Below are 70,762 nucleotides of genomic sequence, written 5' to 3' on the forward strand. Positions count from 1 at the left end.
CGCACTGATTTAGGAGTAGCAATGCATAGAGTGTGTTGTGAAAAGCAACAGTTGGAAGCCAGGAAGATCCCCAGATATGCATCACTCAGAGGCCAGGGTCAGAGACTCAAAGGAGGCAGGGGTCAGAGACTCAGAGAAGAACTCTGCAGTCCACAGCAGATGGAGAATGAAGCATAGCTCCACAACCAGCTTGGTTATGAACAGGATTAAATGTCTGGGCAAGTTTATGAGGGGATACAATGGTATAAGGGGAATTCTGGATCTCTGGTGTTAAGGTGTGTGATGCATGGAGTTGTGTTTGCAGCCTCCAGGTTGCAGAACAGAGTGGAGGGTGTTTGGCTCTCCCATGCTTATGGACATTGCTGGTTGCTGCATAGGTTGAGAAGAAATTTTCTGTTGCTTTATTTACATGGGCAGAGGTAGGATTTTGAAAAGCGGGGTGCAGATGGTGAAGGGCATCATCACATGTAACACAACACATTTTTCTCCCGTTAAAAAAAATAGAAGCTTTACTAATATGCCAGGGGTCTGGGGCTGTATTATTCTATTTAAGAGTGAGGCAAAAACAAATATAACTTGATTGGAACAGGAATTAGTGTGCTATGTCATATATTCCATATAACAAACACAACAAACTAGGCAAAAAACAATCAAAAGCTGTTGTTTCATTAGTCAGGTAGTTGCTAGAATTAAATATACATCTCTCCTTCATATTCATAAAACAGAATCAGGCAAGGTTCTTTGGGTAGATGTGATATCTTTTATTAGACCAACTGAGTAGTTGGGAAAAAGTTCTTTACAAGCTTTTGGGTGCAATCACCCTTTTTCAGGCATAGGGAGTCTCTGCTCTTCTGAGACTCCAAGGAATGAGAGAAGCTAGAAGTGTGATAGGATGTCAGTTAGAATGCAAATAGGTGGAAATTAGGAAAACAAAAGGTAGAGAAGGGAAGGGAGGGGGGAAAAAGCCAAAGGTAAGTAAGGGAGACTCTACTATAGCCGTTTTCAAGGTTGAAAAGAGGCTGACTGTGATAATGTGAAAAAGTAAATAGCTGGAAATTAGGAAGACAAAGGGTAGAAAAGAAGGGGAGGGGAGGAAGAGGAGGAAATAAAAATGTAAAAGGTCAGGTACCTGGTGAATCAGCTGTCAGGCAGGTCGTAATGTATCATAAATCCAATGTCTGTATTAAGTCCATGATTTTTTGTATTTAGTAGATTTATGAAGTGAAGTTCATAGGCTCATCTATGAAAGGTGTTTTGAAAGTTCACTCTGAGGATTAGGACTGAGAGATCAGAGGGTGAGTGATTATCTTGTCAGAAGTGTGCCTCCACAGATAACTGGGTATTCTTGTCCGTGAATGCCATGTGCCCCTGGAGGCTGGGGGGAGCACAGCAACCTCTCGCAGGTGGTGGTGGTGGTGTTGGTGGCGGGGCTGTGGTGGCGGTGAGCAGGGAGTTCCTGTAGGCAGCTGCAGTGGTGTCGGTGGTGGGCCGAATGGGGAGCCCCCACAGGTGGCCGTCGGGGGGGTCGTCTGCGGGAGGGGAGAGGGGGTGGCGAGCGCTGACCAGTGGTCAGCTACCACCCACAGACACTGCCAGTAGCATTGGCAGCAGCCAGCAGCAACTGGGGACCACCCGCAGATGCTGCCGGTGGTATCGGCGGCAAGGTGGGGGGTTAGTGAGCAGCGACCAGCTGCAGGCATTGCCAGCAGCATCGGCATTGCTTTTTGTAGGGGGTGCATGTGTACTACGTGTTGCCAATGTTCTTGTGTTCAGTAGATTTTTGGTGTGTGTTCATTCTGGTATGCAGTTATTGTTTGGTTTCTCCTACATATTTTATATCAGGGCATCTGGTGCACTGGATAGGATATATAACATTTCTGGAGGTGCAGATGTAGGATCCAGGAATGATGATGGTTCTTTTGTGGGCATGTGGTTATTGTGGGAGTGGTGGAGATGTGCTGGCAGGTTTTGCATTTCTGGCATGGTCTGGATCCATTCGGTGTGGTTTGCGTCATAGGGAGTCTGCTTCTGGTTAGTGAGGTTCAGTGCTTGTTTAAAAGCTAGGATGGGTGGTTCTGGGAAGATCTTTTTAAGAGTTGGGTCTTCTTCTAGTACGGGTTGCAATTGTTTGAGGATTTTCTGTGTAGGTTCTTGGGAAGGGTGATATGTCATAACTAATGGTGTGCGATTCATGGGGATTTTCTTTTTGTATACTGCAGCAAATCTTCACATGGTATCCGGGTGGCTCTTTCAAAAGTGTGATCTATCTCTCTGGAGGAGTGTCCTTGTTGGGTGAAGGCCCTTTTGAGATTTGTGAGGTGGTGATCATGGGTCTTCTCCTTGGTGCAAATTCAGTGGTATCAGAAAGCGTGGCTGTATATTACAGCTTTCTTGTTGTGTTTTAGGGTGACTGCTGGTTCTGTGTAGATATGTATGTTGGTCCATGGGTTTCTTGTATAAGGTGGTTTGAATTTACCATTTTGGATATTGATCATGGTGTCCAAAAAGGAAATGCTGGTGTTAGAGTATTCAAGCTATAGTCTGATGGAGGGGTGATGATTGTTAAATGTTTGGTGGAAATCAATCAGAGACTGCAGGGTTTTGGTCCAAATGATGAAGATGTCATCTATGTATCTCAGGTACAGTAAAGATTTGATGGTGCAGTTCTTGAGGAATTTTTCTTCCAAGTGGGCCATTAAAAGGTTGGCATATTGTGGGGCCATTTTGGTGCCCATAGCTGTGCTCATGGTCTGGAGGAAAAGTTGGTTCTTGAAACTGTAATTGTTGTGTGTGAGGATGAAATATATGAGTTCAGTGATATCCTGAGGTCTGTACTCTGAGTTGTAATCTTGCTCTTATAGATATGTGAGGCAGGCTTGGATGTCATTGTGGTGTGGGATGTTGCTGTGTAAGCTAATGACATCCACGGTGGCTAGGAGGATATTGCTGGGAAGGTGGTCTATGTTTTTGAGTTTTTGCAGGAAGTCTGTTGTGCCTTGGATAAAACTCGGTTTTTGGGTGATGAATGGTTTTAGGATGGATCTGATGAAACCTGATATTTCTTCTGTTAGGGTTTCATGGTTAGAAATGATAGGTCTGCTGGGGTTCCCTTGTTTGTGGATTTTAGGGAGCATGTAAAAAGTTCCTGGATTGGGTAGTAGAGGGATAAGGGTCTGAAGTTCTTCTTGTAGTTCAGATGGAAATGAAGTAATGGTGGTTTTGAGTTTTAAGGTGAAAAGGGGAGTTAGATATTCCTGTACTTTTTTATAGTATGTAGTATCAGACAGTTGTCTGTTGGCTTCTTGTATGTAGTCTTCACAGTTAAGGATAACTATAGCTCCTCCTTTATCTGCTGGCTTTATTACTATTTGGTTGTTGGATCTTAGAGATTCTATGGTCCTTCTTTCTGAGAGGGAGTGGTTGTTATAGGGATGTTTGTTGTCGAGTATTTCATTGTTCATTCTTTCTCTGAAGCAGTCAATGTAGCAGTCAAGGTTTGAATTTCACCCACTGTAAGGTGCCCAGTCTGAGGCCTTCTTGAGCATGTTGGCAGTACATCCAATGCCTCACTTAAAATTATATCCACACCTGGGTGAAAGTTCACCTGAGTTAATGTTTCCACAACTGAGTTAAAGTTTTTAGTTAGAATTGAAAACAGTTTTCAGGGCTGCAAAATAGGAATTATATTATCAGGAGCAAATAACAGCAGCAGACTGGCAGAAAAAGCCTAGCTTGATTAATAGAACACCATTAAAAAGGAGAGAGGGTGGTTAGCACTTGTGGAATGAAGAGTTCAGAAGGAATATGGTAGATTATAATGAGCTATGAAGTTAACTGAGGAATCAAAGAGCTGAGGGTGCAACTGTACCACTGCATCCATCTTGGATTCCCCCTGTTGTAAAAGGGCTATTTCTGATCTCCCTAAGAAGACTCGGGTGCAGCCAAACTTGGGGATTTTGACTGGAGTGTGCTGATATCTGTGCTGAGACTAAAAAAAGACCCTGGAGATTTCCCACTAGAGGTTCTTGCCCCTGCACTCAGTCAGAGAAGTCATCACTTGTAGACACAGGAAAGAATTTTACCCCATGGTCAAACTGGCACAGTCTATAATGTTTTTGCCTTTCTCCATTGCCATAGACTTCTCCTCTGGATCTCTGAGCACATTTAATAACTACTTTTGTCTTGACAATGGCTTGACATTGACAGTGTCCTTGTTCCCCTGCTTTACTTTTGGTAAACTGATATTTCAGACATTGTGCTTGGTTGTTATATGAGAGAGCAATTCAAGGTTTTCAGATTAAGTTAGACAAACACTCTTCTAGGATGGCTTAGACAGGGATGGTCCTGCCATGAGCGAGGGGCTGGACTAGATGACCTCCTGAGCTCTCTCCCAGCCCTGCTTTCCTAGGATTCTCCTCAAAGGGTCTCTGTTTTCTCATCCTGTGACACTTTCTCTGCTCCTTCCACTCCCTTCTCAGGGGACAGCGCAGCACTGAGCGATGGAGCTGGACAATCAAACTTTCCAGACAGAATTCCTCCTCTTGGGCCTTTCAGAGCTGGGGCCCTGGCAGTCTGTGCTGTTCCCGGTCTGTCTTTGCATCTACCTAGCAGGGCTGGTGGGGAACCTGCTCCTTGTCTTCTTGGTAAAGACTGATTCGCACCTGGACACCCCCATGTACTTTTTCCTTGGTAACTTCTCCTTCCTGGAGATCTGCTTCACATCAGTGACCATGCCCAGGCTCCTAGCTAACACACTGGCAAGCATGAAGGCCATTTCTCTGCCTGGCTGCCTGCTGCAGGTGTACTTCCTTCACTCCATGGGCTGCACAGAGTGCTTCCTCCTGGCTATAATGGCCTTTGACCGCTACCTGGCCATACACAGGCCCCTGCACTACAGCACCGTCATGACCAGGCGCCTCAGTGTGACCCTGGAGGCCACCACATGGATTGCCTGCCTCCTCTACTCCTCCCTCCACAGCGTGATCCTGTCTCAGCTCTCCTTCTGCAGGAGGTCCCAGGAAATCCATCACTACTTCTGCGATATTCCTGCTCTGCTGCAGGCAGCCTGCTCAGATGTTTCCCTTGGCAAGAGCGTGCTGCATGTTGCTGGCACAGTGGTGGTGGTCTGTCCCTTTGCCTGGACCTTGCTCTCCTATGTCCTCATCCTTGCAGCCATCCTGCACATCTGCTCTGCCCAGGGCTGAGCCAAGGCCTTCTCCACTTGCACCTCCCACCTTACCATGGTTCTGCTCTTCTACGGCACAGTCTCCATAGCGTATGTGCAGCCTCAGAGGAGCTGCTGCTCAGAGATGGACCGGCTGGTGTCACTGCTCTACACCATTGTGACTCCCACACTGAACCCCGTTGTGTACAGCCTGAGGAACAAGGAGGTGAAGGGAGCCCTGAAGAGACTGCTGAGCTGGGCAGATTGCTCCTAGAGGACCCGCCCTGCCCTCTGCGTTGCTGCTTCTTGCTCCACCCCCATCTAGCCTCCATGATGGCTGCACCTGGTTTGCCTTCTCCCTGCCCACAACACCTGGAACTGGAGAATGACGCCCATGACTGCCCACCTGGGAACCCAGTTTCTTTCCCTGGGAGAAGTCACAGTTCCCTTCCACGTGTCCCTGGCCCTCTGCATCTCAGCACCTTCTGATTGTTTCTCTCTGTGCAGTGACCAGGAGTGGCCATTGCTTAGCTGTGTCTGGGTCAGTAAATCATATGGTGTCTTCATTGGTCACCAGCATGGGGCTTCCAGCAGAACAGCTTGTGGGTGGGCAGTCACAGTTTTATTTCTTACCCATGTAGCTTTGCTGGCTACCGTCTGGGGAACACTGGGCAGAGAGTCATTGGTGATGTGGCCACCAGAATACTCTGATGTGCAGAACTTGAGGGAGATGTTGACCACCTGGAGACAGTCCAGAGAACTGAGGAAAGGGTGGAGGATATGCCAATGGATGAATGTTGATGCCAGAGTAACTCAGACTCCAACGAGCAAATGTTAGCAGTTGAAGTAATTCACCCTTGGAACAATGTGCCAAGAGCTGCGGTGAATTCTCTGTTTTCAAATCAAGGTTGAATTTTTTTTTTCTTTTTCCTGAAAGATGCACCTGGCTCAAGCAGCAATTAATTCAGGGAAACCTCAATCCTGCCCATTGCCATTTTTAACTTTAGTTTAGTACTTAGAATGCCACCTCCCCTGCCCTTTCCGTTCCCTTGTTTGCTTTCCCCTTTTCCTATATTTTTCTGGCTTTCTCTTAATGCCCCAATCATATTTTCAAATGTCTAATTATTTTAAATGTCTTATTTTTTCAATTTTTTAAAAAATGGGCAAAGTAATGGAATTGCCAAAATTACTTTGATTTAATATCATTTAATTAATTTTACTTAATTTCCCATAGTACAAGGCCTACAAGCAATCCTGTCATGCTGACTTGGGTTGCCACTGGTCTGTTGAGTATTTTGGGACACACAAGCCCACCTTCCCCTACAAACTCCTGACCTGCTCCTCCTGGGCTTCTCTCCTGGCCTCTGCTACTCCCTGTAAGCTGCCCTGCTGGAGACCTTCTGGAGTTGGGATCTGTGCTTCATGTGCTATGTGCATTTCAGGGGGCATAAACTATTCATGCCACAAGGGCAGCCTTTGGGGTCTGTTGCCAGAAGGCTACAGGGACTGAGAGGTGTGGATTTGCATTGTTCCCCAGGTTCCCCATGTATTGTGCATTTGCACCAATACATGGGGAACATGCTGCTGCATTTACCAAGGAGAAAATCTAGCTCCCTCCTCCCTGGTTCTGCAGAGTCCTGCTGTTCCTTTACATGCAATGCTGGTCCATGTCACATTGCTCCAGTCACAAGCCTGACCCTTTTCTGTATTTTTATGAATGATTTAGTGTCTTTGTTTAGTAATGGGGCCATTTCTTTGTTCCTCATATTGTTAATAAACTCTTTATATGAGCCATGGGCTTCCCCTGATGTCTTTGCTTCCCTTCATATGTTAGTAATCCTTTATTTGCCTCAGCACAGTGTGGTAAGGACTGTTATGGGACATTTGTCTTCCACTGTAGCCCTGGGGCCTGATCTCTTCCTATGACCAACCAAGCATCTTTTACCAAGCAATTTCCCTGGGAATGGAGGAGCCTAACAATTGTGGTGCCCTGGTTGCTTCTGCTCCCTGCCTGTACATCCTGTAGTTTGAGGGGCCTTTAGTTTGTGGTACGGTGCCACAGGAAGGACCTTTGTGTATTGCAGTGTGCAGAACAATCCTTCTGCATCCTTTGGGACTTAACCCCTGTGACACTGTTGTGATTGCAGGAGACGGCTCAGTGACACAGGCACGCCCTTCCCATCATAGGTCCATGTTTATACAAAGGGAGAGTGAGGGGAGAACCCACTCTGAGCTCTAGCTTTCGCTTAGTGCCAGCCCACAACTTTGTACTCTTGGTGCTGCATCTGCAATACCACACTTTGTTTGCTGGTTGTCTCAGAAGAACTACTTCTAACCCCCATAGCTGCTAGGTTTGCCATTCTCAAGGTCTTGCTCTCAGTGCCAGGTGTCCATGCTGTACAGTGACTGTTTACTGCATAAAGAGTCCTGGCAGTCGGGACTGGACCCTGGCCTCCTCGCCCAGCTGCATGCCCAAGCCCCTTAGTTCCACAGTCAGGCTCCCTCCCTCTTGCTTCCTGGACTGTTTATGCCTTTTGCATCACCTCTTCCATGAATAAAATGGGCCAACAACATTGGGAGAAGGGGCCTGAAACTGCCCTCTTCCCAGGGCAGCATCCACTGAGTCACACTCCTGCTCTCTTTCTGGCCCCTGACCCTCTCCCCTTTGGCTGCCCAGCTCCAGCAGAAGGATTGGAGAGTGCTTCCTGCCCTGCCTAGTATCAGCTGGTTGGATGGGGACATGTTTAGCTCTAGCTAGCAGGCCTTGGGGTGGTAGAGCACTGACCTGGGAAATAGGCAACCTCTTCAGTTGAATAGGTGGCTGCCTTGGGTGGGATTTGAGCATGCGCAGGTGCCAAAGCTTCTTTTGAAGCAGGCTTGGGAGTGTCTGCACTAAGGGTGTCTGCTACTGAGGAACAGGCCATCAAGAAAACCATAAACTACTTTGCTAGAAAACACAGCAGAGCCCCGTTGATATCAGGCCCCACCACCTGGATACTCCCTGCGACTTCTGGTGCCTGGGTGGGAGTTCATAGATGAGCCAGTGCAAAGAGGCTGTCAGAAAAGAGGATGCCCAGAAAGAAAGGAGGAGGAAGGCAGGATGAGAAGAGACTGAGAGTCTGGAGGGAGAACAGCCACAGCTGCTTCCCTGATTAGGACTTGGCCTGGTTGTTGGCTTGGCATTGAGACCCAGGCACTCCACCTGCTGTACTGTGAAGCCCGTTGGGGTCTCGGGGCAGCCATGATGCCCCTGGTGGCTTTGTGACTGTGCCCCACCCTGGGCATAGGGTACTTTCCCTTCTTGTCTGCCACGCCTGATGGAATAAAACAATGTTAATAGGGAGGCTGCCCATGGGCCTTCATGTGGCCCCAATACAACTGGACCCCCACTGGGGCTCCCTAGCGCCCTACTGCCCTCTACTGCTCCCAGGGCCCTCACTGGGCCTCTCTGGTTAATCCTGCACTGCAGGGCACCTAAAGCCATAGGGACTAATTGTGTGGCTCCAATCCTCCCTGACACCACACCCCAAGCCTCGCAGGTGTTATAGTAATTCATAGATTTATAGATTGTAAGACTGGAAGGGACCTCAGAAGATCATCAGGTCCAGCCCCCTTCCATCAGGCATGAAAGACAACTGGGGTCAAGTGACCCCAGCAAGGTGCCTGTCCAGTCTCCTCTTGAAGATTTCCAGGGTAGGTGGTTGCACCCCTCTGGAGGGAGCTTATTCCACAGTCTGGACACCCTAACTGTGAAGACGGTTTTCCTAATGTTGAGCCTCAAACAGTCATACAGGAGTTTGTGACCATTACTCCTGGTTTTCCCCAGGGGTGCCGTGGTGAATAGTTGTTCACTGAACCCTTGATGTACTCCGCTGATGTGGTGGTAAGCTGCTACCAAGTCCCCTCTGTCTTCTCTTTTTCAGACTGAAGAGTCCCAGGTCCCTCATCCTTGCTTCGTATGGCTTGCTGTGCAAGTCTCTGATCATACAGGTGTCCCTTCTCAGGACTCTCTCAAGCTTTGCCACGTACTTGTTGAAGTGTGGTGCCCAGAACTGGATGCAGTACTCCAGCTGCAGTCTTACCAATGCCGAGTAGAGCAGAAGAATCACTTCCTTGGTTTTGCTGGAGATGTATGAATTGATACATGCCAGAGCATTATTTGCCCTGCTGGTCACAGCATTGCACTGCCAGCTCATGTTCATACTGTGGTCTATTATTAACCTCGGGTCCCTTTAATTCATGGTGCTGGTCAGTTTGGTGCCGCCAAGCCTGTAGGTGTGCAGGGGACTGTTTGTCCCCAGGTGGAGCACTTTACATTTCTTGATGCTGAACTTCATCTGGTTCCAATCCACCCAACTTGCCAGCCTGTCTAGGTCTGCCTGTATCTGTAGCCTATCTTCAAGCATGACCATGCTTCCCCATAACTTGGTGTTGTCTACAAACTTGGCCAATAAGCTCTTCACCTCCACATCCAAATCACTAATAAAGATGTTGAAAAGAACTGGACCAAGCACTGACCCCTGAGGGACATCGCTGGCTGTTTCTCACCAGGATGACACAGATCCGTTCATTAGAACTCTCTGGGTCCTACCTCACAGCCAGCTTCCTACCCACCTAACTGTTGCACAGTTAAGCCCACAATTCTCCAATTTACCTATGAGAACATCATAGGATATCAGATCAAAGGCTTTTTGGAAGTCAAAGTATACAATATCAACCTCCTCTCTCTTATCCAGGTGGTGAGCTACCTGTTCAAAATAGGAGATGAGGTTGGTGAGACAGGATCTGTCCATGATGAAGCCATGCTGGCTGTTGTTCAGGATCCTTCCTTCTGCAAGACTATTGCACATAAGTGTCTTAATGAAGTTTTCCAGGATTTTCCCTGGGATAGAAGTTAGGATAATTGGCCTCCTCCCATTCTTGAAGATGGGCACAACATTGGCCCTCTTCCAGTCCTCAGGGACCTCTCTGGAGCACCATGAGTTTTGGAAGAGCTTCGCAGGGGTTCCATGATGACTCCTTCTGCACTCTTGGAGGAAGTTCATCTGGTCCTGCTGATTTATATATGTCTAATTTTTTTAATTGATCACACACCACTTATACAGCAATAGTAGGAAGGCGATCATTCCTACCCTGCTTATTGTGTACCCTACCTTGGCCCAGTGAAATACCAAGGCAAAGAAGTCATTCAAGAGTTTAGTTTTCTCCTGAGTGCCAGTAACCAGCTGTCCTGATATATCACCTGCATGTTTCCTCCTCCAATTTGGACTCTCTCTCTCTCTTCTCAGACTTCAGCCCCTGCACCAAGCCTCTTTAACCCCTGCTGCTATTGTCTGTATATGTGTGCAAAGGAACCAATAAGTTGTCACCATCTCCCCTGTTCAGTAAAACTACTATCATTTATAACCCTGAGTTGGGTTGTGTTTTACTGAGCCCCGGTCCCTTCCCTCTTAAATTCCAGTCTCTGTCTCCCTCTCTCTCGGTTCCAGCCCCACCATTTTCCTGATCTCTCAATTCTGTTTCCCCTTTCCTGACACCTCTCAGCTCCTCTCTGTTCCCCTTCTGCAGCCTCTTGGCCCCGTTGCTTTCTGCAGGCTCTCAGCCCCGCTCCCACTGCTTTTTGCCTCCTGCCACCTCTCCCCAATCTCTCTCTCTCTGCCTTCTCTTTCACTCTGTCTCTGTGTTCTCCAGCCTCCCCCCCACAGCCCCACTCCCAGTTTTCCTCTCCCCATGTTCCTTTCAGCTCCCCTGTAGCCTCCTTGCTCCAGCTCCAGCCTCCAGGCTTCTCCCGGCATTGCTCCTTTGATCTGCTGGCTTTCTGCTTTCAGTTAACACCATTTAACCTTAAATTACCCCAACTACCCTCCAGTCTGCCAGTTCTAATCCCAGCACTAACAGCTTTCATCTCAGTTTCCACCAGCAGTAACCTAAAGTAACCCCAAGCCTCAGCTCCTCAGCCCAGCTGTCTCTAGTCCACTGGTTCTAATCCCAGGCCCAGCAACTTTCAACTCCTACACTTTCCCTCTGTCTCTTACCTTAACCTTCCCCCAGGTATCCCAAGCACATACATACACACCACAACACCCAAGTTAGGAACTCACTTGTGTGTATGTGTAGGTGAGTGGTATGTATGTGAACTGATATACATGTATGTTACTGTGTGCATGATATATGAATTAGTGATCCGTGTATGTGTATTGGGTGTGCAGGTATTGGTAATTGTTTGTGGTCTAATTTCTTTTGGTCTGTATAGTGTGTGTAGGTGCTTGAATTGGTGATAGGTGTGCATTTGCCTAGGCTGGTAGTTTTGGATGTGTATATGCCTGAATTGGTAGTGTGTGTGTGCACACCTGGTGGGGGTGCATGCATCTAGAGTGTGTGTATGCACCTAGTGTGTGTGTATGCACCTAACTGATTTTTGAGTGTGCGCATGTGCAATTGTACACCATGCCCTCCTGTCTAACCACTCAATATTGAGATCCTGAGAGTTGGCCTGACCCCTCAGGGCAACAGCGCCTGAGCCCTCCAGTTGAGAGCCTTGAATCCCTGTCACGCTGAAGGAGAACTATTCCCTCAGCCCCTGCAAGAGTGGCTTTCCTGGTGTCCCTATGTATAGAATGTTCTTGTATGTCAGTCCCCGGGCATGCTCCGATCAGTGTTTCCCCATCCCCCAGCAATCTTATTTTAAAGCCCTATCTAGGAGATTGGCCATCCCGGCTGAGAACAGGGACTTACCTTCTAATGTGAGGTGGATGCCATCCCTTCCCAGGAGTCCTCTCTCCCTGAAGTGCATGCTGTTGCTGAGCAAACCAAAGGCCTCTCGGTGGCACCATCATCAGAATTGTCAGTTCACTTCCTCAATGTGCATCCTTTCCTCTTAGGACCATGGCCTGCAACTGGGAGCACAGAGGAAAAGACTACCTGGACCCTCAACCCCTTGAGCCCAGCTCCTCAAGCCGTGTAGTCACTCATGACCTGATTTGGATTGCTCCTGCCATGTCATTTGTTCCCACATGGATGAGGAGCCTGGGGATCCTTTCCACAACATCTCAGTTGTGGGTCCCAGGGTGGCAGTAGACCTCATGGGCTAGGGGGTCTGGACAGCTGATGGGTCCCATGGTGCCCTGCAGGAGGGAGTCCTCTCCCCCCCCCCCCTTGCACCCCACACTGCTTACCTTCCTCCTTCTCTGGTGTCACCATTGGAGCATCCTCATTAGGGCTGTGCGAAATTTCACCAGGTGTTTCATTTCAAAATTGTTTCAACACATTTTGAGCTTGAAACAGTGAAATCAAAATGAAACAAAAGGCTTCAAAACAGCTTCAAAATGAAACGAGGGCATTCGAAACATTTTTAAAGTTTTGAAATGTTTTGAGTTTCAAAGCCAGGCTTGCTTGTAGCTAAACAGAAACTTAGGAGAGGGAGGGGAAAGAAAGAGGAAGGACTACTTTGATATTGATGTGTACTTAGCCAGTGACTGTGATCCTTCCCTGAAGTCCCTTCCAACCTCAGTGCTCTGGGGGTGGGATGGAAGAAAAGCATAAAAAGCATTGTTTGAACTGAGCTTTCTCTGTGCCTTCACACTTACAAGTGACACAAGTTTTGCTCTGAACAGTTTGAGGTGCAGTTTCCCAGAAACTGCATCTATCTCCTTGAAACTTGACAGACTCTGTGGCTTCAGCAGGGGCTACCCTCCCTGCTGTTTTCACCTGAATCAGGGAAGAAATGACAAAGTTTGATTCCCCGCGATAGCCTATGGGCAAAAGAAATGATTCCCCATTATAGCCAATGGGTGAGATGTCAAAATGCATTGAAACAGTGAAACCCTTTCGATGAAATGAAACAAAACAGTGTTTTGAAAGGAAATGAAACATTGAAAAATAGCATTGTCCCTTTGAAGTGGTGAAATGGAAGTCAAAGTGAAACAGTGCTGTTTCACACAGCCCTACTCCGCATGTGTGGGGAGGGGAGCGTACCTGTTGTGCAGTGCCAGGGAAGGAGCAGCCATGGCCCTGCATTTCCTGGAGCGTGAGGTGACTGTCTTCAGTGTGGGCCCTGATGTGTACTTCCTCATCCAGCTCCTGCACCCAGTCCTCCAGAGACTCTGTAGCAAGAAACCTTTTTGCTTGCCCCGCCTTCAAATGTGAAGCTCCTCCATATGGCAAAAGCCCCTTTTGCAGTATTTGTCCCCTTTTGGGGATGCTTTCTCTTTTCTATCCAGGATTCCCATATAGTAGGTGAGAGCTCTACCATTGAGCTATCAATGCTGGTGCTTCTGCTGGTAACTCCAGGGCTGTAGTCCTTCTAGGATCCCCTCTTTGTACTGTCTGCATGCTAAGTCAGATGCCTGGCTTCATGCCAGGGGTAGGAAAAACTCCAATCTCAAGCTGCTGCCCCAGCTTGGGGCTCAGTGCCTCCCGGCTCCCTCCTGGGCTCTCTCCTGTGCTTGGGAGCCCCTGCCTTCTGCCCTGGGGGATGTTGGGGCCCCAGGCCACCTGGTATGGGCCCAGGACCCTCCGTGTACTGACCTGTGTACTGGAGCCAGCCCTGTGCCATGGAGGGGAAGATGTGGTCGAGTCCCTGTCACCACCTGGAAATCCTTGCAGCTGGCCCCACCAGGGAATTTCCTGCATGTCACCTTCATCCCTGGGGGTGGGGGGAACTTCCTGCTACAGCTCCAGCTGGAGAGATTCCCCACATGCTGCCTACATGCTATGGGGAAGCTGCCCTCTGTAGCCTCAGCTAGAGGGATTCTCCACATGCTGCCTATGTGCCAGCTTCTGGGCTCTTCAGGGGCAACTGCTTCACCCTGCTGGTCAGCTCTCACCAGCTCTTTTAGGCCCCTTTTCTTCACCATCCCTTGCTGAACTCTCCCTCCTGAGCCAGATGCACCACCACTTTTATCCCCCTCCAGGTGGCCGGCAGGCCAATCAGGGGACGTGAGAGGTGAGTGTTCACTCAGGTCTGGTTTCTCTACCTGGCCCCTGAGTGGGTGAGTGGGGTGGGGGGGAAAGCTTTCCCCTTTTCAGGGGCCTGATTGGTGGGGAAAAGGAAACCCCACCCCCCAATCATTTTTGAACTTTACAAAACCCCTGGGCCCAAGCTGCCACCCACAACTCTGCCACAATATAACATAAACATTAGCCCCTGGGCTATACCAAAAGGGGAAGAAGACCTCTGCCCCTCTAAGAGGGAAAGCTTTCCCTTACCATTCAGCTAGGATAGCCTCCTAGCCCTGGGCTAGATCCTACTGGGCTCCATGAACCTCCCTGGGCATCCATAGGCAGCACTGTAGCTCCTTCAGGAGCCATGCTGCCAGGAGCTCTTCACCTTGTGACTTGAGCCTCAGCCTTATATCCTCCCAGCATAGGTGGTACAAGGGGTGGGGGATAATGGGGCTCATCCCCCCAAAACTCAGGGCAGCAAGTAGGGCCCCAGGGCATCCCAGTCACAGGCTGCTGCAGCAGGGTGGAAGGGGTGCACACATTCACATACCCTGTGCATCCAGGATCACAGCCGGCTCGGCAGGAAGGTAATATTCTTTCAGTCTCCTTTCTGCCTGGGCTTGTGGGGAGGGGGTAGATCAAGACCCCCACGGTGCAGGAGTGGGGTAGGGGCAGGAATAAATTGCCCCTGCTCTGCTCCCTGCTGCACTGTGGGGATTGCCACATGACCCAGCCTTGCCCAAACCCCATTCATGGGGAATGGGGCCCCGGCCAGGCAGAGCAGCAGGTGGGGACCCAGGGCAGCCCGGCCACAGGCTGCTGCAGCAGGGGGTGAGTAATTTACTCTAGAGTAACCCCACTCCACAGCATTTGCATGTGTAGATGCACCCACTGATACCCAGCAGGGAAGGATGCACTGAGAAGGCTTTGGATTCCTTGACCATGGCATGCACTTCAGGGAGAGAGGACCCCTGGGAAGGGACAGCATCTATCTCATGAGGAAAGGTAAGTCCCTGTTCATGACCAGGATGGCTGATCTTCTGGACAGGGCTTTAAACTAAGATTTCTGGGGGGCTGGGGGTACACAAATTCAAACATGTCCTGGGACCAACATACAATTAATCCCTGTAGATAGAGACACTGGGAGAGCCACTGTTGTGGGAACTGAGGGAATAGTTCTCCATCAGTGGGACAGGAAGACAAGGGCCTCAGTGGAGGACTCAGGAGCCTATATACTAACACCAGGAGCATGGGAAACAAGCAGGAGGACTAGTCCTAATCTCCAGTGGACATTATGATCTAGTAGGGATTATGAAGACCTGGTGGGACTCCTCACATGATTGGAGGATAGCTATAGAGGACTACACCCTGCCTAGAAGGGACCGGATGGGGAAGAAAGGTGGTGGTGTTGCTCTCTATGTGAAACAGCAGTACACATCGTGGAAGGCCGACATCAGCTCCAAAAATGAACAGCTCAAAACCCTCTGGGTTAAGTTGCAGAGGGTGGGGAGAGGGGGGCATGGTGAGAGAGACCTAACTGTAGGTGTATACTACAGACCACCAAACCAGGGGGAGGAACTCAATCTGGAGTTCACCCAAGAATTGACTGAGGCTGCACGTGCATGTGACATGGTCATCATGGGCAATTTTAATTATCCAGACATCTCCTGGGAGGAACACTAGGCCAAGTTGGATTGGTCGCGATCCTTCCTGACCTGTGTTGAGGAGCTCTTCCTGACTGAGGAGGTGCATGGGCCAACCAGAGTGACGCTCTATTAGACTTGGTTCTGGCCAAAAGAGATGACCTGGTGACTGAGTTAAATATAGTGGGAAGTCTGGGTGACAGCGACCATAAAACCATCATGTTCACTGTCCAATGTAAGGCAGACAAATCTGATAGCAGGATTGAAGTCTTGGACTTCAAAAATGCAAATTTCAACAAGCTAGTTGGGGAAGTGCTGCAGGACCAGGGACCGAAGGCAAAAGATGTTCATGAAGAGTGGTTGTTCCTTAAGGACATATCTTTGAAGCACAAAGGAAGTCTATTCCCACGTGGAGGAAAGGTAGCAGAAGGGCTGGTAAGCCCTCTTGGCTAAACAGGGAAATCATGGTCCTCTTAAGAAAGAGGAAAGAGGCTTATAAACAATGGAAGCTCAGGGCAAGCCCCAAGGAGGACTAGTCCATGATGGCCCACAGAAAGGCTAAAGCAGTGACCAAACTTAGATTAGCAATGGGAATCATAGACAACAAGAAGTCCTTCTTTAGTACATAGGGAACAAGAGGAAAACAAATGGGAGTTTGGGCCATTGCTCAACAACTCTGGAGAGCTGGTTACTGGCACCCAGGAGAATGCTGAACTCCTGAATGACTAGTTCGCCTCAGTCTTTCACTGGACCAAGGGGAAAAGAACTCTGGGTAGAGTACAGGATGAGCATGGTAGGAATAATCACCTTCCTACTATTGCTGTAGAATTGGTGTATGACCAATTAAAAAAATTAGACATATACAAGGCAGCAGGACCAGATGATCTTCATCTGAGAGTGCTGAAGGAGGTGACCAAAGTAATTGTGGAAGCCCTGGTGAAACTCTTCCACAACTCATGACACTCTGGAGATGTCCCTGAGGATTGGAGAGGGCCAATGTTGTGGCCATCCACAAGAAGGGCAGGAGGGAGGACCCAGATAACTATAGGCCAATTAGCCTAATTTCCATCCTAGGGAAAATCCTAGAAAAGTTAATCAAGGAGTCTATGTGCAATAAGCTTGCAGATGGTAAGATTATGAATGACAGGCAACATGGCTTTGTTGGAGGCAGGGCCGGCCCATCTTATCCTGTGAAACCTGTGGCTGCAGGGGGCCCTGCAGCTAAGGATCTCCCTGTGTCCAGCCACTTGCCACTCCCCTCGCCCTGTGCCGCTGCCACTGGCTTCACATCAGATTCCTTGTCACCCCTCCACCCCACTCCGTCGCTGCCACCACCAGCTTCACATCCGGCCACTTGCCACCCTCCCCACTCCTGCCAATGCCTCTGACACCAGCTTCAGTGTGGGGTGAGGAGGAAGGAGCAAAGTTCACCTGTCTGCAGCACATCCTCCTGCCACAGGAGGTTGGATTCCCCTCGGGCAAGGGTGACCTGGAACCCAGGTCCATGCTTAGATTGTCTGAACAACTGTTGTGTCACACAGGGCCCAGCGCAGGTTGGCAGTGCAGACTTGGGGTCATTTTTTGTTATGAAAAAATATCAACAGCAAGTTATTTTATTCTAGTGCTGAGGTGGCCAACCTGCAGCATGCACAGGTGCCACAAGTGGCCCTGGCAGCCAGTGTGCTTGGCACAAGGCAGTCAAGTTGAGGAGCGGGGAGGGTGGTGCTATCTCAAGGGTCTGGCCTTCAGTTTGGAACTGAATTCAATGCTGCCACATCTTGGATTTGGTAGCACTAGGTGAGGGGGTGGCTCTTTATTAAAATGGTATGGTCACACACTTTGGATTTAGCTTGTGGCATGTGTCAAAAAGGTCAGCCACCACTGTTCGGGTGTTTAGAAGGAATGTGCAGATGTCAGGGGTTCAAGATCCTTGCACAGGTCCCCAAGCCATGCTGACCTCGCCTAGTGTTCCCTGCTCTCTTTGGGATCCCTGGTTTGTTTCTGAGCTCACTTAGTACTCAGGGTTCCTTTGGGGGAAGCAGCATGTCACAACTAATCTGGGTTGACATTTGTTCCACAAAATGGCCGGAGCCTGGGAGTGAGCTGCCAACAGTGTTCCTTAGCTTTATGAATGCAGGTGGAACTAAGGGCTTCACAATCTACCACAGCCCTGCAGTCCCCAGGCTGAACCCACCAAAAAAAGAAATTATTGAGAAATCATTGAGAAGTCAGGCTGGAAGAAATCTCTAGAGGTCATCAAGTGCAATCCCCAGTCTGAGGCAGGACCAGCCCCATCCAAGCCATCCTATACAAATCCATCATCTAACTTCTTAGAAAAGCTACCATCAACACTAATACAACATAAACATAACACCAAAACCTGGCACAGGTAAAGCAAGGGGACCACAGTGGCCAACATCCTACTGCTGTAAAATATTGTTAATATACACTCAAGAGATCCCAGATAGAGGGCCAAGGGAGCTACAAAGGAAAGCAAACCCTCCCCCCCTCAATCTGTACTGATCTGGCCATGTGGTAAAATTCCTACTTGACCCCAAAGATGGTGATTGGTCTGACCCTGAGTGGAGGGACAAGACCGCCTAGCTAGGAACCTTCAACTCTAGTCTCAGCAGGAGCATTGGCACAGTCCAACCAAAGTCCCCAGCCCTGGTTGTAGCCAATACCCAATGCCTATAGGAAGGCTTAAACACACGCTGACATATGTAGCAGAAAGTGGGGAGTGGGATGGGATTCCCTCCCAGCCTCATGCAGCAACCAGCAAAGCTCAGAAACACTGAAAATACCCACAGTGGAACATAGGCGTAGCTATGTCTAGATCAACCCCAACCAGTGGCTGTCCAAGCTCTTCATGAACACCTCCAGGGATGGGGAGTCCACAGCTTCCCTAAGGGAAGTTACAGGGAAAGAGGGAAAAAAATGTGCCTTGCTGAGAACTGAACAATACAGAATCAAGGCTGTTTTTCCTTCCTTACCAGACCAGACACCTGTCCCTGCTCCTTCTGTAGAGTCACTGGCCATTGTGACTCCCTAGTCTGTAACTTCCCCTAGCCCAGGCCAGAAGTCTCCCTTGACTAGCTGCCTGTTTGCATGAGGGCCATACAGAGGGGTTGACTGGCCCTTTGCTCCCAGTCCCACGTCAATGGTAGCACTGAGCAGCAGGGCCTCAGGATGACTCCAGGGATGGATCTGAGACTCAAAGACTTCCCTCAGTGCAGATCCCCAGGCCTCTGGGGCAGGTTTGCAGGAGAAGGGGCAGGGCCTCCACTGTCTCCTCCCTCTCTGTGCCAAGCTGCTTGGGTGGCAGGTGTCAAAGGAGCAGTCCCTGTTCTCCCACTGGCTGAGATGTGGGTCTGGGAGAGAGTGGGATTGCTCCAATCCAGCTGCAGCTAGCTCTATGACAGCCAAGTCAGAATTAGCCTCGAGAAAGTCCAAGAAATCCCAGCTCAGTGCTTTTCTGCATAAAATAGAAATTCCACATCTTGGGGCTCTGCAGAAGTGAAGTCCCTGATGTGACTTCAGAAAGGTTCATCATCGTTAATGTTCTGGAGCTAGAGATAAAAGGCAAGTGGGACCAGAGCACTGGCTGGCAGGGGAACTGATCTGGGCTTTCTGGTCAGACCAAGACCTCACCATCATTTGGATAGACCTCTTCCTCATGGATGGCTGGATGCTAGTGACTATTACAGGTTTGCCATCTGGGCATGAAAACCTTTCCCACATCAGAGAAGTAGAGAGTAGCATGCACTTGTAGTGGGAAACACTGCTCCAGGGGCAGACTGTGAAGGTAACGTAAAGTGACTTCTGCTCTTTGTTACTTAATGAAACCTGTATTGTTCTGAGCTGTGTTCATTGGCTGCTGCTAATATGTCAACTGTTAAAAGCATTTAAAAATTATTCTTAACTTATTCCAAGGGAACACAGCTAGCCTCGCTCAAGAAGTAACTTCAGGTGAGCTGCTTAGGGATCCAACAATTCAATATAATGCCATCAGGGCAGGGTTCATATCAAAACCAGGACACTGACTTATGGCAAGGGTGATATTACTCTCTAAGAAAAGAAACTTAGTGGAAAACAGCCTGCCACTAAAAAGATAGACTGAGATACTAGGGCTGTGTAAGTCACCTAAACAGGCACCTGGAGAGCCTGTCCTCAAGCACCAGAGGCAAGAGGGTGAAAGCAAAGCAGGTGTCAGGCTTGGAAGCTGTCTGGCTAAGAGGGGAGTGGGACAATATTTGTGAGTTGGGGCAGTCCCCTGGCTTCCACTGCCTTCTACAAAGGATGTTTAACTCTTTGATTTTAAATATTCCCTGCAGTAAGGACCGAAGCCTACTGGAGACCCCCCACCCCCCAACTCTGTCCACACCGCATACCCTGCAGTCCAGTAACTGGAGGGAGAGAGGCAATAGAGCCACTCATCCCCTCCAGCATGGGGGAGGACTGGCTGTGAGGGGATTATAGCCAGGGCTGCTGTCTGAAAGGGGAGGGCAGCATCTTCTATCCTAGTGGCATCTTGTGGTAAAGAGCTAGCTCCAATGCTCAGCCCCAGGACGAGATTCACAGCTAGGAGACCCAAGTACAGAGAGCTGCCTTCCTGCTCACAATCATCATTTGTGCTTGTTGCTTAATCTCAAACCAGGGATGCAGAGAAATCCAAACCTGTGTAAAGGAAGCCTACAGAGATCTTTGCTTCACTGAAATCCTCAGACGGGAGTTAACGGAGACTGCCGAGGCCTTATGATCAGGGTAAAAACTGCCATATAACTATTTTGTGCATTTACCCCTGTTCCATGACTTATTTACAAGAAAAAAATTCATTACAGCCCATAAACATTTCCCAAGAGAATTTGTAGTGTTACAGCAATGTTGTTAGCTGTGATGATTTAGGAATTATGTGAGGCAAGATTTTTTGGGGTGATATCTTTTATTGGACCAGCTGCCTGGTTGGACCAGCTTCTTCAGGTTGCCTGATGAAGGATACCCACTTTATATTCAGAAGCTTATCTAACTTTATTCCAACCATGAAGTTGATCCTTGTCTTGGATATGACTGTAAACTGCACCTGAATTGGAGGGCTTGGTGGCAATGTGATGAGGCTACTTGTGGTGGGGTGTCACCTGTAAAATACCACAGTCTTGCATTCTTCAGAGTAAGGTGAATTTAGGGCACCTCAAAACCCTAGGTCCCACTGCCTTGTGGGTACTCCTTGATTGGAGAAAGGCTAAGGGACTTCATCCTGACAGAAATGCGCCCTTGCTGGGGCATTAGGCAGTCAGCAGCAGCTCTATCTGTTGCTCTCTGGCAGAAGCTACAACCATCGAGGTACTGAACATCTGGACTTGGTCTGGCCTTTGAATTCTGTCTCAATGGTCTAAAGGGGAGATGGTAAATCTACAGCAGCCTCCACTCTTCCAAACACTTTTCTAGGCATATGCACTGAAGGTCTTGGTGTGATAGTCACATAGACCTGTTGCACATACACCTTGATCCAGAGGATCGACAGTTGCCAATAAAAAGCAGTTGATTCAATAAAAGATATTACCCACAAAAATCCTCACCTCTCCAGTAGAATCCAGAGCCCAATAGGTCTGAAGCTCAGTTGGAGGCTTGATTATTTCTGACTTGATCCTAGAGACTCTCTCCAAGTCAGGAGTGCACTCTGTGGATACTACTGGTGCACATTACATGATTCCTGCCCTCCCTCCACCCCGTGTGTATGATGTTTGCCTGCAGTACCTCTCCTATTTGTGACAGGGAAATGATTCTAGTAGTATGTAGTGTGAAGCAGCCTGCCTGTTATTCCCAGTTAGGCCGATGATACAGGGAATATCATCTAATATATACTTTCTCTGTCCTGATTGGATCTTTATATGAGCTGAGTTTTTATTACATTCCTTTCAGGTAACACAGAAATGCAATGGGAAAATCAAACCACTGTGACAGAGTTCATTCTGATTGGCTTCTCCAACTTCCCCGAGCTGCAGGTGAGGCTGTTTGTAGTGCTCCTCCTTGTGTATTTAGTGACACTGGCTGGAAACACCATGATCATGATGGTAATCCAGGTGGACTGGAGCCTGCATACCCCCATGTATTTTTTCCTGGGTGCTTTGTCTTCCTCCGAAATCTGTTACACTTTCACCATCATCCCCAAGATGCTGTTCGACTTGGTGGGAGGGAACAGAACCATCTCGTTCCTTGGATGTGCTGTCCAGATGTACTTTTCCTTCCTGTTTGGATTCACACACTCCTTTCTGCTGACGGTAATGGGCTACGATCGCTACGTGGCGATATGTAACCCCTTGCGTTACAACGTCTTCATGAACACCCGCATCTGTGTCCAGATGGTGGCTGCCTCCTGGGCTGGTGGGTGTCTCATAGGGCTGGTTGTGACGGTAACTGTATTCCACTTGCCCTTCTGTGGGCCAAACAAAATTAGTCACTTCTTCTGCCACATGCCCCCACTGGTCGAGTTGACTTGCTCTGACAGTAACACCCTGGGGACTTTGGTGGGCACCTTCTGCATGGCTGCCTTGTTGGGCTGCTTCCTTTTCATACTCCTCAGCTATGGCTTCATCCTGGGCACCATCCTGTGCATCCCGTCAGCTGCGGGGCAGCACAAGGCTTTCTCCACCTGCGCCTCTCACCTCACTGTGGTGATTGTGCACTATGGCTGTGCCTCTATCATCTACCTGAAGCACAAGTCACCACGCTCGTCAGACGCTGGCACACTGATTGACTTGACTTACACAGTCATTACCCCTTTTCTCAGCCCCATCATTTTCAGTCTGCGGAACAAGAAGCTGAAAAACGCCTTTAGAAAATCAATTGGGAGAAGCATGTTCTCCCAAGGAGTGTGCGTGCTCCAGATGGAGCAGGGTGGATGAAACAAGTAACACAATGGTCGCAAACCAATTCCTTTGTGAAGCCCAATCAAAGCATCAGTAACAGCTTTCACTATAGATTTCCTGTGAAGGTAAAACAGAAGGGATTTCATACAAGTCAGGTGTATGGAACATCCACATGTGCCTGACACTGCTGTGCCTCCTACTCAAAGCACTTTGTTACACACATTTTCCACGCGACTGAATCTCTTTGCCAGTGTATATCTCGTTGTGTGAGAGTGGGTGTCCTGAAGATCTTCACCAGCCTGTGGCTGGAGTAGCCCAGGTTTATCCCCCTCCAAGGCACCTACTGCAAATCCATCTTTCTCTGGGATTCTGTGGGGGAAATAGCTTAGGGCTGGTTCCTGGAGCTGACGTCCTGTTCCTTTCAGTCTTTGCTTCTCAGAGGTCTACACGGTTGCTTCTATCCCCTGGCAAAATTTGACTCCCTGATTGTTCACTAGTGTGATTGGTGTTTGTCAATAGCACACAGTGCCCTTTTTTTCCAATTGGTAATTTGAATAAATGAAATGCTAAATGCCTGAATAAACTCTTGTTGCCAGGTTAACAAAACTGTGGCCAATTCCCCCCAGATCCTTGGGGAAGAATTAGGTCAATTCCAGCCTGCAGCTGCAGGGGTTCCCAGGGTCTTGGCTGTATTGCAGGACTGCTGAAGAGGCATGGAGAGGGATGCTTTGGTGGCTAGCAGAATACCCAGCAGGCTGCCGGGGAGATGGAAGCCATGGGGCTGCTGTCTCCTGTTTCTGCCGTGGGGCTTGGGGCCTGGGTGGAAGAACCCCAGTGGGGAGCAGGATGGGGCCATGGGTGGCTCATTTGGGGGGAAGGGGGGGGGCCTAGCTCCTCATTGCTGCTCGCATGCCTGGGAGGGTAGCAGGGACCCACACCCCACAGATATGTGTGCAGGGCAGAGGTAGGCGCGAGCTGTGCACTGCAGGCTTGGGCTTTCACCCTGTTGCCCTCCCTGGGCCCTCCACAGCCCAGCATGTGTAACTTGGCGTTGCAGGTCACAGCACAGCCACACAGAAAGCTGCTTGCCATGTCCCCTGCGCCATGGCCCCCCCTGCCCCTGCTCATGTCACAAGGGCGGCATGGAGCCAAGCAGCTTTCCTGTGTGGCCACACTCTGCCCTGCAGTGCTGGGTCACACACAATGGGCTGTGGACCCAGGAGAGAGCAGCAAGGTGGGAGCCTGAGCCTGCAGCCCCTTCCTGCCCCCACCCCACGCACAGATCTGGGGGGCATGGGTCCTCCTGCCCCTCCCCAGGAGTGCATACAGCAGTGGGGAGCTGGCTGCCCCCTGCCTGAGCCCACAGTGGCAGGCAGCAGGATGGGAACCAGGCTCTGCTCTGTTGCAGCAGCCACCACCTCCTGCCAGGGGCAGGGCTCCTGTGGACCCAGGTGCCTGGCCCCATAGCCTTAGCAGCCAGGAGCCTCCTCTGGCAGGGCTTGGGGAGCTGGAGGCTGTTGGTATGGGTGAGAGGCACCAGCAGGGCTGGGGTCCAGTCAGGGGGAGTCAGGGGCACCAGCAGGGCTATGGGGGATGTGGGGGATCTTTAATTTTAATAATGGATTTTGGAGTTTTTATTAGAGAATTTGCAACTTTTTATCAAGGCAAACCAGGATCCCTAGTCACGAGGGACATGCTATACATGAGGGATATGAAAAGCATGCTATGGTCAAGGCACCCAAGGGGGAGAAGGAGGTGCAGATTCACCTATAAAAAACCAGGAAGAAATGAAACCAGTGGGATCTCCACTTCAATGCCTAAGATGACCTGCAGATTCCTTCAGAAGAACTTTCTGAATACTTGGCTGTAGGAAGACACTCTGCCCATGGGATTACATAAGACTTAGGCAAGGCTTTCTGTTGTCTTTTTGGTTTATTGTACTGCATTTTAACTTAGACTTACAGGGGGTGTCTACATGAGACGTTATGTCGCTGCTACTGCACAGTAGGTTTGGAAATGACCTGTGCACTGCAGGGACTGTGCATTACCAACTGCGCTGTGGGATGCATGTATAGACATGCTCACTGTGTGTGTTGTCACTATGTCTTAGTTTAGGCAAAGTATTTCTGTTGTTCTTTGTCATGTATTTGAAATAGCAAATTGCTGTGTTCAGTAAATGGTGTCTTAAGAGAATGGACTATTCTTGTTCAAGCATTTATGAATTCAGTGCTACTACCTAAAATCTATTAAGTCTGGTAACAGTGGGGAAAGTGAGGCAGATGCTCCCAAGGCTTGAGAGATTCGATCCTGTCTGTGAAGTCCCAGGATGTGCAGGACCAGACCCCTCAAGCCCATGAAGCCCCTGCCCAGGGCAGCAGAGAGCATGAACAGCGATAGGGTGCCCCCACTCTCCTGCCATAAGCAAACAGACACTGGCTGCAATAAAGTGGCACAGTTTATTGCTACCATCTGTCGGGGCCACAAATTTGGGCATTTGTAGCGTGACAAAGAATATAGACATCTGTTCACTTTTACTTTGTGCCTCCATAAAAATTCTGATGGAGTCACAAACGTGACATCTGTTTCCACCCGAAGTGGAAGTGACAGGAAGTTTCTGCCCATTGGGTTCCAGCCAATGTCTGGCTTTACAGTGAAGCCCCAACCCCTGCCTTCCCAAGCTACAGGTTTGCTCGTTAGCTCACTGGGAAGGCTTCATTTCCTTCACTGGGCTCTGAAGCAGTCTCAGCCAAGGTTCGAGCTTGGTGAGGTGAGAGAGACCTAACTGTGGACATTTACTACAGGCCACTGAACCAAGGGGAGGAGCTGGATCTGGAGTTCTCTCAAGAACTGATAGAGGCCATGCATGCAAGGGACTTGGTTGTCATGGGCGACTTCTATTACCCAGACATAAATTGGGAGGAATGCTTGGCTAGGTCGGATTGGTCATTTAGCTTCTTAACTGTAATCAAGGAGCTCTTTCTGACCCAGGAAGTGCAAGTGCAACCAGAGGTACTGCTCTCCTAGACTTGGTCTTGGCCAAAGGAGATGATCTGCTGTGTGGCTTGGCCATTGAGGGTAGCCTGGGTGACAGCGACCATAAGCTCATCAAGTTCACTGTTCATCACAAGGCTGACAAATCAACTAGCAGGACTGAAGTCCTGCACCTCAAAAATACTGAATTCCACAGGCTCAGGGCATTAGTAGGGAAGGCGATGCGGGACTAGGGACGGAAGGTGAATGGGGTGCATGAAGAGTAGTTGTTCCTTAAGGACATGATCCTCAAAGCATGAAAGAAAACTGTTCCCATGAAGAGGAAAGGTAACAGAAGGGTTGGCAAGCCCTCCTGGCTCAATAGGGACATTGCAGTTCTCTTGAAAAAGAAAAAAGAGGCATAGACACAGTGGAAGCTAGGGACAGACACTGTATATATTGCATTATATACACATTATATACCTAGACTTCCAAAAGGCTTTTGATCTAGTATCCCATGATATCTTTGTGGAAAAATTGGAAGATTGTGGGATTAACTGCTCAACAGTTCAGTGGGTGGAAAACTGGCTGCATGGTAGGACTCAGAGAGTTCTCATGAACAGATCTGTGTCATCCTGGTGAGAAGTGGCCAGTGGTGTCCCTCAGAGGTCCGTGCTTGGACCAGTGCTTTTGAACATCTTTATCAATGATTTGGATGTGGGGGTGAAAAGCTCGCTGGCCAAGTTCGCAAATGACACCAAGTTATGGGGGAGTGTGGTCATGCCAGATGATAGGTTGTAGATACAGGCAGACATGGACAGGCTGGAGAGTTGGGCGGACCAGAGCCAGATGAAGTTTAACACTCAGAAGTGTAAGGTGCTCCATCTGGTGGCAAACAATACCCAGCATACCTACAGGCTCAGTGGCAACAATTTGACATGCACCATGGCTGAAAGGGACCTAGGGGTAGTGATCAACCATTGCATGAACGTGAGCTGTCAATGTGATGCTGTGGCCAGCAGGGCAAACAACATGCTGGCATGCATTAACTGTTGCATCTCATGCAAAACTAAAGAAGTGATACTCCCACTGTACTCCACATTGATGAGACCACAGCTGGAGTACTGCATCTATTTCTGGACGCTGCACTTAAACAAGGACGTGGAAAAACTTGAGAGGGCCCAGAGAAGAGCCCCCCATATGATCTGGGACTTGCAAGACAAGCCATATGAGGAGAGGATGAGGGACTTGGGCCTCTTCAGCCTACAGAAGAGAAAGCTGAGAGGGGACTTGGCAGCAGCTTGCTCTTATATCAAGGGAGTACATCAAAAACTCAGTGAACATCTGGGGAAGTCCAGGAGCAATAGATACAAACTCCTGGAAGGCTGCTTCAGGCTCAATTCCAGGAAAAACTCCTTCACAGTCTGGGTGTCCAGACTGTGGAATAAACTCCCTCCACCGTTCATGCAGGTTCCTGTCCTGTGTACAGGACCTTCACCTGACACAGGAGGTACATGGTTCCACTAGGGGGAATGCCTTACTGGACCTGGTATTGGCAACAGGGGATGACATGGTAGGGGACCTACAGATCAGTGGTCACCTGGGGGACAGTGACCACCAAATAATAGAATTCATCATAAGGCGCAGAGTGGATAAGGTAACTAGTAGGGTGGAAGTACTAGACTTTAGGAAGGATGACTTCAGCGAACTCAGGCATTTAGTCAATGACGCACTGCAGAGTAAGAGATTTGGCGAGATGGGAGCCCAGGAAGGGTGGCTGTGCCTTAAGGAAATGATCCTTCGGGTACAGAGGGAGACGATCCTGATGTGGGGGAAAAGAGGGAAAGGGGCCAAGAGGCTTCCTTGGCTGACCAGAGAAATCCAGAGCAGCCTAAGGGCAAAAAAGGGGGCATATAAGCAGTGGCAACAGGGAGAGATTACTAAAGAGGAGTATACCTCCTCAGCTCGCAGTTGTAGGGAGGCAGTTAGAAAGGCCAAAGCTACCATGGAGCTGAGGATGGCATCCCAAGTTAAGGATAACAAAAAATTGTTTTTCAAATATATAGGAAATAAAAGGAAGGCCCAGGGTGGAATAAGACTGCTACTGAATGGGCAAAAGCAATTGGTGACAGACAGAGGGGACAAGGCTGAACTCCTCAATGAGTTCTTTGCCTCAGTGTTCTTAAACGAGAGGCAAGACAAGTCTCACAATGGAATCACAGAGAGACAACATCAGGGCACCAGATTACCAAGCATTGACCCTGAGATGATGCAGAGTCACTTGGAAGGACTGGATGCGGTTAAGTCAGCAGGCCCAGATGAGCTCCATCTGAGGGTACTGAAGGCACTGGCTGACATCACTGCACAGCCATTGGCAAGAATATTTGAGCACTCGTGGTGCACGGGCCAGGTCCTGGAGGTCTGGAAAAGGACCAATGTGGTCCCTATTTTCAAGAAGGGGAGGAAGGAGGATCCAGGCAGCTATAGGCCAGTCAGTCTCACCTCGATCCTTGGCAAAGTCTTTGAAAAGATTGTTAAGGCTCATATATGTGAAAGCCCAGCAGGAAAAATTATGCTGAGGGGAAACCAGCATGGGTTCGTAGCAGGTAGATCATGCCTGACTAATCTAGTCTCTTTTTATGACCAGATTACAAAACACCTGGATGCAAGACTAGGGGTTGACATTGTTTACTTAGACTTTAGGAAGGTCTTCGATACGGTATCCCACCCCATACTGGTGAACAAGTTAAGAGGCTGTGACTTGGATGACTACACAGTCGAGTGGGTGGCGAATTGGCTAGAGGGTTGTACCCAGAGAGTAGTAGTGGATGGGTTGGTATCGACCTGGAAGGACGTGGGCAGTGGGGTCCCGCAGGGCTCGGTCCTTGGACTGATACTCTTCAATGTCTTCATCGGTGACTTGGACAAGGGAGTGAAGTGTACTCTGTCCAAGTTTGTGGATGACACAAAACTGTGGGGAGAAGTGGACACACCGGAGGGCAGGAAACAACTACAAGCAGACCTGGACAGGTTGGACATATGGGCACAAAACAACAGAATGCAATTCAACAAGGAGAAATGCAAAGTGCTGCACCTAGGGAGGAAAAATGTCCAGCGCACCTTCTGCCTAGGAAATGACCTGGTCAGCAGCACAGAAGCAGAAAGGGATCTTGGAGTCCTAGTGGACTCCAAGATGAACATAAGTCATCAGTGTGACGAAGTCATCAGAAAAGCTAACTGCACTTTATCGTGCATCAGCAGATGCATGACAAACAGAACCAAGAAGGTGATACTTCCCCTCTATCAGGCGCTGGTCAGACTGCAGTTGGAGTACCGCATGCAGTTTTGGGCACCACACTTCAAGAGGGATGTGAATAACCTGGAGAGGGTCCAGAGAAGGGCCACTCGTATGGTTAAGGGCTTGCAGGCCAAGCCCTACGAGGAAAGACTAGGGCACTTGGACCTCTTCAGCCTCTGCAAGAGAAGGTTGAGAGGCGACCTTGTGGCTGCCTATAAACTCATCATGGGGGTGCAGAAGGGAATTGGTGAGGCTATACTCACCAAGGCGCCCCCGCGGGTCACAAGAAATAATGGCCATAAGCTAACAGAGAGCAGATTTAGACTGGACATTAGGAAGAACTTCTTCACAGTTCGAGTGGCCAAGGTCTGGAACGGGCTCCCAAGGGAGGTGGTGCTCTCCCCTACCCTGGGGGTCTTCAAGAGGAGGTTGGATGGGCATCTAGCTGGGGTCATCTGAACCCAGCACTCTTTCCTGCCTATGCAGGGGGTCGGACTTGATGATTTATTGAGGTCCCTTCTGATCCTAACATCTGTGAATCTATGGTGGTGCAGTCACCTACCCTGGAAATCTTCAAAAGGAGACTGGACAGTCACCTCACTGGGGTCACTTGACCCCAGTTGTCTTTTCCTGCTTAGTGCAGGGGTACTGGATCTGATGATCTACAAGGTCCCTTCCAGCACCTACAATCTATGAATCTATGAATCTATGAGGTCTCCTTATGCCAGTCATGGTCACTGTCAGAGCCTCACAAGGAATGCACCTGCATTTCAGCCTGTTAGCCCAGGCAGCACTTGCTCAGGTAACATGAGTGTGCTACTAAGTGCTCACCATGATTAATCCTGGGCCTGTAGTCTCCACTGCAGAGATCAACATGAAGTGTGGCATGAGGTAGATGGAAACTGCTGGAGCCAGGCTGAATTCTCATCTGCACTACAAAGCCACTGCTGCTCACCAATGCATGTAGCTTCTACATCTACTTTCTAGTGTCATCCCATGGAGGCCACAACACATGAATGGTGCGTGCCCCCGGCGGCTGGGGGGAAACGGCTGTGCTGGTGGTGGGAGCGCAGTGGCGGGAGCCTGGCAGAGGTAAGTGGGAGCTTCCATAAATGCCTAGCAATGCTGCTGACCACAAGGCAGAATGATAGCTAAGCCTTTGCTTGTGTCAAGTAATCATTTTAACTGTGTTAAGCATTTTCTGAGTAAAATGCAGCAAGTAGATCTGTGTCTGTGTGCTGTAAAATCAGCTACAGCAAGGAACAAGATAAGACAAAGAAGCCATTGCTCTAAGTACAGTGATCGTGTCCTTAAAAAGTATCTACTACTGTGCAAGTTTTTGCTAACCTATCATAATGTTACTGTTACTTAACTTTTAGCTTTTAGAAAGTGCTAGTTCAGCTTAATAGAAATATGCTGTTCTGAAGATCTGTGAAGCACCGCCCAAGTATTGCTTTTTGTTAACCCTGTAGTCTTGCCTTGTTGTAAAAAGTATAAAATATCACCCCACCCTTTAGGGGGGGCCATTTTGCCTCTTTGCTGGCTTAATGGTCATTGCTCGAGCAAATATACTGCAGTAAAACTTTACCCGTATTGTCTGGTTCCTATGCAGCTAGACAATGAACCCCAGGGAGTTTTCTCCCACCACAGGGTGACACTGTGTGTGTTCAGGCGCAGCGGGGTGACAGCTGCAGGGATGGTGGCCCCTGCTGTGACGCCTGCCAGCTGTGGAGGAGATCGGTGCGGGGGGGGTTGTGGGGCCCTGCACCCTTAGCTGCTGACAGACAAAACTCCTGCCAAGATTGCGTCTCTCTTGGGGCAGTTGATTGTCTATGTTGATTCCTTCCTCTCCTTAGCCTGGTTTTGCAGGTGCTAATTGATGCTCGTTAAGTCGTTATGTAGTAGCTAGGTCCTGTGTATTGAGCTGGGCCCTGAGTGAATCGTGATTGATTGATTGGTAACTGGGAACACAGCAGCTTAGCAGCCAGGCCTGCAGCAGTGTCTCCCCTCCCCGCCCAAGACAGACACAGTCAGTCCCACAGCACCCATGGCACCAGTTTGGCTTGTCTGCAGCTTGAGGGCCAGTTCCCCCCAAACCCCTGCACCGATCTTCTTGAAACTTGGCAGGCTTTGTGGCCTCAGTAAGAGCTACCAGCCCTGCAGTTTTCACCCTGCTATGTTGTAATGCCTAGATGTGACATGAGTTTTGCTTTCAAGAATTTGGGGTGCTGTTCCTCCCAAACCCCTGCACCGATCTTCTTAAAACTTGTCAGGCTTCATCCTCTCTGCAGAGTCTACCACCTCTGAAAATTTAATCATAATCGGACAAAAAACAAAGTTATAGATATTTTATTGTTTCCCCATTGTACCCTATGGCCGGATCTCTGAGGCCCTGAGCAGAGAGAAGAGTGACAGAGCAGAAGCCTAGAGGGAATCGCACTGTGTTCTGGGGCTGCAGCCTCACACCAGAGATGTCTCCTCTGTTCTGCAGGGTGAAGAGTTTGTGCCCAAACTGTGTGAGAGTATGTGCTAGCTGTACATGCAAACTCTCTGTGGGTGGGTAGGTACAGGCATCTGGAATATCTGGGGGCAGTTTAAAACGACTGCACTTCCAGAGCATGCAGGAGCCAGGTGTTTGGCTGTCTTGCATAATCCAGTGAGAGCCTCTATTGCAGGCGTAATGGACTGTAACATCATGACAGAAACTACAGATCCTAGCAGGTTGCTGGGGAAAGAGAAAGGAAGCACAGGGGGAGCTGAGATTGTGGGCAAAGAAATGGCATGGTGGGGAGAGAGAGAGAGAGAGAGAGAGAGAGAGAGAGAGAGAGAGAGAGAGAGACAGCAGCCAGTGAAGTTGGGGGCTTGTTCCAGAGCCCAGGGGTTCAGAGCCCTGAGTGGGTCACTGTAACCCGATTGTACTGTAGGAGGGAACTTTCCTAATGGGTCCATCTTGGGAAAGCCACTGAGACCTTCCTGAGCAACCTAATTGGGGATATAGTAGTGGCTGGCAGCCAGTCAGGGAGATAAATCTTTATCCTAGCAAGCAAGCCAGAGTGTGTGTGGAGTTGGGGTCCAGATGGGCATGTTTGAAGACAGCTCTGTGAGCAGGGGCAAGGTCTGGGGGACTGTAATGGATAGTCTTGTTGAAAACACAGACTGACCAGAGCTGGGAGGGCTCTGGCTGCTGCTGACACGGGCAAAACAGATCTGTCCCATGCCCCAGGAACTGAAGGAGGTTGAGGGGAATTTGGATGACTTTCCTCTAAGCTACAGAGGCGAGCATCCTGCTCTGAGCTCCTGCTGAGAAAAAGAAATGACACAGGCATCTTGGATTCATCCAGGGGCTCCAGAGAAGGTGAATTCAATCTGCTGCTCACCAAACTCAGAATATAAGGAGTATCAAGATTAAAGTTGGTTAGCAGCTTATTTGACACCAAGGAACAAATCGAAGATGAACCTAATTATAAGACAACTCCCCTCCCCCCCAATAATTAGATTCTTAGTATGGAAAATTTCTAAATTTGTTGTCATTTTTAGGTATGGAATCTAATTATTGGAGGTTTACCTTGAATTTGTCCCCTTCCCACTGCTGCATTAGGGAAAATAAATCAGAAAAGGCAGATAGCCCCTTGGCTCTCTGCTTCCCCCCCAGCTTTTGCCCCTGACAGCTTCTTCTCACTCTCCTTACTGTCAGACTCTGCTCTCCCTGAGCACGTGGAAGTGAGAAGCAAATTTGAAAATGATAACCTTGAAATTAAACTTGGCTGTCACAATTTGCATATGGTAACCGCAAACTTTTGAGCAGCATTTGGGCATCTGTTGATATATACAACAATTTTTTTTTTCTTTTTCTAATCTTATTCAAGGAGAATCTGTCCTAAATTCTAATGGACAAAGCCCAAGAATCAATTCCAAAATTTAACTGAGCAGAGCTCAGTTGTCAGGTCCATACAGCTCTGCTACTATGCAAATGATTTCCCACCTAAGACTTCAGATGATTCCCAAATCCAAGAAGGCAGCTTATGTGCAAACCCAAGACCCAAAAGCCTTGGGGTTCAAATGTGCCCGGTCTTGCTTGATCTTAGCCACAAAAAAAAAAAAAAAAAAAAAAAAAAAAAAAAAAAAAAAGAAGAAAGCAAACAAAACTAATTCCAAAGGCAAAAGTCTCATGATTTACCATACACTTCATTGGGCTGGACCCCAGCAGAGTCAATAACCACTAAAGCCATGGTGACCTCCACAGCTCAGCACTGCTCAGTACATGTGTGCACTCCAGATACCTCGCACAAAGGATCCATGTGCTAATTAGTCCCCATTCATGACTGGAGCCAGGTGTTCTTGTCACAAGTCCTGGGATGCTCCAAAAATTTGTATGCAGATGAGGTGCAGGGCAACCTGATCTAGCTTTACCACATGGAGACATGCTCCAGCTGGAACGAGACAGTGGACAGAAGATGGCAGGGCTAAACCTGGACCTGGAAAAAGCCTATGACAGAGTGTCACACTGGTTCCTCTTCGAGACCCTGCAGTGAATGGGCAACACTCTGACTTTCACCAGCTGAATAAGGATGCTGTACATGGACATAAGCAGCAAGGTGCTGGTGAATGGTTTCCTGAGCAAGAGGATCACAATAGAGTTGGGGGTACATCAGGACTGCCCACTCTCCCCAATCCTCTTCATCTGTGCCATTGAACCCCTGGCTCAGTGCATCAGGCAGGACCCTGGGATCCACAGAGTCCAGATACCCAGGGGAAGTAAGGAACAAGCCAAAGTCCTGGCCTACATGGACGATTTGAACATCCTGTGCAAGAATAAGTGCTCAGTAGAAAGAGTCCTGTGGCGCACGGATTTACGAAGTGGCGGCCGGGGCCAAGCTCAATGCAAGCAAAAGCACCCCAGGCAGTGAGCATAGATTAGCTGACTTAGTCCAATTTTCCAGACCTTGCTGCCATAACAGCAGCTCAGCACAGGAATCCTGATTCTGCTCCCTTCACTATCTCTGCCTTTCTGGGAGTCACTCTGGGTTTCCCCTGCTTTGGGATCTGCAATGGTCCATTCAGAGGTGCTAGGACCATTTAATCACATTTCTCTTTGCTGCTGATCTGTGCGCAGGCCAAAGCTGTCACTGCACTGGCCCACATGGTGCCTGCACTGGGATTAAGTACCAGGCTTTAAAGGCATGGAGAGCAAAGCATTTAATGGACTCAAAGCTGATGTAAATGCTGAGCCTCTTCCAGGATGGGTTATTCCAGTTACACTCGTGGTGGGTCAGATTTTGGGCTGGAATTTGTCTTCTCTTTGTTCCCGGGGCATTTCTGTGGAGCAGGACATCTGCAGGGGTTCAATCCTCTCATACCCTGTAAAAATATTAATATTGTACTCACAACCTCATGGAAATGGGGGAGGGAGAGGCTTTCTAGCCCCATTTTACACACAAATGTGGGTTGGAAAGAGAAACATCCTGATTTTCAAACACCTCTGCCCCGCCAACCCATTCATTCTCAGGAAATACTCTGTCTTCTCAGGGGGAACAATGTCCTTGTCCATCCTGTCTCCTGTTGGACTGAATTTTGGGAACCCAGCCCTTATATCTTTGTTCTGAGAGAACACAACCCTCAGTGACCACAACACTTGCCAGTTGATAACAGGCAAATTTATTGATACAGAGTGATAACAAAAAAGCAACAATACAAAAAAATCAAACAATTCTATATCTGCCAATCCTAGGGCTGTCATCAGCGTCAAAGTAGCCTGGTCAGGATGCAAGATTCACCCTGCGGCTCTTTCTCTTAGCCAACAGCCCCAGGAGCTGCCTTAGGTCACCAAGGGAGGCTGTGGTGGTGGCAAGCTGAAAACCCAGGCCCATACAGTTTTAGGATTGGGCCATATGCCAGGGCCCTTCTCTCTGGAAAACAGCTTCCAGAGACTCTGCCAGGACATTCACATCTTCTGAGAGAATATTCTTTTGCCAAATGCTTTCCTCAGGGCACTTTTAATTTCTTTGTTCCTCAGGGTAAAGATCATGGGACTCAGAAATGGTGTAAGAATGGTGTAGGGCACAGACATCAGAATATCCTCTTCCAGTGTGCCACGTGGGCTGGGCTTGAGGTATATAATAGAGGCAAAGCCAAAGTGCATGACCACCACGGTGAGGTGGGCAGCGCAGGTGGAGAAGGCTTTTTCTCTTTCTCCACTGGCTGATGGCAGCCGCAGGATGGTGCCCAGGATGAGCAAGTATGTCAGTACTATGAACAGGAAGCTGCCTGACAAGCCGAGCATGGACATCATGGATATTGCAACCTCAGTTGTGTTGCTGTCTGTGCAGGCCAACCTGAGCACAGGCCTCATGTGGCAGAAGAAATGGTTAATGATGTTAGAGCCGCAGAAGGGAGACCAAAATATCAGCGTGGTTTCAAACAGGGACAATAGGAACCCGCTGATCCATGACCCAGCCATCAGCTTAACAAAAATGTGTGAGCTCATGAGGCTCCCATAGCGCAGGGGGTGACATATTGCTAGATATCGGTCATAGCCCATCACTGTTAAAATGATGCAGTTTGTTCCGCCAAGTCCAAGAAAAAAGAACATCTGTGCGACACATCCCGGGAATGAGATGGTTGTGCTCTCTGCTGTCAGGTCTACCAGGGTCTTAGGGATGATGACAAAGGTGTAGCAGGTCTCAGAGAAAGACAAAACCCCTAGGAAGAGGTACATGGGGGTGTGCAGGTGTCTGTCAATCTGGATCACAGCCATTATGGCCAGATTTCCAGCCAAGGTCATGAGGTACATGAGGAGGAACACCACAAACAACACTCCCTGAAGGTCTGGAAAAGCAGAAAACCCGACCAACACGAATTCGGTCACCTGGGTCTGGTTTTCCCTCTTCATGGGTGTGAGGTATCAGGCCTGAAAAGACAAAGGCACTTGGTCTCCCATCTGCACTGAGTGCCCTGCCATCCGTTGGGTCCACAGTGGAAATGATGTGCCTGTGTGTCCTCTCCATGCCTACAAAGAGCCCAGGCCCCAGCGCCCAGGTTTCCCTCCTTCAGACATTGCTGGGATCTGCACTCAGTCATCCCAACACCTTCAATTCAGACTTCTGCCCTGGATCTCTCCTGTCCATCAGCCTGCCCCTACCCCTACCCCAGTGAGTCAGGCCTTTACCCACCTCAAAGCCAACCTTTGTTCTCTCCCCAGATTCACATCCCCACCACACACCACCTTGCCAGGATGTCCCAAGGAGGAGTCTATGGTGAGCTCCTTTCCCACATGACCAAGTACCACAAGATGGAACATGCATCCCTGAGAAAGCGTGGGTTACTTCTGTAGGCTATTGGTCACTAAGCTCCGCAGCTTGGCACTCCTCAACCATGCAGCAAAAGGTCCTGCCCAGGACCCAGAGTGCTTGAGGGACCAGAGCAGCCCCTGAAATATCAGCACACAAGTCACTGGGAGGAGTGAGCCAAACATGGCCCCACTCTGGACTACCCAGGCCCTTGCCCATAGTAATCCCACCCACACAGACCTCCCTGCAGGGACCTGGCCAAAGCCACAGCTGTGTAAGGCCAACCTCAGACTCAGTGACAACAGACAATAGGAGGATGGGATGGGGGATCTCTAGCCCCATGAGCAGCCAGGGAAGGGGGATCACATAGTCAGCAGGATGGGGCATAGAGACAAATTTGCTTTCTCTGCAGTGTCCTGTTGCCCTGAGCCCTGGGAGACAACAAGAGGCATCACCACTGCAAAGCCCCTGCCTCCAGGTCAGGGAGGAACAGAAGGATGAGATCCAGGCACTGGCTGTGACCTGTTCTGGGGGGTGCTTACTTCCCCATGTCCTTGTTACCATGAGTGACTGGTGCCTCCTGAATCTGGGGGGGCACCTGCAGAAGCGGTGCGATGACGGCCCTGTCAGGGGGGCACCAGCCCTACCGACAGTATCAGTGTTGGCCATTGGGGGGCACCAGCCTTGTCAGGGGGGGCACATGCACCCGTGTGCACCCCCTACCAGTCACCTATGCTTGTTACCCTTTGGTACCAGATGTTGGCTTGCCATGGCATGAAAGTCTTATAGAGTTGGACTGTGCTGGATTAAGGATATAAGGGTTTGGCCAGAGTTGACCATTTGCGGTGTTGGGCTGAGAGCCCCGGGGAGGCTCAACCTCGAGAGGGATGTGGACAACCTCAAGATGGTTCAGAGGGGGTCACTTGGATAGTTAGGGGCCTGCAGGCAAAGTCCTACGAGGAGAGATTGAGGGCCCTGGAACTCTTCAGCCTCTGCAAGAGAAAGCTGCCTGCAAATTCATGGCCAGGGGGGAGGGAGGGAGAGGGGCAGCAAGGAATAGGAGATGCTCTGTTTACTAGGGCACCCCTTGGAGTAACTAGGAACAATGGCCACGAACTGACAGAGAACAGATTTAGGTTAGACATCAGAAAGAACTTTGTTATGGTAAGGGCCGCCAGGCTCTGGAATGGGCTTTCAAGGGAGGTGGTGCTCTCCCCTACCTTGGGGGTCTTTAAGAGGAGGCTAGACATGCACTTGGCTGGGGTCATCTAAGCCCAGCACTCTTTCCTGCCCAGGGCAGGGAGTCAGACTCTATGATCTGCTGAGGTCCCTTCTGACCCATCTATGAGGCAGCCTGCACCTCAAGGCCTGAAAGGTTGGAGAGGCCCAAGTTGTTTTGGTTGCTTGGGTTGGGATAGGGAAGGCAGTTTGAGAGTGGATAGTTTCTCTGGTATGAGGTGACCAAGGAGTAATGCATTTGGACCTACCCTACTTACAGGTGCCAGATGCATTTCTGTATCAGTGAGCAACACCAAGCTGCACAAAAAACCACCTCACAGAAGCCAGTAACACTGTCCAGTAGCACCGTGTGAAGCTTCGGTCCCTGATTTGATTCAGTGGAGATTTGGCCTGATTTGGTGGCCAAATCCCTGAATCTGGGAATCCAAATCAGAGGACCCTTTAATCTCTCCAAATCAAATTGGAACCCTCCATAGTTTCATAGTACTTAGGGTCGGAAGGGACCTAAACGGATCATTAGGTCCGACCCCCCGCCCCGGGCAGGAACAGGTGCCAGGATCATATCACCTCAGCCAAATATCTGTCCAGCCTCCTCTTGAAGACCCCCAAGGCAGGGGAGAGCACCACCTCCCTTGGGAGCCCATTCCGGAGCCTGGCAGCCTTAGCTGTAAAGTAATGTCTCCTGATGTCCAGCCTGAACCTTCTCTCTAACAATTTGTGGCCGTTATTCCTAGTAACCCCGGGTGATGCCCAGGGGAACAGAGCCTCCCCCAATTCCCGCTGGTCCCCCCTGGTGAGTTTGTAAATGGCCACCAAATCCCCTCTCAGCCTTCTTTTGTGGAGGCTGAATAGGTTTGGCCCCTTTAGCCTCTCCTTGTAGGGCCTGCCCCCCTACCCCTTGAGCATGTGAGTGGCCCTCCTTTGGACCCTCTCAATGCTCGCCACATCCCTCTTGAAGTACAGTGCCCAGAACTGGACGCAGTACTTAGAGGCCATCGCGTAGAGGCAGTACTTAGAGACCATACTTAGAGGCAGTCACGTAGAGGGGAAGGATCACCTCCTTGGACTTGCTTGTGATGCATCTGTAGATGCATGACAAGGTGCAGTTAGCCTTACTGACCGCTTCCTCGCATTGGCGGCTCATTTTCATCCTGGAGTCAACAATGACTCCAAGATCCCTTTCTGCCACCGGGTTGACAAGAAGAGTGTTTCCCAGCCGATAGGTGTGTTGCTGGTTTCTTCTCCCTAGATGCAGCACCCTGCACTTGTCTGCGTTGAATTCCATCTTATTCTCATCCACCCAGCCCTGTAACCTGTCTAGATCTAGCTGGATTCTGTCCCTCCCCTCCAGCGTGCCCACCTCGCCCCACATCTTGGTGTTGTCAGCGAATCTGGACAGTGTGCTTTCCACACCCACATCCAGATCACTGATAAAGATGTTGAACAGTACAGGCCCCAGGACCGAGAATCGATTCAGAGAGATTCAGAAAGGTTTGGTGATTCGGACATAGACACAGCTTTAAATGTTTTTTCTATGTACCTCAAGGTAGCAGGTGGCTCATGAGTGCTGTGATTCTGGGGTGCTTGGAAAGTCCCACAGGAACACGGGGGGCTCCCCAGCGCGCTCGGCAGCAGACCCAGAAGTGTACCAGAAACACTTCTGGTCCATTTCCGGGTCTGCTGGAGACCACCCTGGGGGGCACCCCCTGTGTTCCCCCGGCTCGGTGACTGGTGCCTCCTGGGTCTGGCGGGGCACCTGGGGTTCCCCCAAGGCTGAATACTGGTCCACTTGTAGGTTCACCGCCGAGCAAATGGAGGGCACCCCTGCACTCCTGTGGGACACTCCATGTGCCCCAGCATCACAGCACTCATGAGCCATGCTGTACCTCAAGGTATGTAGAAAAATTTTGAAGCTGTGTCTATGTCTGAATTGCTGATTTTCAAAATCAGCATCGAATCTTCAGATTCGGATTTGGCCAAATCAAACCAGGGACAGTGATCTGAATCAACAAATAGAATCACTGTCCCTGATTTGGGCCAAATCCAAACTGAATAGGGCCCACTTTGCACAACCCTACTGTTCATTATCAGACAATACTGGGGCCAGAAAGGAAGGCTGCTCAGAGATAAAGGGCAAGAGACAGGGACTGGGGAGAGCCTGCCAAAACGCTGTTCTGCCACAGACTCCATATGACCTTCGGAGAATCATTTAGGGCTGAATCCTATAGTATTTTGTGCACTGTATGGCAGGTCTCCAGCTGTGTGTGAGGCCCACCTTGGCACTTTTGCAGTTTGTGAGCCTGTTGTCATCTATGACTGGTGGGGTGTGGACATGTGTGTACATGCATGTTCAGAGCATGTGCAATGCCTGGCAGGTCCACAGCTGCATACTCAAGGCCAGGGTCTGAAGAGAAATCACAAAACTGTAGTGGGATAACTCTGCTCTCACCCAGGGTACAGGTTACTCAGGTTCTAGGTCCCCCTCACACATAGTGGGTTTGTTCTTATGCTTCTCTGATTTCCAGCACAGGTCCCTCACCACCATGTCACAGCTTAGGCAGTAGCCTGGTCCTTCTCTGGCACTCCCCATGATGGAGCTGAACCACCTACATAGCTGGGTAAGCACCACTCAAGCACAGAGAGGGCAATAGAGTACCCCTCCTTCACCAAATGAGTGTCCTTGGGCCACATCCCGTTTCACTTGTAGGGCGGTGAGAGGACTCAGGTCCCTGAATGGAGTCCGATTTCACCACGGTCAAATCCATGAAACACTGCTAATACTAACTGTGAGTGAGTTGTACTCCTTGCTGCCTTGTGGGACTCAGTCTTATGGCTTAGGGAATGGTCTGCTAAAAACGTAAACCCAGTATTCAGGGATTTCAATCAGATGGAATTGCCCGGAAGTGCCTAAGTCCACATAGGTGTGCAACAGCCAGAATAGAGCCTGACCCTTTGTGCCTGAGAAATGGTACCAATAGCCTCACACAGGGGCTTCAGAGGCAGGACATGGAGGAAGGTGAAGTGTCCAGGTGTTGCAGTAAGGGCCACTGGGGCATGTGTGGAGAGCAGGCAGATCATGCCACCCCACATTTCCACACACAGGGCACTGACTCAGTCCTCAAGCACGGCCTCAGCTGCATCAGCTCTAGAGACCCAACCCCAAGGAACTGGAAAGGAAAAGGAGCAGAGAGCAATGTATTTCACTTAGAACCAGAGCAAGGAATGTGCTCATGGACATGGGAAATCAGCCCCAAAGAGACATCTCCCTGACTGTTAGGAGTGAATGTGAGAAGAGTCCTGGAAAACAGGTAGAAATAATAATAATAATAATAATAATAATAATAATAATAATAATAAAGAATTGTTCAGCACATGGATGACATGAATTTCTAGAGAGAAATCAACATGGCTGTGTCACAGGGAAGTCATGCCTCACCAATTGTGTGACCAGACTCTGGCATAGACTCCTGGAGGGGGGGGGGTAGGGGGCAATCTTCAAAATCTTCAAAAGGAGACTGGACACACACTTTGCTGGGGTTTTTTAACCCCAGCAGTCTTTACTTCCCAGAGGAGGGGGCTGGACCCAATGATCTCACGAGGCCCCTTCCTGCCCTAAACTTCTGTGAATCTGTGAATACTAGAGTTCTTTGAGGGAATCAGTAAGCAGGTAGATTGGAGTAATCCAGCTGACACAGTATATCTGGGCTTCCAAAAAGCCTTTGACAAGGTTAGCTAAATTAGGTAGTCAAGAGATTACAGGAAACATTCCCTCGTGGATTAGAAACTGGCTCAAATTTGGAGAGCAAAGAGTAAGAATAAATTGTCAGTTTTCAGGATGGAAAGAAGTAAAGAGTGAGGCCCTTCCAGTGATCTATGTTGGGACCAGTGCTCTTTAACATTCATAGGTGATCTGGAAAAGGGGGTGATTAAGCAAGGTGGCCAAATTTGCTGATGACAAAATTATTCAAAGTGGTAAAGACCAAGGCAGACTGCAATGAATCACAGAAGAATCTGGCATGATTGTGAGACTGGACAACTAAACGGCAGATGAAATTCAATGTAGATAAGTATAAAGTGATGAGCCTGGGCAAAAATAACCCAAACTATACCTATCCCGTGATGGGCTCTACATTAGCTGTTACCACTGAGGAAAGAGATCTGGAAGTCATTGTGGACAGTTTGCTAAAAGTATCAGCTCAGGGCTCAGCAGCACTGACTCAAAAAGGCCAACAAAATGTTAGGGCTTATTAAGGGCATTGTTGTAAACAAAATGGAAAACATCATGATGCCCCTTTATAAATCCATGGCACACCCACACCTTGAATACCGTGCCCAGTTCCGGCCACTGCACTTCAAAAAGGGATACAGAAGAACTAGATAAGGTCCAACAAGGGCAAACCAGGATGATTAGTGGTATGGAGGGGCTTCCCTGTGAGGAGAGACTAAAGAGGGCAGGCTTATTCAGTTTAGAAAAGAGATGCAGAAGTGGGACATGAGAAGGGTTTATAAAATACTAAAGGATGAAGAAAAAGTCAATAGGGATATTTTTTAGATTCATAGATTCATAGATTCTAGGGTCAGAAGAGACCTCAGTGGGCCATCTAGTCCGACCCCCTGCCCCAGGTAGGCAAGAAAAGGGTCACCAAACATGGGATCATGTGATCCCAGCCAGGTACCTGTCCAGTCTCTTCTTGAAGACTCCCAAGGATGAGGCGAGCACCACCTCCCTTGGAAGCCCATTCCAGATCCTGGCAACCCTGACTGTGAAGAACTTTTTTCTAATGTCTGGTTTAAACCTACTCTCCAGTAGCTTATGGCCATTGTTCCTTGTTGTTCCAGGGGGTGCCCTGGTAAACAGATCGTCGCCTACTTTGTGTTGCTCTCCCCTTATGAATTTGTACACCGCCACAAGGTCCCCTCAGCCTCCTCTTGGAGTGGCTGAGAAGGTTAAGGTCCCTTAGCCTTTCCTCATAGGACCTTCGCTGCAGGCCTCCAATCAGACAAGTGGCTCTTCTTTGGATCCTCTCCAGGTTGTCCATATCCCACTTGAACTGCAGCGTCCAGAACTGGACACAGTACTCCAGCTGCAGCCTGACCAGTGCTGCGTGGAGAGGGAGAATCACCTCCCTGGACCTGTTTGTGAAGCACCTACAGATGCATGACAAGGTGCGATTGGCTCTGCCGACTACTTCATCACATTGATGACTCATGTTCATCCTGGAGTTCACAGTGACTCCAAGATCCCTTTCTGCCTCAGTGGTGCTGAGAAGGTCGCCCCCCAGCCTATAGGTATGATGGCAGTTTTTTCTCCCTAGATGCAGCACCTTGCACTTGTCCTTATTGAGTTGTACCCTGTCACTCTCTGCCCACTTCCCCAACCTGTTGAGGTCAGCCTGAATCTGGTTCCTCCTCTCCAGGGTGTTAGCTTCACCCTATATTTTTGTGTCATCCGTGAATTTGGACAGGGTGCTTCTCACCCCCTCCTCCAGATCACTGATGATAATGTTGAACAGCATCGGCCCCAGAATTGAGCCCTGAGGGACTCCACTGCACACATCTTTCCAGGTTGACACTGACCCATCCACCACCACTTTCTGTGTGTGACCCTTCAGCCAGTTTGCTACCCAGTCTACTGTATAATCATCCAAGGCAAATCTCCTCAGTTTATTAATAAGGATGGTATGGGATACCGTGTCAAAGGCCTTTCTGAAGTACAGATTTTAATTTACTCTCTCTCACCATACAGGAATGATGGGTCACAAAATGAAACTAGTAGGTAGTAAGTTTAAAACTAACACAAGGGAGTTCTTTTTCCCCCAGTGTGTCATTAAAGTATGGAACTCACTGTCACCAGATGTTGTGGAAGATGGCAGTTTAGGTAGATTCAAAAAGGGATTGGACAAATTCTTGGAGGAAAGGACCAACAGTAGCTATTGACTATGGGGATAAAGCATACAGCCTGTAAATTGGAACTTTCTAGACCTTAAATGCTGGAAGCTGCAAGTGAGAGAGGAACAGTGGGGGAAAAAATACAGGGCAGACCCAATTCACTCTCACTTTCAGTATCTGCTCTCTGCCACTCTGTGGCACAGGATGCTTGGGCAGATGAACCTGTGGTCTGACCTAATACATGGCAGTTTTTATGATTTATGTTCAAAAACAGTATAAAAATATTTTTCATAATGAAAAAAATAAATCAGACACTTGCAAATTTTGAGGAAAATATTTCATATCTTTTAAAAAACTGAAGAATTTGGAACTTTTCAAAAATAAATGTGATTATTTAAAATCCCTCATGGAACCATTTTCTCTCCATTTTTCAAACACCTCTGATCAGAAACAAGACTCTCAAATAGTTTGAAGAATTATTTTCTGTACAGAAAGTGCTATATATTGGGTGCACAATTTGGAATAAATAAAAGGCTGATTCTCCAAACTCAGCACAAAATCTCTTGTGTTTGGAGACAAAAACATACCTTGAAGGATGAGCACAAAAGGCTTGTTCTGTCACAACAGCTCTTCTTGTCACCAAAGTCCCTTGATTGCTTGAATCAGGCAGGATTTTGGTTGAAGGAGTAAGAAGAAGCACTAAGGGACCAACAGGGAAGAGTAAGGGGATTGTATGCACTGAAAAGCACATAAATCCAGTAAATGGATAACATCAGGAGTCTTATTCTAAACTCCTTTTGAGGAGTTTCTGCCTATTGCCAAGAAACCCCTTTAGCTTCCTAATTGCAGCAGGCTCCACGTAAGGATGAAGGTTACGAGAGTCTGAATCACAGCCAGATTCTTTTGGGACCTGCTGTCAGATCAAGAAGCCACCTGAGCAGTCCATGGGGACACATCTTCCCATTTGGCCATGAGGAGCTTGTGAATTGTTGTTGAGGAGCCTGAAGCAGATCACATGTTTCCTCTGCCAGAACCAGCTGGCTTAGAGTTTGACATCAGGTGTCAGACATGCCCATAGAGTTTCTCACTGTCCGCTCCAGCACATTCTGAGCTGAGGTCCCGCACTGTGCATTTCATATTTAATCAATGGAGGGAAGATTCTGCTCTCTCAGAGCAGGGGTCCAGGTTAGGATGCAGGACCTGCTCCTTTCCAAAGGGGCAGTCATCTCCCTGGGCCAGAAATGCTCAAGTCTAGGGCTTTTCCTCCTGTCCCCACAGCTCCCCCTCTTTGAAAGCCCAGGGGTCAGCTTTAAAGGCAGGGCTGGAGAAACACGTTCTAGCAAGTCAGAGGAACACAAGTCCAAATATTCTCTGGTGCAGTGGAGCCTAGAGCCTGGGTCTGCCACTTCCTGGGTGAGTGCCCCAACCACTTAGCTCGTCCAGCTAACCCTTGGGAGGGCTGCCCTCCTTCTTCTAGGTGTCTGCTCATCACAGGTTGCTGCTAGGCAGAATTTCCTGACTTGTGCTCATTCAACACGTGTACGGAGCTCCATGGAGTGTGTAGTGTGTGCTTAATAGCCATGCAGGGAGTTGTGTGTCCCCAGCACAGAGGGCAGGATTTCAAACTGCGCATGAGAACTACAATAGCAGTTGTATAGTTGGAAACCTGCCACTTGAGTGGTCACAGAAAATAGGATTCTGACCCTGATTGCCAGTTCACAGGCACATGACACCTGAGTCCAAAAGTGAGAGTCTTGATGTTTGTGGTCAGCAGCAGCCCAACACTGCCAGCGTCTGCTGTCTCTGGACCCCAGGGTTTTCACCAGTAAAGTTCATAGATTTCATAGATTTCATAGACATTAGGGCTGGAAGGGACCTCGGAAGATCATCGAGTCCAGCCCCCCGCCCAAAGGGCAGGACGTCAGCTGGAGTCATAGGATCCCAGCAAGATAAGCATCCAGTTTCATCTTGAAGGTGTTCAATGAAGGCGCTTGAACAACCTCCGGCGGCAGGCTGTTCCAGACCTTGGGGGCTCGGACAGTAAAGAAATTCTTCCTTATGTCCAGCCTGAAACGATCTTGTAGTATTTTGTGACCATTCGTCCTCGTCATCCCTTGGGGCGCTCTGGTGAACAAACGTTCCCCCAGATACTGGTGATCACCCCTGATAAACTTGTAGGTGGCCATCAGATCACCCCTGAGCCTGCGCTTTTCCAGGCTAAAGAGCCCCAGGGCTCTCAGCCTGTCATCGTAGGGTCTGCTTCCCTGACCCCTGATCATGCGCGTGGCTCTTCTCTGGACTCTCTCAAGCTTCTCCACATCCTTTTTGAATTGTGGAGCCCAAAACTGGATGCAGTACTCCAGCTGCGGCCTCACTAAGGCCGAGTACAGGGGGAGAATGACGTCCCGGGATTTGCTTGAGAAGCATCTATGGATGCAAGCCAGCGTTTTGGTCGCTTTACTAGCCACAGCATCGCATTGCAGGCTCATGTTCATCTTGTGGTCAATGATGACCCCCAAGTCTCTTTCTTCCATAGTGCTAACCAACATAGCACTGCCGAGCCCATAAGGATGCTGCGGGTTTTTCTTCCCAAGGTGGAGAACCTTGCATTTATCGGCATTGAACACCATCAGATTTTCATCCGCCCACTTGCTGAGCCTGTCCAGGTCAGCCTGGATCACCCGCCTGTCTTCTGGCGTGGATGCTTTGCCCCAAAGTTTGGTGTCATCGGCGAACTTGGCCAGTCCGCTTCTGACTCCAGTGTCCACATCGTTAATGAAGATGTTGAACAGTATGGGTCCAAGGACAGAGCCCTGGGGGACCCCACTGGTCACAGGACACCACGATGAGTGACTTCCATCAATTACTACCCTCTGGGTCCGACCCCGGAGCCAATTTTCCAGCCAGTGGATCGTGGAGGACCCAAGGCGACAATTGGCCAGTTTCTCCAAGAGACGATCATGGGACACCAGATCGAAGGCTTTTTTGAAGTCAAGATATATGACATCAATCTCATCTCCCTTGTCCAGGTGATAGGTCACCTGGTCGTAGAAGGAAATGAGATTGGTCAAGCAAGACCTACCCGCAACAAACCCGTGCTGGCTATCCCTTAAGATGTTGGCGTCGGCCAGTCCATTAAGGATGGCCTCCTTAATAAACTTTTCTAAGATCTTCCCCGGGATAGAAGTCAGGCTAATGGGCCTATAGTTAGGCGGATCCACTTTCCTCCCTTTCTTGAAGATAGGCACCACGTTGGCCTTCTTCCAGTCTTCGGGCAGTACGCCAGAGCGCCAAGAGTTTTCAAAGATCCGCGCTAGAGGCTGGGCTATGATGCTCGCCAGCTCCTTGAGTACCCTGGGGTGAAGATTGTCAGGGCCGGCTGACTTGAAGGTATCCAGCTTCTCAAGATGTTCCTTCACAAAGTCAGCATTAATGGAGGGCAGGGGATCACCCTCACCCGGACTTCCCGGCCCTGTAGCAGGCACGGGCGTCCCATGGGGCTGATGAAAGACCGACGCAAAGTACCTATTTAATAGGTTGGCTTTTTCCTGGGCGTCAGTTGTCAGTTGCCCCATCTGGTTCAGCAGGGGTCCAACGTTGCCCCTGCTTTTCCTCCGGCTCCCCACGTATCTGAAAAAGGACTTATTGTCCTTGATGCTCAAAGCTAGCTGGAGTTCAGTTGCAGCCTTGGCTTTCCTGGTCTGCTCCCTACAGGACCGGACCAGTGCAGAATAATCCTCCTTGGAGGTGACTCCCATCCTCCATCCTTTGTAGGCCTTTCTTTTTAGCCTCAGGAGGTCTGCTAGGTCCCTGGAGAGCCAGGGGGGCTGCTGTGCCCTCTTGCTGACTTTCCTCCGAGATGGAATAGACTTAGTTTGTGCATTGAGGATCGCTCCCTTGAGGAGCAACCACTCTTCTTGAACTCCCCTCTCCCTGCGGTCACAGTCCCTTAGGGCCTCACTGACAAGCCTCCTGAGCTTGTCAAAGTCGGCTTTCCTGAAGTCAAGGACTTGCGTGTTGCTGACCGACTTGCCAGCTTTTCGGCAGATGGTGAAGGTGATCAGCTCATGGTCGCTGTCACCCAGCTTCCCATCGATCACTAGGTCGCCGACTAGGTCCTCCCCAGTAGCCAGCACCAGGTCGAGCAGCGCTTTGCCTCTCGTTGGCCCATAGACTTCTTGAGTCAGGTAGAGGTCATCCACGCACGAGAGGAAGCTCTGCGACCGCTCAGATTTTGCTGAGCGATCCTCCCACGAGATGTCTGGGTAATTGAAGTCACCCATGACAACCATGGTCCTGGAGCAAGCTGCCTCAGCCAGTTCCTGGGCAAACTCCTGGTCTAGCTCAGGACTTTGGGTGGGAGGTCTGTAATAGACTCCCACCATTGTGTCCCCTGTGCCGTGTTCCCCACAGATTTTAACCCAGAGGGTCTCCAGCCGTCCACCCTGGTCGCCAATATTGGCTTGCAGGGACGCGTAGCTTTCCTTAACATAGAGAGCTACACCCCCGCCCCTTTTCTCTACACGATCCCTCCTGTACAGGGTATAGCCATCTATCCCCGTGGTCCAGTCATGGGTGGAGTCCCACCAGGTCTCCGTGATCCCTATGACATCGTAATTGTTTGCACTGAGCAGGAGGATGAGCTCCTCCTGCTTATTCCCCAAGCTCCTGGCATTTGTGTACAGGCAGGCAAGCGCCCCCTGGGGGGCTCCTTCCTTGCCCACAGATTTTACCAGGGCTGGGGCGGGCTCCCTTGAGTGCCATGATCCGCTGGCTTTGCAAGATTTGCTCAGCGGGCCAGCAGTGGCGGTCGTGCCCCCGTCCCCCAGCGGGCTTAGTTTAAAGCCCGGTGGAGCAGGTCAGCCAGTCTGGCTGAGAAGAGCCTCCTCCCTAGGGGAGAGAGGTGGAGACCATCTCTTCCCAGCAGCTCGCTGCCTCTCTCGCCAAAGAGCGGGCTGTGGTCATGAAAGCCAAAGCCTTCCTGACGACACCAGCGCCGCAGTCTTTGGTTGACCACATAGATCCTCCTGTCCCTTCTCAGCCCATAGCCTGAGACTGGGAGGATCGACGAGAACACCACCTGTGCCCCCAGACCCTTAAGCCCCGCTCCCAAATCCCTGTAGCGCCTCATGACCTGGCTGGGAGTGCTCCGAGCCGTGTCATTGGTGCCCACATGAATAAGGAGCATGGGATAGCGGTCTGTGGGTTTGAGGAGCTTGGGGATCCTCTCCGCAATGTCCTGGATGCGGGCCCCTGGGAAGCAGCAGACTTGCCGGGCTAAGGGGTCAGGGTGGCAGATTGGCCCCTCCGTCCCCCTCAGGAGGGAGTCTCCCACAACAAACACCTTACATTTTGTCTTGGGGAGAACAGGGGCGGGAGTTGCAGTTGGGCCCATGTTGCCTGTGGGGGCCGGCAACTCTGCAGGCTCTGCTGGGGCAGCAAGAGGTGCGTACCTGTTGCTCAGTTGTGGTGGGGGTGGGGCCTTGGTTCACCAGGTGCCCACTCTTCAGCATCTGGGCATGGCTAGAAATCCCTCTGCCTGGTGTCCTCTGCTTGTCTGCCTACAGATCTCTGCCCAGAACATTCTCTGAGTGCAGGGACTGGACCAGGCCTTGTGCCCAATGTGCCCAAGGGAGGTACCGGTGTGCTCCTCGTGTTCAACAGCCCAGGGCTGGGAGCTCTGACCATCAGTGTGGGAGACCTCCCTCTGTCTGAATGGGGTGGAACCAACATCTCCTACAAATTCTGGTTTTCTCTCAGTTCGTTGTGCTGAAGATGTTCATGTTGCATGGACCAAGAAGGCATGACCGTACTGTGTACTGGGTAGGACCTCTCCTGGAGGAGGGGGACCTGGCTCTAGCCTCTGCTCCAGCTTCTTCATGTTTACGCTGACGATTCACTGGAGCAGGTGCTGGAGCCCAGGTGTCTACTCCCATGCCCCCACGTGTACTTTTAGAGTCAGGTCCTTCTCTCAGCCTCTCTGTCCCAGGGACTGTTTAATTCTCCCATGGAAGCAGAACACCATACACAGCAGGGGCTGGGAAACTGCATTCCTGAGTGCCTGGGATTGGTCAGAGCACTTTCCCTAGGCAGGAAGACAAACTCAGTCTCCCACATCCTGGGCATGGACTGTGACCATGGGGCCACTGAGGGAAGGCAGCAGCAGCTCCTGGGCTGTGCATTATGTGACCTGACCCCAGTTCAGCATCCATGCCTATGAATCCCCAGTCCCGGGAGGAACCACTCTCTGCCTGCAGTGCGGTGCTAGCTCTCCTGGGGAGGCAGGGCTCACACTGCTCCCCTTCCTCAAAATTTCCTAATGGCAATCCCCAGAGGCTCCCCCCTCAGCCTGCTGGCTTTTGTGGAGTACATGCGTTGGTACTTGCCTCTTGTGTAGTGTGCTCAGCATGTGCTTGCGTGTATCAGTACCTCTGAGAATCAAATCTAGGTCTGCCCAAACTTCACAGATCCAGTATTGCAGATGCATCCTCAGGCCTCACTCTTCTGAATAGTCCCATTGACATCAGCTGGAATCTTCACATGAAACAGGGCTGCAGGACTGAACCCCTGGGCCTCTAGAGTCAGTAGCAGTCTTGCTCTTGTACTGAATATGATCATGATGGGGGCAGCCCTGCAATCAGTGTGTGGGGCCTATGTGCTGTGGCCTGACTGTCCTTCACATGGTTAATCCAAAAGTTTGATCCCCATGGCTCTTGTTAGGGAACCTAAGTTGCTGCTTCTGGGCACACCCAGGACCCATGAGTCTGTCCAGTGCTGAGAGCTGAGCATGCAAGGCCCCTTTGGGGCCCACATCTGCTCTGTCTCCCTTTAGCATGTGTCCAGGGCCTGGTTTATTTTGTGAACACACCTCCTCTATTAGGTCCCCTAATTTTCTATGCTTCTAAATACCATGCATCAGTACAGGCCGGAGGCTGACTAGCTAAGTGGCAGCTTTGCAGAGGGTTACAGTGGACAATAAGCTGAATATGAGCCAACAGTGTGCCCTTGTTGCCAAGAAGACTAATGACATACGGGGCTGTGTAACTCGGGTATCCCCCAAGGGTGTGTCTTATTCTCTATCAGATGGGACAGGTAGGCAGGAGGGGGTGCTGTGAGAGGGCTGCCAGAATTTTGAGTGGATCCCTCTTTCCTCTATCGAGTTAGCCCAAAGTTCTTAACTATATACAATTTATTGAGTTACCAACATATATATATATATATATATATATATATATATAACTCTTTAAGAGAGATATAATTATATATATAAATACAAATATACATAGAAACATCTGTTAGTTGGAGGAAGCTGGCTCTAGGGAGGGCATTCAGGTAAGTACCCATGCCTCAGGCCCAGAAGAGGGGTGGATCCCAGGACAGTCAATCCAGCAAATTTATACCACAAGTGGGTTAACTAATAAAGACATCCTTACAGAGCCCATAAAACAGAATTAGTACACCCAACTACTTATAACACTAACAATAACAATAGATACCGAATAGGAAACATAACTATACCAGATATTAGACGCACCTTATCCGGGTTCCAACCACTTGGTCCCTCAAATGGGATAGGATCTTCTCCCCCTAGGCCCACTCCCCCCAGGGTCCCTTGCCAGGGGGCACCTCCCCTGTGGGACCTGGGTTCCCAGTAACTCACAGTCCTTCCTCTGGGGGCTGTCAATCTGGCCTCTGGCTGCCCCCACACTGGCTGTCCCCACACTCTCTCAGGCCTCCTGGAGCCATTGGCCTTGAGTTGAGGGTTCTTCCCTCTGGGCCCTAGGCCCCACGTTGGGTGCCCAGGAAGCACCTATGGGAGCCAAGCCCTTACTAGCTCTGGTTCCCAAGCCTCACGCCAGGGGTTTTTACCTTTCCCAGGCCCTGCTCTGGGCACTGGGGCTCTCTTAGTTTAATACTGAGCCACACTGCAGTGACCTGGTTATTCAACCTAGAGCCGGGACTAACTTGAACAGCCTTGAGTTGCTCCCAGGGCCAACTCTCCGTGTGCTGACCTGCGCACAGCCTGAGCAGCCTCAAGCTGCTCCTAGGGCGGGCTCTCCACGCGCTGACCCGCACACTGTCGAGGCTCAGGCCAAGGCTCTGGACTCAATTCTGGCTCTGCGCACCTTGGAAAACACAGGCCTGATCGTCCACTTGGTACTAGACCCAATACAAGCACTTGGGGCACTTCCCCCAAGTCAGGGGCTTATTAGGAAAGTCTCCCTTAGTCCAAAGACCTAAGAGGCCTCCTCGGCATAATTTAGACCCACCCCTCAATAAGTCTCCCACACCGGTCACAAGGAGAACTTTATTTATTACAGGGGGTAGGGCGAAAACAGAGTAAAAGGTAGAGCAATATCATAGAAATATCACAGGAATATCAGAGGAATCCCATAGAGCAAACCAGTATGGCTGAGGTAGTCCTTTTGATCTTGCATCTGAGTTACTGTAAGCTAAATATCTAGTCGGATCTCGAGCAGCTTACTCACACGCATCATGCAGAGGTGGTTGGAGTTCTCCTCTGGAGGCAGGGCACTCTTTGAGCATGTGGTTATGAGGAGAGAGCCAGTTTCAGATTCACCTGGGTGACCGCATGGCTAAAGGCTTCCTTCTTCCTGGCCCGGGCCTTTAAATAACCTTTCTGACCTCAGCAGCCTGGTCCAATCACAGCTGCCAGTGCCGGCCACTAACCAACCAATTAAAAAAAGCATTACTGACTACCTGGGCGGTGAGCGGGGCTTTTCGCTACCCCTCCCCAGCTGCCCAGAGCATCCGCCTCCCAGGCACCAGGCTTTTGCCATGTAGGCAGGGAGGCAGATCCCCCGCCCTGAGGAATTCAACACCTGCCTCTCACGCTGGCAGAGACAGGTTTCTGGAGAGGGACACAGACGGTGGCATTTCTGCCACACTTCCCCCCCTCCTTTATAAGCTCGGACACAGGGCCTCTCAGGGCCGTGGGTCCGGGCGTGTCAGGTCAGGGAGTTCCCACAGGATGCCGGAAAAAGAGGAGAAAAAAAAAAAAGAAAACCTGAAACCTGTAACGAGTTATAACAATAACATACAGAAAACATAAAACCTGGTGGGCAGTCTTACACTAGTGATCTCTTCACTAGTCCTGAGTCCAGAGAACCCACTACCCCGAGTCCTTTCGTGACAAGGCATCCGCTATCACATTCTGGCTTCCCTTGATGTGCTCGACAGTGAAGTTGAACCCTTGAAGCTGCCAGGCCCATCGCTGCAGCTTGGCATTAGTGTTTTGCATGGTCTGCAACCACTGCAGTGGGGCATGGTCCGACAGGACGGTGAACTGTTGTCCCCATAAATAGGGCTTCAGCTTGTTCAGTGCCCAGACGATTGCCAAGCACTCCTTCTCGATGGATGACAGGTTCCGCTCCCGAGGTATTAACTTCCGACTGAGGTACACCACGGGGTGCTGTGTCTCTTGGTGCTCCTGTAAGAGTACAGCTCCTAGTCCTATGTCACAGGCATCCGTTGCCACGTAGAAGGGTTTATCGTGGAGCGGTGCCTTCAGGATCGGTTGTTTGACCAGGGCGGCCTTGAGGGTGTCAAATGCTTCCTGGCACCCCTGCTTCCAGACCACCGGGTCCGGGTTGCCCTTCTTGGTCAGCTTGTGCAGCGGTGCTGCGGTTGCTCCAAACCCAGGGACAAACCATCTGTAATATCCAGCCAGGCCAAGGAAGGCTCTGACTAGCTTCTTCGTTTGTGGAGGCGGCCAGTCTTTGATGGCCTCGATCTTGTCCCACAAGGGAGCAATATGACCTCCACCCACACGATGACCCAAGTATACCACCTCAGATAGTGTCCACTGGCACTTTCTGGCTTTCACAGTAAGACCAACTTGCTTGATCTTACCTAACACGGTGGTCAGGTGTATCAGGTGCGACTTGAAATCCTGACTGAAGATGGCGATGTCATCGATGTAAGCCATGGCAAACTGCTCACATCCTTGCAGCAGATTATTAATCAGTCTTTGGAAAGAGGCAGGGGAGTTGCGCATACCGAAAGGTAAAACTGTGAACTCATATAGCCCTATCGGTGTGGTAAAGGCAGACTTGGCTATGGCATCCTGGTCCAGTGCCATCTGCCAAAATCCTTTAGACAGATCAAGAGTAGAGATAACCTTGGCTGGGCCCAGGCGATCTAGCAAAGTGTCCATCCTGGGCATAGGTACGCATCAGGGGTGGTAATAGCATTAAGCTTCCTGTAGTCCACACAGAACCAGATGGTCCCATCCTGCTTCTGGATGAGTACCACCAGACTGGCCCAGGGACTCATTGAAGGCTGGATTACCCCCAACTCTTCCATCTCTGCAATCTCCCATTTTATTTCTTGCCTCACCTTCTCATTAACTGGGTAATGTCGGGAGTATATAGGGTGATGGCTGCCCGTATCTATAGAGTGCACTGCCAGGTCTGTTTTACTTGGTTTATTAGGGAACACTGTCTCAAAGTCCTTGAGCAGCTGGTCCTCGTCCTGGGAGGGCAGATGGGCCGGCAGGCGGAGTTCCTCGATCCCTGCCTCGCCATCCCAGTCACCATACATGCCCGGCTCCTCTGGGTCCTCCCATGTTCCCTCAACAGATGGAACCCAGAATACCATCTCCTTCCTGTCATAGTAGGGTTTAAGCATGTTCACATGAACTGTCTTAGGCTTTCTATCCCTAATAGCCACTACATAGGTCACATCATCCAGTCTGTCCAGGATAGCATGAGGACCTTCCCAAGCGGCTTGCAGCTTGTCTGTTTTTAGTGGCAGGAAAGCCATAACATTATCACCCTGCTCAAAGGTACGTAAGCGGGCCTTTTCATCATACCAGGACCTTTGCTTCTCCTGGGCCTATTCCAGGGAGTCTCGTGCCACTTTCATCGTGTCAGTCAGTTTCTGATGAAAGTTAAGCACATACTCCACCACTGAGGTCTTTGTGGAAGGGATCTTCCCTTCCCACTCCTCTCTCACCAAATCGAGAGGACCTCGAACTCGCCTCCCGAACATCAACTCGACAGGCGAGAACCCAGTGGACTCCTGGGGCACTTCCCAGTAGGCAAAGAGCAGATGCGGCAGTTTCTCATCCCAGTCATTGGGGTTGGAGTCCACATAGGCCTTTAGCATCCCTTTCAAGGTCCCATTGAACCTTTCCCCCAACCCCTATTTGTCTGAGTGTGGTAGGCTGTGGTCTTAAGGTGTTCCACCCCACAGCAGTCCCACAGGCACTTCATCACCTCTGCCATGAAGCTCCCACCCCGGTCAGTCAGGATCTAGGAGTGAAAACCCAGCTGACAGAAGACCTTGATTAGGGCATCAGCAACCACGGGTACCGAGTTGCGAAATCCACTAGAGTCAGTATGTATTTCTTTCCCCTACGAGTCCTATGCTTCAGCAGTCCCACAATGTCTACTGCCACCCTGTGGGAGGCTTGGTTGATGATAGGGAGGGGCTGCAGGGGAGCCCTTCTCCTGTCCCCACTTTTGCCCATCAGCTGGCATGTCTCGCAAGATTTGCAGTAGTCCATCACACTCTGGGCAATTCTGGGCCAAAAAAAGTTCACCTGCAACTGCTGGCGCGTCCGTTCCCTGCCCATGTGACCAGCACACGGTAAATCGTGAGCCATGGAGAGCAATTGCTGTCTGTATTTCCGGGGTACTATGAGCTGGTGCTGGGGCTCCCAGGTCTCGGCATGGTTCCTCAGTACCCACAACTGATAGAGAAGCCCCTTATCCCAGACCACCTGTTCCCTTTTTTCCGGAGTGAACTCAGTCTCTTGCTCCCGAGCCATCTGCCAGAGTCCCTCCAAGCTGGGTCCTCCCGAACCTCCCGCTTGAACTCCTCCTGCCCAGCTAGGCAATCAGCAGGGAGTTCAGGTGCTCCTGCAGGGAGTGCACTCTCACTCTCAGGGACTTCCTAGGTCTCCCCCCTGATAGGCTTACCTCCCTCTGCCACTGACGGAATACACACCTCCCTGGGACTGTCACTTAACCCACCCTCAGGGTCGCTAGTTCCTTCCGGGACTGGTGTGCTATCGCCATCTGCAGGGGTCCCTTCCACTGCAGCCGGTGGTGTGGCTGTCTCCTAGGGATTTTCTAACCCCCCACTCTTTAGCCTTTCTGCTCTGTAGCCGAGTCACTGCATGAACAGTGCAGGGCTTTGGCTCTTGGGTCTGTTCCCACCTCCGGAGCTGGGATTCCTGGCCCAAAAGATCCTGTCCCACCAGGATGGGGACCGGAACCCCTTCCAGTACCCCCATTTCCAGGTACGTTGCACAGTCGTTCCACACGACGGGTGCACAGATTACCAGTACCGTAAGAGGTGGGCCCCCCCCGCCCCTCCTTGAATAGTAAGGGTCTTCCCTGGGATTATGTCTGCAGGCAAGACAAGGTTGGAATTGATAAATGTCACACTGGACCCCGTGTCCAGTTCCCCCACAAGGGTCATCTCCTTTACCCTTATCATGGTCCGGTGGGGGGCCATCACCTTCTCTGAGTTTGTGATCCTGTAGCAACAGACACTCCGCTCAGAGTGGCTCCGGCCTTCCCCCTCACTGCTCACGGCTGTTGCACGCCTGACGGGCCTGGGTCTATTGCTTAGCTTTGGGCAGTTGGGCTTGATGTGGCCCGGCTCCCCACAGTTATAGCACCTCCTCTTTTCCAAATTGGGTGGTTTGTCTGAATCTGGGGCTGCCTTGCGCTCTGCAGGAGGTGGCCCTCTTTCCCTTTTTTGACCTGGGCCTCCCTTCCCCACCCTTTGGGACCCTTTTTGTTCCTTCCCAGAGTAGGGAGGCTGCTCACGATTTAGCAACAGTCGGTCTGCAATTTCAGCGGCCTCATGAGCATTTTTGGGGTCCCTGTCTCTGTCCCTGACCAGGGTCTTAACCTCTCTCAGACACCAAAAATAGAATTGTTCCAGCACCATGAGCTGGTGTGACTTTTCTAAAGTGTCAACCTTGGCTTCGGCTAACCATTTAATGTATGTGTCCTCTAACAGGGCCACATAAGCAGTCAATGACTTCCCGGGTTGTGGGCGCATATTCCAGAATTTTTTCTGAAAATAATCCGGTCCTAACTTGAACCTTTTAGACACAGCAGCTTTAAAGGCATTATAGTCATCAGCTGCATCTGAGGGCAGGCTGTTCAGGACCACCGCCATGTCGCCTTCTACCAGAGCAGGCAAGTGCATCATGATCTTTTCCTCCAGCACCTTACACCGCTGGGCTTGTCTTTCGAAGTTGCTTAGGAATACTGGAGGATCGTCTCCGTCCCGGTAGCGAGAGAAGGCTGAGATGTTCAGTTTGGGGTGTTCCCCGGACGCTTGCGGAGTGCTCGTGTTTCCCCCGTTGCTCTGCAGACAGAGCTGAGCCTCCAGCTTTTTCTCCTCCAGCTCCAGCTTTTTTGCCTCCAGCTGGGCTTCCATCTCCATCCTCTTCTCCTCCAGCTGTCGTTGTTACCGTTCCTTCTCACACTGGGCATCCAGCTGTCATTGTTCCCTCTCACGCTGGGCTTCCAGCTCCATCCTTTTCACTTCTAGCTGTTGTTGTTCCTTCTCCAGCTGGGCTTCCAGCTTTTTTGCCTCCATCTCCATCCTCTTCTCCTCCAGCTGCAGCCTTTTTAACTCCAGCTCATGGAGTCTCTGCCGCTCCCCCTCAGAGGGTGATCTCTCAGCGGCCTCCAGACTTGACGAGCGGGAGTGTGTTCCCGGGTCGGACTCAGGAGTTGACGAGCGCGAAGCTGATGCTTGTTCTGACTCACTGGTGCACAAGAGTTTAACCAGCTCTTCCTTCTTCAGCCCTTTCTTCACGTGAAGGCCTCTCTCTTTTGCCAGTTCTTTCAGCTCAGACACGGTCATCCGGACATACTCGTCCACCATCCTCACTATCTACACTATCCAGTTGACCCGATGCCAAATTAGAAATTGTTTGCTCAAGGGATTTCAGTGACTCTATTCCTTTCCCCAAATTATGCCTCAAGTACAGCAGGGTATTCGTATCCCACCACTGCCATCACGTGTGGCGGGCCAGTAGGGGGCGCTCCTGTGTTGAGCCGCCCACCTCACTGCGCCCGACCACCTTCCAGGCTCCGAATGCCTCCCTGGGGTGCCTCGCATCTGGCTGACCTCTTCCCTGGAGCACACCCTCTAGCTTGGGGTTCCCTCTGCCACCATCCAAGGCTCTGGACCCAATTCTGGCTCTGCGCACCTTGGAAAACACAGGCCTGATTGTCCACTTGGTACTAGACCCAATACAGGCACTTGGGGCACTTCCCCCAAGTCAGGAGCTTAATAGGAAAGTCTCCCTTAGTCCACAGACCTAAGGGGCCTCCTCGGCATAATTTAGATCCACCCCTCAATAAGTCTCCCACACCGGTCACAAGGAGAACTTTATTGATTACAGGGGGTAGGGCGAAAACAGAGTAAAAGGTAGAGCAATATCATAGAAATATCACAGGAATATCAGAGGAATCCCATAGAGCAAACCAGTATGGCTGAGGTAGTCCTTTTGATCTCGCATCTGAGTTACTGTAAGCTAAATATCTAGTCGGGTCTCAAGTAGCTTACTCACACGCATCATGCAGAGGTGGTTGGAGTTCTCCTCTGGAGGTAGGTCACTCTTTGAGCATGTGGTTATGAGGAGAGAGCCAGTTTCAGATTCACCTGGGTGACCGCATGGCTAATGGCTGCCTTCTTCCTGGACCGGGCCTTTAAATAACCTTTCTGACCTCAGCAGCCCGGTCTAATCGAAGCTGCCAGTGCTGGCCACTAGCCAACCAATTAAAAAAAGCATTACTGGCTACCTGGGCCGGTGAGCGGGTCTTTTCCCTACCCCTCCCCAGGTGACCAGAGCATCTGCCTCCCAGGCACCAGGCTTTTGTCATGTAGGCAGGGAGGCAGACCCCCCACCCTGAGGAATTCAACACCCGCCTCTCACACTGGCAGAGACAGATTTCTGGAGAGGGATACAGACGGTGGCATTTCTGCCACACCAACCAGGGTGCGGGGCCTGGGGCAAATCAGCCTGTGTGGGGCCTGGATGTGAAGAAGCCAGTGGTGGCAGGGTGGAAGGAGGTGGCAAGTGGCCAGATGTGAAGCTGGTGGCTGCAGCGTAGAGTCACCAGCTCTAGGTGGGCCCTAGCAGGAGGGGCCATGGCAGCTCCACCTAGGTCTGTGGGGCCCCCCAAAACATGGAGTCTGGGGTGCTCGCCCAGATTTGTCCCCCCCAGGGACAGCCCTGGACACGGTTATTATATAGAGAAGCGGAGAGTTAAATCCAACTTAATGAGCACCTAAGTAGGGCCTTTAAAATCCATACGGGGTGAGACAAGGGTGCCCCCTGTAACCACTGCTATTTTGTCCAACATGAAACCATTAGTAGAAAGAATAAGAAAACACAAGGTTATAAGCAGAGTAAAGATATCAGGAGGGGGAGAGTTAAAATGTGTATTATATGTGGATGCTATAAATGTAGTGGAGACAGACTTTTGATGGAAAGGGCGCTAAATAAGGCTGTGCAAAATTTTGCCAGGGTTTCATTTCGATGCTGTTTCAAGTTGTTTTGAGTTCAAAACAGCAAAATCGAAAACATCCTTGAAATGAAACGAGGGCAGTCGAAACATTTTGAAAGTTTTGAAACATTTTGAGTTTTGAAGCTGGGCTTGCTTGCAGGGAAACAGAAAGTAAGGAGAGGGAGGGGGAAGAGGGGGGAAGGCCTGCTCTGATATTGACTGTGTAGCTGGCCAGTGACTGTGATTCTTCCCTGAGGTCCCTTCCAATCCCAGTCCTCTGGGTGAGGGACAGAAAAAACAGCTGCGCCTTAACACACATACACAGTCATGAGTTTTGCTAGTCAGCAGCTTAAGGTGCAGTTTCCCAGAAAATCCTGCACCTATCTCTTTGAAAGCTGGTAGGCTTCATGGCCTCAGCAGGGGCTACTATGCTTGCAGTTTTCACCTCCCTGTGCCTTCACACTTACAAGTGACACAAGTTTTGCTTTCATAGATTCATAGAAGTAGGGTCGGAAGGGACCTTGTAGATCATCAGGTCTGACCCCCTACCCTGGACAGGAGAGATAACTGGGCTTAAATGACCCCAGCCAGGTAGACATCAAGCCTCCTCTTAAAGACCCCCAGGGTAGGAGCCAGCACCACTTCCCTTGGAAGCTGGTTCCAGATCCTAGCCGCCCTGACTGTGAAGTAGTGCCTTCGGATGTCTAGTCTGAATCTACTCTCTAACAATTTGTGGCTGTTATTCCTTGTTATCCTGGGGGGAGCTAGAGGGAACAGGGTCTCTCCCAAACCCTGCTGGTCACCCCTGGTGAGTTTATAGATGGCCACCAGGTCCTTCCTCAGCTTTGTCTTGCAAAGGCTGAACAGGTTCAGGTCCTGTAGCCTCTCTTCGTAGGGTCTGCCCTGCTGTCCCCGGATCACTCAGGTGGCCCTCCTCTGGCCCCTCTCAATGCTGTCCACATCCCTCCTGAAGTGCGGTGCCCAGAACTGGATGCAGTACTCCAGCTGTGGCCTGACCAGTGTCGCATAGACGGAGAGGATCACCTCCTTGGCCCTGCTTGAGATGCATCTGTGGATGCACGAATAGGTACAGTTAGCCCTACTGACTGTGACCTCGCATTGTCGGCCCATGTTCATCTTGGAGTCAATAATGACTCCAAGATCTCTTTCTGCCACCGTGTTCTTGAGAAGGGAGTTTCCCAGCTTATAAGTGTTGTGCTGGTTCCCACTGCCCAAGTGCAGCACCCTGCACTTGTCAGTATTGAAACCCATCCTATTTTCATTGGCCTACCCCTGTAAGCTGTCCAGGTCCTGCTATAATCTTTCAAAACTTTGAGATGCAGTTTCCCAGAAAAACCTGCACCTATCTCCTTGAAACTTGACAGGCTTTGTGGCCTCAGCAGAGGCTACCCTCCCTGCTGTTTTCATTCGAATCAGGCAAGAAATGACAGTTATAGGCAGTTTCATGATTCCCCATTATAACCTATGGGTGTAACGTTGAAGCAGCATCGAAACAGCGAAACAGTTTCAATGAAACAAAACGGAACAGTGCTTCGAAACAAAATGAAACTCAAAACGAAACACTGTCCCGTCAAAATGGTGAAACAGAAGTCAAAACAAAACAGTGCTGCTTTGCACAGCCCTAGTGCTAAAGCATACATCAGAGTAGTAGAGAAGTGACGGGGGTTAAACTAAATAGACTGAAAAGCACCGGAATGGGAATGGGGAAACGGAGGGTCTTGGGCATTCAAATAAAAGAGAAATCTGAGTGCTAGGGATCCCAATGGGTGCTGCGGGGGAAAGTAATACTGCATGGGAAAAGGTGATGGCAAAGTTACAGCAAATACTTTTTTTATGGTCTGGAAGGACACTGTCCTTTGCTGGAGAAGTGGTGGCATTTAAGGCTGTGCTACTGCCATTTATTCTGTATATGGGAATGGTATCCCCACTGATATGGCAGCAGATAGCGAAAGTAGAGAGGGAAATCTGTGTATTCTTCTGGAATGCCAAAAGAGAAAAGTTGGCTAGAGCTGAACTGTACAAAGCAAGAGAGATGGGGGAATGGGGGTTGCTAGACTGGAGATTATTAGTCTATGTGAAATACCTAGGCGCAATATGCAAGGCAGTGATGGAAAGACAAGGAAAATATCCCCCAATTTCATGCAGCTGCAATTTTGAGGAAATGGGGAATATATCAGACCTTTTTGAAGAGTCCATGGGCATGGACTCAACTCAAGCATATAGCCAACTGATTTTGTGGGCAGATCGTAGGGCTGCTTGCATGGGCGACTGGTGCCTCTCGAGTCTGGGGGCGGGCACCAGGTTGCTGATGCAGGGAGGGGGATGCACTTTCAGTGGCACTTCCAATTTCATGGCTGGAGTTTCCAGGGGGTGCACAGCCAATCTCAGGGGGTGCATGTGCACATGTGTGCGCCCTCTTCACATCGCCAACGGCTGCTTGCCATTATTGTGGACTTATTGTGGCACACCTCCACCTGCCATGCCTCTAACTGGCCAAGGGGCCCCAGTGGCACTCCCCTCTGGTGATGATTGGTGAGGAGGGCTGTCCATCATATGACCCCACCCCTCACCAATGATTGACTGAGAGGGGCAGGACCGCATGACAGGCAGCTCTTTTAGCTAATCAGCAGTGAGGAGTGGGGATGGTAGCCATCTTGCCTGCTCACCTTCTTCCTGGCAGCCACCTTTGTGCCAGGCTGCATGGCCAGGACTACTGGCTCCCACTGGGGAGCTAGCATTTCATTTTTAGTAAGTTTTTTTCCCCCCACAGATTTTGGGGAATTCACCAATTTTGCAATTTCTGCAAAATCTGCAAAATCGTGATCTGAGTAGGTCCCTAGGTATAAAATAGGGACGGTATGGCTGCAGGTCCTGAAGGAGCATGAGAAATTGATGAAAGTGGTAAGGGAGAGGCCAGGATGACGTCAGTGGGAAACTTCACAGGACAAGTGAAGCAGGTGTGGAGAGTGGTGGTGGGTAAATAACTAACAGGGGAACATGTTGACCTAGTGTGCATGGATGCAAAAAATATTTTGCCAGTGAGAGAGATGCAACACAGATGGGGCTTGATGAGCTTATCAAGGTGCCCAAGAGAGAGGTACGGAGAAATAAAAATGATGGGACATGTTTTGGGAGTGTACATACACAAAACAGGTGTGGGAAAGGGTCCACCACTTCTTGAGCATCACCAAAATAAACTTGTTGCTAGCACGGGAGATGGTACTTTACAGACTCATACCAAAGGGGCCAGAGGAAATGTTATTAAGGGCTTTATTAGTATGTGTCAAAAGTAGTTTAAGGAAAGTAAGAAATTGGAATTCTTAAGGGGCTGTCTTGCCTTGAAAGAGAGTGCCTGAAGCTGGCGCTGCATTAACTGAAACACAACATTGATCCACACAAGGAAGATACCAGAGAAGAAGAGGCAGGGAAGTGGAGGAAGGACTGGACACACTTGTTTCACTGAATCAACAGTGTTACCAGATTTGCCCATTACTTTGGGGTGTGCTCATTTATTAGGGATAGTTTCTAGGGTCTTGGTGATTCTGTCAATGTGCTGGTTGTGTTTCTATACGGAGCTGTATATCTCCCTTCTGCAATTCCTCACCCCCAATGGAGCTATCTTGCAGGACTCAATCTCAATGGGGCTGGGTTCCTCCAGTCACCAAATCAGTTATACACACAAACACATACAAATTAACATGACACGCCTGACCCGGCTGGGTTGATCAGCATGGACAGGCTGACACCCTCATATGCCAAGAATCAGTTCATCAGAGCAACAATAAAATGCAGTCAGACACAAGCACACAGGTAAGCAGAATCCCTCTGAATCCGGCTGGGTGTCCAGCTGACACCCTCATGGGCCAACATTCAGTTCATAAGGGCACGTCTGAGTCAAACTGGGTCAATCAGCCTGTACAAGCTGATCTCCTTACGTGTTTCAAACTCAGCACGTCCCAATCTTCGGCCTCTTGATGAGCAGACCCCACAATATTTTTGGGCTTCACAGGGATCTTTAGTTTAGGTAAAAGAAGTGTTGCTGCAGAGCACGGGAGGAAGGAGAAGCAGAGGAGAAAAATATACCCAGTCACTACCAGTTTGACTATAAAAGTTATTTATTGCTAAGCATATGAAATATATAATGGTACTAGTAGTAACAGACATGCAAAGGAAAACAAACACAAACAATTACACTACTACCCTGGTTTCACTAAGTATTTGGGGAAACTTAGCTCAAGCTTAACTAATACAGTTCAGGTTCAGAAATTTATGCCTAGAGTGAAAAGAGAGAGAGAGAGCTGGGATCTCACCAGTCCAAGGTACTCGGGCTGCAGAGCTGACAGGCACAGTCCTTGAAGGCAGATGATCTGTTCTTCCAGCGTCCCAAGAACAACAGGGGATGGTGTCAGCACAGGAGTTTTTCTTCTTTCTTTCCCTCTTCTTCTTCTTGAAGCGCACACACTTTTTACAGATTTTTATACCCTCAGTTCAGCTGCTTCAAATCATCCTTAATTGTGAAAATCATTGTCTTTTCTATTGACAAGGGGTTATCTGGTTTGGAACATCTCAAGAAACTGACTGATAATCAGGAAACACTTAAGATTAGGGAGTAACCAAATACTTGGGAGCCAGCTTGAAATTCCTATGGATGGCAGATATACTGATGGGATATCTCATGGTTTCTTCAAAAACAATAGATAGCTTGCAGCATCAGGATTTTGGATTTTTACTTGTTGTGAACAAGCCTCAGCTTAGCATGACTTTTCCAGATCTTACTATAGTCTTTTAACAGACTTAAGATAATTATTGGGGTGTTCATAACCTTTTGTGGAGAGGACTCTCACCAGTCGTCTCGGGAAAAGTATGACAACACCTGTGATTAGGGCTCCAACGGGCTGGACGCTGTGATGAACCCTTAACCATTGTTCAAATGTTGCCCATACCCCCCTCTTGCCTCAGCATTCCCTAACCCGGCAACCGAGTTTTAGTCAATCAAGTTTAAATAAGCCTCCCATAGTGGGACCGGGGAATGTACGGCCCGAGATGCCTATTAAACTTAGAGGTGTGTGTGTGCCTGAGGGGGTGGGGAAGTCCTTTGTAAAGCCAGATTAGAACTGGTCTGATAAATGCTGAGCTGGGTGTGTGTGAACATGGGTTGATTAACATTTGGAGCACAGATTCCCCATCATGCAGTGCTCCCCTGCTTCTCTGGTCCCAGAATTCACTGCAGTCCCTGCTTCAGGCTTTCTGTTCTCCATCTCTCATGTAAATGAATGGTCATCTGGTTCCATCTTGGATGCAAATGAGACCTAGGGCAGTTGGTTCACTCTTGTCACCCTTATCTGGAGGGTCTTAGGTGCGTCTCTCACTGCATCTTGATCAGTTTCATTTATGTAGAGGAGGGGAAGGAGGGGGTGAGTCCTTGTGAGTCAGACAGACTGCATCCTGTGCCAGGGTTGCCCAAGAACACACAGCTGAGACGTAACAACAGACTGATGGGAGAGGCACAGAGTTTCAGGTGGTTACTGAGGTAATAGTTTCTCATGGGGTTTTGTATGAAGAAAAAGAGTTCTTTAAGGGTCTTTCTGTGGGAAGTTGATATATGTTGTTTAAGGGTTTAATATATGTATGTGGCATGATATGTCCTAGGGGTGACCATGCTGCCCCCTGGTGGCCACACAGATTCTGCCCCAGCTCCAGCTCTAGGTACTCTCATCTCCTTTACTCACTCATCACACCTTTGATGTTGCTGTTTGGGAAAGGAGGGAGGCTGCCTCCTATTGTGCCGGTGTCAGGCTTTGATTTTCTCAGCCTCTGCCCTTTTTCTCCGGCCCTCTAGTGAGAGCCACTGTCAGGGTACTTGACCACGCAATCGGCATTTACCTGCTAAAAATGCTCAGGGTTTAATTTTCCTTACTTAGTTTATGACAACTAATTAAGTAACGTGGACGTGACTTACCACACAATGGCTTATTATGCTATAACTAGTAAAATGTGCTAGGGGGCATGTCAGAACAACTTTACTTTCCTGACCTTTCAGTACTACTTTATTGCCAGGTGATGTTTTAGGACAAGATTTGATATTTTGGTTGGTTTATTTTCTTGGGTTGTGCCGGGTTGCTTTTTGGGGGCAATTGTTGGTGGTTTTGCTTGAGACACACGTTTTTGTTTTTTTTGGGGGGGGGGGGGGGCTGAGGGGGGGGTTGAGTTCAATATGCAGTGCTTCCTGCCTCCCCTGCAAAGCCCCCACTTTTTTCTGGGTGCTTGTTGCTTGTTGCACAGGGCGCTGCTGGTTGGGGAGGGAAATCTTTTCATGAAAAGGTCTGCAAGAGTGAGTCTGCCTGCCTCCCCCTCCCAAGTCTGGATTGGCATTGGGGATCTGTACCGCAGGCCTCCCGAAGGGGCTGCTTCCCTACCCAAGCCTGGTCCCAAAGCAGTTATGCCCCCCCGGTTTTCCTGCACCCTTGTTGCACCAGGCGTTGGGTGTGGGGTACGCTTAGGGCTACACAAGGGTACACAAAGGGTCTGGCTGCCTCTCCCCCCCACCCCCACCTGCCTGTGTGTTGGCATCTGGGTATCATGTACCCAGGCTACCCAGGCTAAAGCCTGAATGGAAACATTACCACAGGAATTATGTAAAACAGAAAGAATCCTGTGTCTCCTGTCATCTGTACCCTCAAAAGCAGGATTTTTTTCCAAAGCTGAGAACCAGTGTGGGGGTGGCCTGGGGTTGTTGTCGAGGTTGATTAAGATTCCTTTGGTATCCCCGTGCCCAGGACAGCTTCCCCCAACCAAACTGAACAGCTTCACTCTGGTGGGGGGGAGGGGGGGAGAGAGAGAGAGAGAAATCACTTGAGTATCTTTTAATGTGTCACATTCTCAGCTGCAATTTCTAGGCAGGGAAGAGTGTCCCAAGAGTTCCCCAACCTTGTATAATTGAGATCCTCCACCCCCAACCCCCTCCAGTAAAAATGGCAGGGGGTGGGGGCAGGAAATCCATAAGAGGTAGTCAGATGGAAAGCAGCAAGAAAACACCTATGGAGGTTGCTGGGAGTCTCCGGGGCTGGCAGGGGTACCAGCTGCAGCCCCAGCCCCAGCTCTGGTGCTGGGAGAGTGGCAGTGGCACGGGCCTCACTGTTGGAGCAGATATGGGGGCCAGTGCCCACCCTGCAATCCACATGCTGCCCAGGGTCTGGAGGGCTTCTGGGAGGTCTTATGGAGGGTTTCCCCCCCTCGCTCTGTGTGCTGTGGGGCGGGGGTGGGGGGTTATTTTACCCACTCCTCAGTGTGCATGGGCCCCTGGGTGGGACTTTTGGGGGTCTCAGGGATGACCACCCTAGCCCAGACTGTCAGCTCTCTGTGCAGTGCTGGGGCTGGGGCAGGGGGTGGGGCTGCAGGTGAATTCCAGCTGCCCTTCGGGTTTTACCCACTTTCCTCCCCCTCTTTGCCGTTTTACTTTAGTTTTTTTCTAATTTCGACCTATTTTCTTTTCCATTACTTCCTGTCACTCTTTCTGTGTCCCTCTTTGCTCTTTTCCTGTCTCCTACTTATTCATTTTTCACTGATGGCTTCTTTCAACCTTGCAGTCTATCACTGCTGTCTCTCCTCGGGGCAGTGGCAGCAGGACCTGGGTCACTGATGAGCCCGGCCCCGCGGAGGTAAGCAGCTCCCCTCCCCTCGCTGCCAGCTGGGGCTGGCCCTGCCTGCCTCACTGCTGCCCCACTGCTGCCGCAGCTCCGCACCACACTCTGTGCCGGTGCTGGCTCTGTGGTGGCAGCAGCACTGCCGACAGCTCTGCGCTCTGTGGTGGTGGTGGTGGTGCTGCTGGTGGCTCTGCGCTCCATGGCGGCAGCTCCGTGCTCTGTGGAGGCTCTGTGCTTTGCAGCGGTGGCGCTGCTGGCAGCTCTGCAGCGGCAGTGGCGGCTCCATGCTCCACGGTGGCTCCGCAGCGGTGCCAGCGGCGGCTTTGTGCTCCGCAGCGGCGGCAGTGCCGCCGCCTTGGGCCAGATAAAATGGCTTGGTGGGCTGCATGGCAGGCTGCAGTCCTGCTGTTGGACAAGCCTGATCTAGCCTCTTCTTGAAGACCTCCAAGCTAGGTGATAGCACCACCTCTCGTGGAAGCCCATTCCAGATCCTGGCCACCCTTACTGTGAAAAAAATTTCTTCCTAATATCTAACCTAAATCCACTCTCAACTAGTTTACACCCGTTATTCCTAGTCACTCCCTGGGGTGCCCTAGTAAACAGCGTGTCACCTATTCTCTGTTGACCACCCCTAATAAATTTATAGGTGGCCACACAATCTCCCTTCAGCCGTCTCTTGTGAAGGCTGAAGAGATTCAGCTCTCTCAACCTCCCCCCGTAGGGTCTATCATGAAGGCCACTAATCATGCGAGTGGCCCTCCTCTGGACCCTCTCGAGAGTCCCCACATCCCTCTTGAAGTGCGGCGCCCAAAACTGGACACACTACTCCAACTGCGGCCTGACCAATGCTGCATAGAGGGGGAGCATCACCTCCTTTGATCTATTAGTCATGCACCTGCTAATGCACGACAAGGTGCGATTGGCCTTGTTGATGGCGTCGTTACACTGCTGGCTCGTGTTCATCTTGGAGTCAGTTATGACTCCAAGATCCCTCTCTGCCTCCGAGCTGCTGAGAAGGACACGCCCCAACCTATAGGTGTGCTGGGGGTTCCTCCTTCCCAGGTGGAGTACCTTACATTTATCCTTATTAAATTGCATCCTATTTCTCTCTGCCCATTGATCCAACCTGTCCAGGTTGGCCTGAATCTGCTCCCTGCCCTCTGGTGTACTAACTTTGCCCCATAACTTGGTATCATCAGCGAACTTGGAGAGGGTGCTCTCCATGCCCTCATCCAAATCGCTGATGAAGATATTAAATAATGGGAGTGCAAGAGGCTGCGGGTCAGGAGTGAGGGGCACCAGCTGGGCTGAAGGAGCAGGGGGTTGGAGGTATGGAGTGAGGTGCACTGGCAGGGTTTGGGCAGGAGGGTGCTGGAAGGGCAGAAGGCTGCAGTTCAGGAGTGAAGGGCACCAGTTGGGCTGGGGGGCCGCATATTAGCTAGGAATGAGAGGCAGTGGCAGGGTTGGTGGGGCGGGGGACTTCAGATTTGGAGTGATGGACACAGGCAGGGATGGGGAGGCAGAGGCTGCTATCCTTGCAAACCACCAGCCCCACACACACTCATGCCACAACCCCCAGGCCACTGCAGGGAGAGGAGAGTCATGTACTCTTGGAGAGGCTTGGGTCCTGCGATGCACCCAGCTCTGGGTTGTAATGGCCAAGTATAACAGTGTATGGTGCGGGCTGTGCTAAACTGCTATATATAGTGGTTGCACCCAGCCCTGGGGTGTATCTCAGCTCTCCCCATACACGGTTATATGGAGCTGTTACACCCCAGAGCTGGATGCATCTCTGCCCTCCCCATGCACTGTTATATGTGGCCATTACACCCCAGAGCTAGGGCCACCCCGGCAGGAGTGAGTGGGGTTAGGGGCACTGGCAGAGCTGGGGGGCAGTGGCTTGGCTCTAAAGCATTGTTTTCTGTGTGATTGTTGTATATTGTGCCTCCTGTAGGACTGGAGAGGACCATTTCCCATCCCCCTCGGACCATTACCTCAAGATTCCTCAACAGAACCTGTAAAACCAATTGAGTGACTCTGGCCAAATCCTGGAGTGCCGACCCTATTTATATTTTCACTGACATCCTGCCACACTTTTAGCTTCTTTCATTTCTTGGAGTCTCAGAACAGCAGAGACACCCCATGCCTGAAGAAGGGTGACTGCCCCCGAATGCTTGCCAAGACCTTTTTTCCAACTACTCAGTTGGTCTAATAAAAGATATCACATCTCCCCAAAGAACCTTGCCTGTCTATTAGGGCTGTGCAAAGCTTCGGTCCCTGATTCAATTCGGTGGAGATTCGGCCCAATTTGGTGGCCGAAGCTCCAAATCCAAATTGAATCAGAGGACCTTTTAATCTCTCTGAATTGAATTGGACCCCTCCGAATTGATTCAGAGAGATTCGGAAAGATTTGGAGATTCAGACATAGACACAGCTTTAAATGTTTTTTCCACATACCTGTAGGTAGCAGGCAGCTCGTGAACACTGAAATGCTGGGGTGGATGGAGCGTCCCACAGGAGCGCAAGGGGCTCCCCAGCGCGCTCGGCAGCAGACCCGGAAGTGGACCAGAAGTACTTCCACTCCACTTCCGGGTCCGCGGAGGAGCACACTGGAGGGCCCTCCCTGTACCCCCTGGCTCGGCGATTGGTGCCTTCTGGGTCTGGGGGGCACCTGGGGTCCCCCTGCAGCCAATCTCTGAGCTGGGGGAGCACATGGGGGCCCCCAGCGTGCTCCCCAGTGGACCCAGTAGTACTTCCGGTCCACTTCTGGGTTCGCTGCTGAGCACGTGGAGGGCCCCTCTGCACTCCTGTGGGACGCTCCATGCACCCCATCATTGCAGCGATCATGAGCCGTGCTGGTACCTCAAGGTATATCATTTAAAGCTGTGTCTATGTCCGAATCACTTATTCTCCAAATCCGCATCTAATCTTCAGATTCACAAATCAGGGACAGTGATCTGAATCAATGAATTGAATCACTGTTCCTCATTCAGGCCGAATCCAAACTGAATAGGGCCCGCTTCGCACACCCCTACAGCATATGTCCTTAGACCAAAACAGCTACAACCAAAACCCCAGGCCCCCTTTGAATTGCTCGGTCTGCATTAACAGTACTCCAGTGAAGCTGCCTTTTGGCTGGGGCCCTGGGTGGCAGGGATGGGGGGTAGGGGCTGTGGGGTGGGAGTGAAGGGCAGTGGCAGCACTGGTGGGGCAGGGGCTGTGGGTTGGAACTGAGAGGCACTCCAAAGTGGGACAAATCAGTGACCATGCTTTTTTTGATTCAGCAATTTTAGCTTATTTTTTTTATTATCATACAGTCAGACATGGTTTCGTCATGTTACGCTGCAGATTCTAAGGACCCCGGGTCTGCTTTTTGGGGGGAGACTTGCAATCTGACAGAGCATTGTGCTATCAGCATTTCACAGTAACTCTATTTGCATATCAATTCCGGTTCCCCCACAGCTCAGGTTACAGCTCTCATCAGTCTGTGCCTTGAGGTAGACCTCTGAACCTGGCTTTCCAGGAGTTTGAACAGACACCTGCCCAGTTCAATAAACCATATAGTTTCTAGAGCTGTGCGAAACAGGGCTATTATGGGGAAGCTCAAAACAGCCTCTCTCATCCAGCAGGCAGATCAGGGACCTGCAGCCCAGGAGGGCTGCGGGGGCTGTGCCAGTCTTTCCAGGATTGCAGGCCTCAATCTGCCTGCCAGGTGAGGGCGGGAAGCTGGGGGCTGCTGCCTGGGGGAGCTGGGGAAGAGCCTGATAGCTCAGTTCCCCTCCCCATCCCTATGATCGCGCTGGGGAATGCAACTCAGCCCAGTTGAGCTGAGTTCCCCTCCCTAGCACTGCGATTGCTGGGCTGAGTTCCCCACCCCAGTGCTACGATCGCCCTACTAGTTTCCTCTTCTAGAAGTAGACTTCTGTGATGTGACTGTTCTAGGGCCAGCAATGTTGTTTTCTTGTTGCTTGCCCCATTAGAAGTAGAGGAAAGCCATGCCCTAGCAAGCAGTCCAGAGACAAATTCCCATTCCTGCATTACTTTCCAGTATGCCAAAGGCCTATTCCATGATTAATTACCCGACCACCCTATGCTGCATATTAGGGTTTTCTTCCAGAATTGGCAAAAGCCTGCTTAGCTGTGACTTGCACTTGGCAAGCCATGCACTTTATTTGCTCTGTTCATCAGTCACTCACCCCCACATTTCTGAGCTACCAGGAATATTTCACTTAGAAAATTCCCTGCCAGTCTCCCCTCTGCCTGGGCCTGGGGCTGTGGGGGACCTCCTGCT

General features: G+C 50.2%; 3 protein-coding genes across 3 annotated transcripts; 2 read left to right on the plus strand and 1 right to left on the minus strand.

Annotated features, from left to right (window-relative positions):
• Positions 1-4,149: 4,149 nt before the first annotated feature.
• LOC132252119 (olfactory receptor 1361-like) lies at positions 4,150-6,903 on the plus strand. The gene has a single exon (XM_059732481.1). The coding sequence runs from the start codon at positions 4,500-4,502 to the stop codon at positions 5,202-5,204; it is 705 nt and encodes a 234-aa protein (XP_059588464.1). The 5' UTR covers positions 4,150-4,499; the 3' UTR covers positions 5,205-6,903.
• A 14,756-nt stretch (positions 6,904-21,659) lies between these two features.
• Positions 21,660-22,652, plus strand: LOC102571443 (olfactory receptor 10H1). The gene has a single exon (XM_006271879.3). The coding sequence runs from the start codon at positions 21,681-21,683 to the stop codon at positions 22,650-22,652; it is 972 nt and encodes a 323-aa protein (XP_006271941.3). The 5' UTR covers positions 21,660-21,680.
• An 11,931-nt stretch (positions 22,653-34,583) lies between these two features.
• Positions 34,584-35,874, minus strand: LOC102566643 (olfactory receptor 10X1). The gene has a single exon (XM_006273939.2). It carries the CDS (start codon positions 35,771-35,773, stop codon positions 34,826-34,828), a length of 948 nt encoding a protein of 315 aa, XP_006274001.1. The 5' UTR covers positions 35,774-35,874; the 3' UTR covers positions 34,584-34,825.
• Between the last annotated feature and the right edge of the window lie 34,888 nt (positions 35,875-70,762).

Source organism: Alligator mississippiensis, chromosome 8 (genome assembly GCF_030867095.1).
Source record: "Alligator mississippiensis isolate rAllMis1 chromosome 8, rAllMis1, whole genome shotgun sequence".
NCBI classification, from domain to species: domain Eukaryota; kingdom Metazoa; phylum Chordata; order Crocodylia; family Alligatoridae; genus Alligator; species Alligator mississippiensis.

What these genes read in the sequence shown, in the direction of transcription:
- LOC132252119 (XM_059732481.1), top strand. Translation starts at nt 4,500, where the DNA reads ATGGAGCTGGACAATCAAACTTTCCAGACAGAATTCCTCCTCTTGGGC.
- LOC102571443 (XM_006271879.3), top strand. Translation starts at nt 21,681, where the DNA reads ATGCAATGGGAAAATCAAACCACTGTGACAGAGTTCATTCTGATTGGC.
- LOC102566643 (XM_006273939.2), bottom strand. Translation starts at nt 35,773, where the DNA reads ATGAAGAGGGAAAACCAGACCCAGGTGACCGAATTCGTGTTGGTCGGG.